Raw genomic sequence first — 52,584 nt, forward strand, 5'->3', positions numbered from 1 at the left:
GGGGTGATTGCGGGAGGTGTGGTGCATAAACTTCTGCTTTACGCAGATGATATTTTATTATTTGTCTCTGAACCTATTAGATCTATGCCTTGCCTCCTCAGAATTATTAATTCCTTTTCCAAGTTCTCAGGATACAAAGTAAATTGGTCTAAATCCGAAGCTTTGGCTTTGACAGCGTACTGTACAGTAATGGCTTTCCAGCCGGGCGCCTTCCAATGGCCCAAACAGGGTATTAAGTATTTGGGGATTTTATTCCCAGCAAATTTGTCTGATTTAGTTAGTGTCAATTTTGACACTTTAATAAAAAGATTTTTGAGCGATGTGGGCAGGTGGGCTTCATTACATTTATCGATGATTGGGAAGGTTAATGTTATTAAAATGAATTGTATTCCAGAATTTAACTACCTGCTACAGTCCCTACCTGTAGATGTCCCCCTCTCTTATTTCAAGCAATTCGATAGCATAGCGAAGTCCTTCATTTGGAATGGTAAATGTCCTAGTTTGCATTTTAATAAGTTACATAGGCCGATTGACAAAGGTGGGGTGGGCCTACCCAAGATTTTGTTTTATTACTATGTGTTCAGTCTCAGACATTTGGCTCACTGGTCACTTCCACCTGAGAGAGCTCCTCCCTGGTTTGTTATTGAACAGGCAGTTCTTGCCCCTATTTTGCTGTTACAAAGCATCTCTATCAAACTAATTGGAAAAGTTAAGTTACACCCCGTTATTTCACATTTACACTTGGTATGGACTAAAGTGTCCAGATTGTTTAAATTGGACACTTATTTAAATGTTGCCTCGAGCATATGGCAGAACCCAAGATTGTGTTTTGGCAAGTCACCTTTCTGCTGGCCAGAGTGGATTGTGAAGGGGGTTGCTACACTCGGTGAACTATATGAAAGTGGTGTGTTGAGATCGTTTGAAAACTTGGTCAAACATTTTGGGATCCCCAGACCTCAGTTTTATAGGTATTTACAATTGCGCCACCTGCTTTGTATTATTTTAGGTAGTAGCACACACCCCCCTGAGGAGGCAGATGCTTTGGGAGAGGTGATTGTGGCTTTTGGAAAAGGTCATGAGGCATCAGTGTACTATTCCCTGTTAATTCAGGGTATGGGGGATGGAGCTTTAACTTCTATTAAGAAATTATGGGAGAAAGATTTGAATTTGGTTTTGGAGGAGGGAGTGTGGACTAAGATTCTGAAAAATGTCAAGTCTGCATCTAAAGATGCAAGGGTTCGCCTTATGCAATTTAAGATTTTACAAAGATTTAATTGGACCCCCTCTAGATTATACAGGCTTGGTCTTAAAGACACACCCACATGCTCGCGATGCCAATCAGAAGTTGGAGACATAGCCCATGTTTTTTGGGGATGCATTAAGATCCAATATTTTTGGTTAAAGATTCAGAATTATTTGCGTGACATTCTGGATACTCAAATTTTACTTTGCCCCAGACTTTGCATTTTGGGCGATGGGGAAGTTATAAATTCGGGTGACAAATATATAAAAAATTGGGTTCTGACTAGCGTGATGATCGGTAGACAAATTATTTTAAGGGGATGGAAGTCAGATGGAGCGCCATTATTTCCAGAGTGGTGTGCGGAGATGGGGAGTGTGGCAGCTTTTGAGGAGGTGGCAAATAGAAGGCTGAAGTTTGGGGACTTGTTTGTTAAGAAATGGGGTAATTATTTAGCATTTTTGGGGGACTCTCGGGGAGGGGATGGGGAGAGAGAAGTTTAGTTTAATTATGTACAGTACTGTGCAAAAGTTTTAGGCACTTGTGAAAAACGTTCAAAGTGAGGATTTCTTAAAAAAATAATGACATAAATAGTTTTCATTAATCATTTACGTCATACAAATTCCAGTAAACAGAAAAAGAGCTAAATCAATATTTGGTGTACACATTTGCATTTAAAACAGCCCCAATTCTCCTACTTACACCTGGACACAGTTTTTCTTGGTTGTTGGCAGATTGGATGTTCCAAACTTCTTGGAGAATTCGCCATAATTCTTTTATTTATTTAGGCTGTCTCAATTACTTCTGTCTCTTCATGTAATCCCAGACTGACCCGATGTTCAGGGGGGGACTTTGTGAGGGCCATGTCATCTGTTGAAGGGCTCCCTGTTCTTCTGTTCTATTCTATTCTATTTGCAAAATGAATGTTTGGGAGTATAAAATGTATATTTCCTATGGACACACTAAAGTAGCAGATATAAATAATGATCTTAAGACAAATGTTTTTGGGAAACAACGACTTTTGCACATATTTATTATATTTTCTTTTTGTGTGTGTGTTTGTGTGTGTGTATTATTATATGTGACCACAGGGGTGTTCGTTGGGGGTCAGGGTGGGGTTGGTGATTGGGAATGGATATTAGTGAGGGTTAAAAGTTAAATGTTGATTCAATGTGTGTGTTGTGTTTTTCTCTTTTTGAATCAATAAAAAATGTTAATTGGAAAAAAGTGTTTGTTAAGCTGCCCCAAACCTTGATGTTAAGAATTCATCAGAAATTGCCAAAGATAATAATATCAACTGAAGGCCTCTATAAAAATTCATAAATACTAATCACTGTTATGTTTGTTATTCTATAAATGAATCAAAATATTTGTACAGGTGGGGGCTCGTTCAGACTCACCACCATATGCTCTGTACAGTGTGCACTTCACACCAGTTCTGACAATATTCTTTGTCTTTGCCACTGGTTTACACACCGCCATGTCATTTGTAGTCTCTGGTGCAATTCCCTGTAAAATAATAATGATGAACAGTTAATTGACAAAAGTCATTACAAACTGCTAGTCCAACATCATTGTCCTAGACTAGTTTGCAGTGAGCTGGTGCATGACAGAGGCAATGGTACCATCTTGAAACCCATGGTATTGTAGCGAGCAGTTTGAAACAGAAATGCCACTATTTGATTGCATAGTGCTTTCCCAGCAGAACAGGAACATGACATGCACTTCAGTACCACGGGAACCTCTTCAGAATCAAGTGTAGCCTGATAATAGAGACATGACAATGAGTGTTGTTGCTGCACAACATTTTTTACATTTCATTTTATCTACAAAGAGTAAGGGAATATAAACTTAAGGATTACAGTAAGTGTATAAGCTTTGAACATTATTTTTATTTTGACTTATAACACAGAATCATTCTCAGTCTTTATTGTCCTCAAACAACCCACTTCTGTTTTTAAAGATATGTACAAAGTTGTCTTTTGGAGTTTAGTGACACAAAATCATTGACATCAGACTGAGAAACACATTGAACTACACTGGAACTTCGTGGGATACAACACACAACCAAAAGAAAACTTAACTCTCTAATCATAATGTTAGAGAACTATTCATCTGAGAAACCTGAAGGTGATGAGCCTCCTCATTTTTCCTCATGGACCTGTGACATCGCCCTCTCACCTTATCTTACAATCCAGAATCTGTAGCTAACAGCAGTAATATGGAAACGTGGTTGCAACAAGAGTTTGTGGTCTGTACTACAGAACCTAATCAAGAATAGGGCCTAAAGACTTTCTATTTACAAAACAGAAAGCTAACAGGTTGATCATATCAACTACCATTATCCTTGCACCTTCACTAATGTAAGGGCTAGAAAAGACAAACATACTTACCATCATAATCAAACAGGTACTGCTCAATAAAGAATTTGTAGCCTTTATCAAGTTTGGAACGTGTCGTAAGCGAAAATTTCCCTGCAAGTTGTTGTACATCATCTAGACGTATTTGTGGCAAATATACAAGGGACTGGGTAAACTCCATGCTGATGGCGCTAGCATTCCACTATGCTGGCTGAAGTAAACATACACCGCTTCGAGTCAGAATGGAAGTTGCCTGACGACATGTAAAAAGGGCCTATTTTGAAAGTTGTCTGGCTTGATGAGAACAATATATGTAACACGTTTGGTGATTGTAGAAGAAACTGACCCCACCACTTTTGTCAAAAGGTGGTGCTACAAAACTCCCCAGCCACACCCATGTGTTAACTTTTGCCCAGGCCTAATGGCTGACAACTCTGATGTGTATGCAAAATATCATGAAAATTCAAGTATGCCAAGAACCTCAAAAACATATAATAATGCCATTTAATGCATTGCCATGGCAACAGTATTTAAGATATCAAGAATCCCTTCAGAATTTTAAATCTGCACTGTCTTGACATGATTCAAATTTTTTCTAATATATTTTTAAGCAATTTAGGTAAACATAAGAGGGATATTTCAAAGTCTGTCAAAAGTGCCACACTTCCTTCCGCCAGTTGGTGGCGCTAAGACTGTGACCCACATTAACCACATCAATGTGATCAGCCCGCAACGGCAAACATTTGGCTCAATTATGATGTAAATCACATAATGCATGCAGAAGATACGAGACACTTTCTGTTTCCCATTTTTTTTACGTTAATTTATCATGTTGCCATGGTAACACTGTTCGATATATATAAAAATCCGTTCACAATTTAGCATCATCTGTGTGTTGGCAAGATGATGCCAACATTTGGTACCTAGAGCATGAAACCCCTAGGAGGAGTATTTCAAATTCCAGAGCATGCATTTTTCAAAAAATCCAAAATGGCTGACTTCCTGTTTGGTGGAGCTTATGACTGTCAGCGCAAAAGTTGTCTGGCTTGATGAGCTCTATATACCATGTACCAATTTTGGTGTACCAAAAATGGGGTTGCTACAGAGCCCCCCATACATGCCCCCCCCGCCCCCACGCAACTTTGCCCAGCCCTAATGGCTGACAACTCTGATGTGTGTGCAAACTTTCAAGAGTTTTCACGCATGTTAAAGAGCACCTATTATGGTTTTTCAAATATTACCTTTCATGTAGTGTGTTATATAGCTGTTTGTTAATGTAAAAAAGTCTACAAAGTTTCAAAAATCAAAGTGCATGGCAAATGGAGTTATTGACTCCAAAAAGAAAGAACCGATTCTGAACACCTGAAACGAGTCCTTAGTAATTCCAGACTAACTTCCTGTACTAACCTATGTAATTTGGTAACAAAAAACCCGCCTCTGGTCTTCATTGGTTGCTTGCGAACAGCTTTGACCCGCCCTCAAACACTACACTAAGTGGTAGACCAATCACAACAGACTGGGACATCTGACCAATCAGAGCAGAGTAGGCTCTCCTAAAGGAGGAGTTTAGAATGAATCCTTTAGAACGGATCATTGATCGAGTAGTTTTTGACACTGGGAGAAAAAGCTAATGCTGCAATTTAAATTATAAGCAAATTAAAGTGTGACCTTGGATGCATGTAAATCTATTGTATGAGACCTTTAAAACAAAATTAGACACGTTCAAAAACCATAATAGGTGCTCTTTAAGTACCCCAAAAGTACCGAAAACCCTGAAGAAGAAGAAGAAGAAGAAGAAGAAGAAGAAGAAGAAGAAGAAGAATCCTTAGAAGAACAATAGGGTCTCCGTACTTTCAGTGCTTGGGCCCTAATAATCCTTAGAAGAACAATAGGGTCTTGACAAATGTAAATGTTTACTTGTCAAATCTAAGTATCATTTAAAAACAAATCTTTATGAATGTCTATTTTCGCCACACGGATAAACAAATTATAATATATTGTTTTGTATTCTGATATGGGCTGGGTTATGACGACACATAATCCGCAGCTGTCATTTTGAGAAACGGCGACGTGTGATTGGTGTATCAGAATCCTTGTTTAATAACGATTGGTTGTCTACACGCGGAGGCGGGACATACACAGAATGAACGAGAAGAGCGACTGCATTTGAAGACGCCGGCGGAAGCATTAATGTATTAATGCAGCGATAATACAAGTCTTATATAGACAATTCGAAGACGTGTTTCCGTCGAAAGGATTTGGAAGCCGTTTGCCGCCCAAACGCAACATTTTAAAGTGAGTACACAGAATAATAAGCACATAAATCATACCGCGCCTCAGCAGACACTTTTATTCAAATGAAAGCGGCTGAAGGCAATAATGTTTCATTCGAGTGTGCTGTCTGTAAATTTGAAATAGTGTAGCAATTAGACGACAAAAAACATCTAGTTAATGTTGTGTAGATTTCTCTGGAGATCAGCAGTGATTCTTCATTTCAAGACTTTAGCTGTAATGTCACATGAATAGATGTACTCTGTAGTGAAATGCATTGAACATCCAGCTGTCAGGGTGTGCAGATACTGTACATGTTTGATTTGAGCTGGTCTGCATGCATGCAGCATCACTGGACCAGATCAGTTCAGAAACATCATGGACACATTCATGAAACAGGAAGAGGAACTGAAGTTTTGGTGACAGACAAAGAAAGGTCATTACAGCTTGGGATTCAGTACCATAATATCTTAAGACAGGCAACCTAAGGATTAATTATATAATATATTTAAGTTTCTAAAGGAAATGACAATCTAGAGACTCAGATTAAATCATATCATGCCACATTATTTGGCCATATCATATATTATACCATGTTATACCATACTAGCATACAGTAGGGTACAAAAGTCTGAGAAAATGGAAATGCTTCTGTTTTTCTAATTGAATACAATGTTTTTCATTACAAATTACATTATCAGCTTAATGAATAGTTTAACCAAAGATTTTGTGAATTTCAGAATTTTTCTAGCATGATTTGAGAATGATTCACAAAGCATCTTGTGTGCTTCAATGAAAACAAAGACATCTGACCTTTTGTTCAGTTAAGCTCAATATCACAAATGTGATTAGTGACAGAATATTGCTTCTTTGTTTTACATCATACCTATTCTTTGTTTTACATTTTATGTAAATGTTATTTATCGAAATTAATTACAATATTAAGTGAAATAACCAATTTCACATGATTGTGCAGCCCTACTTTGTTTATTTCCAGGTTTAAATGAGAAAAATGATTTTCTATGTGGTCTCACCCCACTGTTTTTCACATCATGTTGTATATAATTTAGTGTTCCCACTGGAAATAGCAGGGAAATATTATTTACATAATTTGGTACCAATCTGGCTTCATGCCAGACACACGTGCAAACAATTTACAGGCCTTGAAAAGTCATGGAAATTAATATAATCTTAAAGTCATGGGGATTTCTATAGTAATATTATATATTTTTCCAAGTGATGCTCACATCATCATATCATATACACCATACCATATTATACCATGCTTTGGCAAGGTAGTTTGGAGAGTAACATTGATTTTGGAGCATCAAATTTGAAACCTTGTTACAGAAAGCCATATAGACAGTTCTTGTCCCATGAGAAGTCTGTGTAAAGTGGGCCTGTGTTCTGTTTGAAATTATTGTGTAATGCACTTTACTGTTGTTTGGTTTGCTGTACAGGGCGTGATGTGCTGGTCTTGGGCCCTCGTGTCCATCCTGGTGCTGTGTTCTTTGTTGTCGGTGGGGACCGTGAGGACCGCCCCGTGTCAGACCTGCCGCAAACTCGCAGAGCGCTTCATCAAGGTGTGTGACTGCTGAGTGAAACCACAGGGATGTCAAACCCCATTCAAGAATTATAAAGCAATGCAAACTTCCAACTGTGTGCAGCAACCATAGAACTTCATTAACCTGTAGATATTTCAGAATTTTAGAATGGCCAAAATCTTTATAATGATTAAAAAAAAAAAAAAAAAAATTATTCACCCTCATGTTGCTCCAAACCTGTATGACGTATTCTTGATAGGGAGGATTTCTGAATAATTCAATATCTTGACTGTTGTCTTCCGTCTGATGTCAAGCTCCTAAATTACAAAAAAAACAACAACATAAAAGTAGTCCAAATGACTTCATTCCAAGTCTTCTAAAGACATGATTGCTTTGTGTGTGTGCAATTTTTGTAGTCCATACTTTTTCAGCAGAGGGGAAGATTTTGAGTAAAGTCTTGTATATGGTTCTGTTCCGCACACAAAGCTGTTGTATGACTTCAGAAGACTTGGAATGTTGTGCACAAGTCATTTAGAGTACTTTGTATGGTGTTTTTGTGTCATTTTGGAGCATGGCAGAACAACATGAGGGTAAATGACTCAAAATGAAATTTTTGAGTTCGTTTCTTGACCTGTATATACAGTAACAGTTGTTGTTTCAGGGCTTGGAGCGAACAGCCAATAAGAATTTTGGGGGAGGGAATACAGCTTGGGAAGAGGAGAAATTGGCGAAATATGCTCGCAGGTAAACACATCTTTCTACCTCATTCACCTTGACCATCTGTCCAACTTTGGTGTCTAAGCACAGTTATTTTAGAATGGGGATTTGTGTGCTCTCACAAGCTGGTTCTCAATGTGTGTGTGTGTGTGTGTGTGTGTGTGTGCGCACGCAGTGAGACACGTCTGTTAGAGATTGTAGAGGCAGCATGTGATAAGTCAGACTTTGAATGCAACAGACTGCTGGAACAGATAGAAGATCAGGTGGAGACATGGTGGTTTCACAGGTGAGAGCATGTGACTGTGCATTTGAACAACTGCATGTGTTTTTCCATGTGTGTGTGTAGTGTCCATATTTAAATTAATGGACCAAAGACCAGAAACATCACTTGCTTGCTTTGATGTAACAGTCATTAATTTTTTTTATTTTTTATTACTGAATATATATATATATATATATATATATATATATATATATATATATATATATATATATATATATATATATTAGCATATCAAATGTGCACAAATGGAATTGCATACACACACAAACACAAAACTACTCGTATCGGTACTCTGTATTGACCGATACTCTAAGACCAGTATTTGGTACTTGTTCACAGTGGCTCGCATGTTCACATGCTAAGAACAACTCCAGTGCATGCCACTGTGAACTTGTTAAATGACTTCAAATGTGTGATTTGTGTAACGAAGCATGTAAGCTGTTCTGCGTGTGATTTCCAGACAACAGGAAGCTCCAGATCTGTTTGAATGGCTGTGCATTGAGGAGCTCAGACTGTGCTGTCCACCTGGACACTACGGACCGGAATGTGCAGGTGAACAACACACACGCCAAAATGTCAGTAGTCAGTACCAATACCAGTAAAATTTCACAACTGGTGGTACCAGTTTTGATACCGCAGCAAAAATGAGTAACATGCTTTTGAACACAGTCCTTTAACCTATTTAAACAGTTCAAAATTAATGTTAAAGGGGTCATGAAATGGAGAATCAAATTATCCTTGATATTTAGACATATAAGAGGTAACTGTACTATAAAAACCTACTGTAAATTTCAGAACTCAAAACTTCCTCAGTCTAAAAAGAGCATTTATAGTTGTCACCCTGCTGAAACGTCTCGTCTATTCGTGATGTCATGAAACATTGCTCATTTGTATTTACACATCCCACAACATACGTCATCGCACCCTTGGCCCCGCCCACTGACGCGCAGTTCAAGTCAAGAGAGCAGGCCTTGTGTGGCTAAATATTCCTAACATAACGGTCTTTGACTGTTTAGATGCGTTTCCGGCGATGTGCATTTCAGTGCAGGATGATACTGGAAACTGGATGTGTCTTCAGCGTATTTCAGCGTGGATTGCATGTTTTTCGGCTCATATCAATGTGTAAAACAGTCATAAACCATTCAAGCTTTGTAAAGGAACAATTATTGAAGGATAGGGAAGTTAAAAACACTTGGACCCGATGCAAAACATTAAGTAAAAAGTTCCATTCATGAATATTTCAGATGTCATGACTGTTGTGCTGACACCCTGTTTACACCGGGCGCATCCGATGACGAGACGGCTTGAAGCTGCATACATTAGGCGCGTCGATACGAACTTTCTAAAGCATTTATTTGTGTTGTTGGCAGTAGTAGTGCCAGCGTGTGCAGCGCAAAACGGAAAGGACATCTGTTTACTGTCAGCGCAATGCAACACGCTGCTACAGACGCTTCCATGGTAGACAGCGTCACTGATTATTATGGGTTCTATTGCTTTTGACGCGACTCTCGCATCCGGTGTAGACAGGGTATGCGTGTTAACAGTTGTGCTTGAGATGAACAGTATTCTATTCATCTATTACCCTCTTTTCAGAGTTATTTTTGGTAAGTAACGCAAATCACAAAAAATTAAGCATTTGGGAGAATATATCTCAAATCCTTTATTGCAGGATTACCCTCTTTGTTCTGTTATCAAGCATTTTTTAGAGTGGTGCATTCAGCTGCAGTATATGGCCTACTCTTAAAAGTTTGAATATTTTACAATAATCAAACAAAAAAACATATTGGCCTATATATGATCATTATAATAATAGTATATCACAGTTTTTAATTTTTAAAGAACCACACTTTTACAAGAATTTTGCTATATATCTATGTTTTTATTTTACTTGTGTTAATTACATGTGTCCATGATGCATTAAATAGCATATAGCATAGTCTGCTCACCTCATTAATATAAAAAAGTAATTAAAAATATAAAAAAAAAAAAAAAGAGTGCAGCCCTCGTGACTAAAGGGATCCTACTTTCCGGCCCCCCGTTTTTCCAAAGTTGAGTACCCCTGGGCTACAGTTGCAATCGAAATTATTCAGTGCCCCCAAGACAGTAAGGATTTACAAAGGTAAGCTTTTCTGATGACCCAGGATTTTTAAACTTTACATCTATATCAGTTGAGTGACACATTCAAAGTCATAGTGTGAATATATAACCTAATATTTGTAAATAGCAGGATTTTTTTTAAAATACAGCCATGTCATAATTAATCAACCCCTATAGCATGTAGCTGTTTCTTAAATATGTAAGACTACACAAATAATTGTTTTAAAACAAAATTAAGTCATCAATCTAAAATGGCACTTAAGTTTTAACATTTAATTTTAGCATTGTAAGCAAAAATGTATTTCTATGCAACAAATGCTATTAAAAATAAACTGTCTCAAAAGCTAATAGAGGAGATTATTTCATTACACAAGAAAGGTCATGGCTAAAAGTACATGTCCATGGCACTTCAATTTCCAATAGACAAAGTTGGCAGCACCATTCATACATTTTTTAAATATGGTACAACAGCAACCTTCTTGGGGTGTGGAAGAAAGCAAAATTTCTCCAAGGGAAATGTTGACTTGAATATTCAAGAAGTAATTAGGAAAGACCTGTGGAAGAAGGTTTTATAGACATATGACACTAAACTGAAAATGAGTTTTAGACCCATGGGTCAGCAGTATGTCTGGAGTAAGATGACAAGGTGATGACAAGAACGACACCATCCCAACAGTCAAGCATGGAGGTGGGTCATTCCTGTTATGGGGGTGTTTTGCGGCTGTAGTATACGGCTATCCTGACTATATTACTGACATCACTGGTTCTTTCAGGTATCAGGCCATTTTGGCATAAAAAATGTGATGCCTTCAGTGTGTAAATTGAAGCTCGGTGATCAGTGGACTTTCCATCAAGACAATAACACCAAGGATACATCCAAGTTATCCAAAATCTGGTTCAGGGATAGGTTGTGGAATGGCCATAAATGGCCCTTTCAGTCAATCATTAAAATCCCATTGCAAACCTTTGTTGGGATTTCAAGGAAGCAGTGACAGCACAGAAACCAAAGAATGTCAATGAGCTGGAAGCTTTTGCTCATGAGAAATGTGTAAAGATTCTAATAGATAGGTGTCCGAAGCCTGAGAACTCTTACCTGAAACATTTATTTGCTGTTATTAAGGATAAAGGATGCTCCACAAATGATTGACTTTAGGGCTAGAATATTTTTGACATTTGTGGAGAGAATTAGTTATTTTTTATTTTAAAATTTGGGTAAACCGAACTCTTTGTTCTCAAAATCACTGAAATGTGTATTAAAAACTTACTTTGTTTACTGAGGTTTTAGTTGATGTGTTTTAATTCACATCACCAGAATGTATTGCTGGTCAGGGGGGGTTGAATAATTTTGATTGCAACTGTAACTGTCCCGAAGGTGTGTTCCTCCATAAAACAAACTCTAGCCTCTAGCGGAACTAGCACACACACACACACACAAAAGGTCATTCAGTTTCCTTGGACAGTCAAACGAATGTTCAGTAAGCCGGCCCATTCAACTGCTACAACAAATGACCCAATCACTCCAATGTCCTGCAAGAAATACTCCACAAAACAAACTCCAACCAATAGGAGGCATAAGCACAAAGAACGTGCAGATTCATCCACAAAACTGTCCCAAAGAAGTGCTGCTACACAAAACAAACTCCAGCTGCTAGGTGGAACCAGCACAAAAAGAAACAAAAAAGGCGCTCAGTTTCCTCGGATGGTCAAGTGAATGTTCGGTGAGTTGGGCTCACTTCGCTACAATGTGAGTACCACAAAATGACTTAGTCCACTGACTTTATGAAGGACATGGCTTGCTGAGGACATGTAAATACTTTACGGCCATCCTTAGTATCTATTCTCAATTTGGCCGGGAACATCAGTGCAAAAGCGACCTTCCGTTGGTGTGAGTTTTTTTGGATTCCTTGAATCGATCACGTTTCTCTCTTGTCGAATTCGCAAAGTCTGGGAATAAGAAAATGCTGTGGTTCTTCCAAGAAAGCCTTCATTTACTTCTCACCTCGCATAACACAAGATCTTTATGGGATGATCTCAGAAATTTTGCTAGAATTGATCGGGGCCTGTCTCCCTCAGCGGATCACCGAGCTGGGACCGTGTGAGCTTGCTCAGTTTCTAGCTTATGGCCTGTTATGTCAAGCAGATTCGGAAAAAGCCCATCCAGGAATTCCACCATATTCTGACCCTCTGCTCCCCCAGGAATTCTAACAATTCGGATGTTATTCCGCCGGTTACAATTCTCCAAATCCTCCAACTTCTCCTAGACGTGCTCCAAATCCGCCGTGGTCGCTAGTGTATTAGCAGCTAATTCCCTCTCCGATGACTCCAGATAATCTATCCGTTTCTCGACATCCCCCACTCTTGTAACCATCTCAGTGAATTTTGTCTCCATGGCCATGATCGATCGATGTATTGCAGCAAGATCCTCTAAGTCAGCAACGACCTTCGTTAGCATTGCCGATACGTTCAGCAATTCACGCTGAATTTCTTTCACCTCTCTGGCCAAATCGACTCCCTGGCTCTAAGCCTCTGGAGGGGCGCCAGCTTGAGCACGTAAGTGTCTTTTAATGTCTCCAGAGCCCGAGGATTTTGAATTCTTTGACATGAACAGTTATGGATCAGGGTGTATCGAATCTCACTGGTTTATATCATTTAAAAGTATCAAAACTAGCAAAGTGTGCAGAGCTCGCCAGTCACACATCCGAAACACGCATGGCGTCACGTGACCCCCCCCCCGGTCTGAGGGGTGATTAAAACAAATCAAGTGTAAAAAAATAATACAGTTGAAGTCAGAAGTTTACATAAACCTTAGCCAAATACATTAAAACTAAGTTTTTTTTCAAAATTCCTGACATTTAATCACAGAAAACATTCCCTGTCTTAGGTCAGTTAGTCTTACTACTTTATTTTAAGAATGTGAAATGTCAGAATAATAGTAGAGAGAATTATTTATTTCAGTTTTAATTTCTTTCATCACATTCACAGTGGGTCAGAAGTTTACGTACTTTTTGTTAGTATTTGGTAACATTGTCTTTAAATTGTTTAACTTGGGTCAAACGTTTTGGGTAGCCTTCCACAAGCTTCTCACAATAATTAAAATAATAAAAAAATTAAAACAAATAATTTTGGCGCACTCCTCCAGACAGAACTGGTGTAACTGAGTCAGGTTTGTAGACCTCCTTGCTAGCACATGCTTTTTCAGTTCTGCCCACCCATTTTCTATCGGATTGAGGTCAGGGCTTTGTGATGGCCACTCCAATACTTTGAATTTGTTGTCCTAAAGCCGTTTTGCCACAACTTTGCTTGGGGTCATCGTCGATTTGGAAGACCCATTTGCGACCGAGCTTTAACTTCCTGGCTGATGTCTTTAGATGTTACTTCAATATATACACACAATTTTCCTTCCTCATGATGCTGTCTATTTTGTGTAGTGCACCAGTCTCTCCTACAGCAAAGCACCCCCACTTTTTGACATATTAAGAAAAATAGATTGTGTGTCAAAAATAAAATTATAAAGGCCACATTCCACATTAGTGCAACAATCAAACCCCAAACTTCCCCCTGAACCAAACAAGCATAAAAAAGAAAAATGTGAGCATTAACCCCGCGCATAACAGCATCAACCGTCGTCCATCCCTCTAAACTCATACAGTCCATGTATGCCTACGAGATCCCCCGCGACAACTTTGCTGTAGGATTGCTCAAGTTTGGTGATTCTATACAAATTTTGTAAAACAGAATTACACAACAGAAGATAATCTATAAAACAAACTCCAGCCAATAGGTGGGATAAACACAAAAAATGTGTAGATTCATCCATATACAGTTGCAATCAAAATTATTCAACCCCCCCCAAGACAGTAAGGATTTACAAAGGTAAGCTTTTCTGATGATCCAGAATTTTTAAACTTTAAATCTATATCAGTTGAGTGACACATTCAAAGTCATAGTGTGAATATATAACCTAATATTTGTAAATAGCAGGATTTTTTAAAAATACAGCCATGTCATAATTAATCAACCCCTATTGCATGTAGCTGTTTCTTAAATATGTAAGACTACACAATTTTTTTTTATTTTTTTTTTTATTTTTATTTATTTATTTTTTTTTAATTACTTAAGTCATCAATCTGCATTGGCACTTATTTAAGTTTAGCGTTGTAAGCAAAAATGTATTTCTATGCAACAAATGCTATTAAAAATAAGTTGTCTCAAAAGCTAATAGAGGAAAATATTTCATTACACAAGAAAGGTCATGGCTAAAAGTACATTTCCAAGGCACTTGGAAGCAAAGTTGGCAGCAATATTCATACATTTTTTTAAATATGTTACAACAGCAACATTCTTGGTGTGTGGAAGAAAGCAAAACTTCACCAAGGGAAATATTGACTTGAATATTTAAGAATTAGGAAAGACCTGTGGAGTCCTGGAAGAAGGTTTTATAGACGTATGACACTAAACTGAAAATGAGTTTTAGACCCATGGGTCAGCAGTACCTCTGGAGTAAGATGACAAGGTGATGACAAGAATGACACCATCCCCACAGTCAAGCATGGAGGTGGGTCATTCCTGTTATGGGGGTGTTTTGCGGCTGCAGGAAATGGCTATCCTGACTATATTACTGACATCACTGGTTCTTTCAGGTATCAGGCCATTTTGGCATGAAAAATGTGATGCCTTCAGTGTGTAAATTGAAGCTCTGTGATCACTGGAGTTTCCAGCAAGACAATAACACCAAGGATACATCCAAGTTATCCAAAATCTGGTTCAGGGATAGGTTGTGGAATGGCCATAAATGGCCCTTTCGGTCAATCATTAAAATCCCATTGTAAACCTTTGTTGGGATTTCAAGGAAGCAGTGACCGCACAGAAACCAAAGAATGTCAATGAGCTGGAAGCTTTTGCTCATGAGAAATGTGTAAAAATTCTAATAGATAGGTGTCCGAAGCCTGAGAACTCTTACCTGAAACATTTATTTGCTGTTATTAAGGATAAAGGATACTCCACAAATGATTGACTTTGTGGGTTGTATATTTTTGACATTTGTGGAGAGAATTAGTTATTTTTTTTATTAAAAAATTTGGGTAAACTGAACTCTTTGTTCTCAAAATCACTCAAATGTGTATTAAAAACTTTGTTTACTGAGGTTTTAGTTGATGTGTTTTAATTCACATCACCAGAATGTATTGCTGGTCAGGGGGGTTGAATAATTTTGATTGCAGCTGTATATGATGAGGGAAAGATTAAAAATGCTTTGAAACCAGCAGACTTTGATTCTGAGATATCGGTATGATATCCATTAATGATGCAACATTAATCGAATTAAGATAGAAATCGCAATATGGCCTTGCGGGATTGATAAACCTTAAAATGCAGCATTTCAAAATATAGTCTGCATTCAGTGCTTCTGTCAGCGCTGTGTGAGCAAGCGGTGCCCTCTAGCAGTCTGGCTGGCATTGTACATTATACCACTAATACAAAATTTAAAAGGTGGGTTTGTTCCTTTTGGTTTAAACTTTTTATTTTTCCATGATGTGGTTGACATTTCCATGTAGTAACAGGGCATGTGCTCAAATAAGCGTGTGAACACAGAATTGAGTCTGCACTCTGTACTACTGGTACTGCAGAAACACTGGTGTTGTTACATATTTTAGAATCAATTTGGTACCAAAACGCCAGTTCTTTTGAAATCAGTGCATGAAACAATACAATACCAGACATACTGTACAACAACCTTGACTCTTATATTAAAGGAATAGTTCACCTAAAATGTCAATTCGGACATTACTTATTCCAGACTCGTTTGATGTTACTCTTTTAATGGAACACAAAAGGATAATTTTTCTTCATGCAGCTCTTTTTCATCAAGCATCAAAAAGACATACAAACAAACAAACAACAACAACAAAAAACACCCCAAACTAGAGTTTTTATAACACCAAATGATTTTATCATGTGAGAAGGGCGCAGAGTGATAAGAGAGGTGTATAACAGCTATGTAGGATATCAGTTGCCTAGTATAACTTTCATTGACCAATCACATTCAAGTATTCCAGAGAGCCATGTAATAATAGTAATTAGTTTAATAGTATTATACACCATGCTTTACAGAGTGTCCGTCAGGTCCTGGAGGAGTGTGTGGTGGTCTGGGTCGCTGTGAGGGTGAGGGCACACGTCTGGGAGATGGAGAGTGTGTTTGTGACCCGGGATACTCAGGCCCCCTGTGTCAAGACTGTGCCGATGGATACTACAGAGAAAAGAGCTCTAATCACACGCAGCCTTCCTGCTCAGGTAACCAGTCACACACAGCCACCATCTATCAGTGCTCATATTTTGGGATCAATACAGTTTAAGCTCTATAGACTGCATTGGTAGCATGCTGTTGATTATTACAGAATTAATTTGGAAAATGTCTTTAAATATAAATATAAAATTCTCTCTCTCTCTTGATGTAGCATGTTATCACTCCTGTAAAAAGTGCACAGGTTCACAAGATGACAAATGTCTGGACTGTAAACCTGGATGGATCCTTCACAGCAAAAAGTGTGTAGGTGAGTTACGCCATTAAAGTTTCAAAATATTAGCAGCTGACTCGTCAAATTCTTTTATTTTCCTGTTCTTCTCTTACCTGCTATGGTACATGATGTATGATGTCAAATTTGTTTCTCTTAATTCTCTTAATTGCAGATGTGGATGAGTGCGGCACTGAGTTAGCTCGCTGTCCATCAAACACGTACTGCTTCAACACAGATGGCTCTTATGAATGCAGAGGTCAGTCTCACACTAAAACACATTAATGCATTGTGGGATTGTGTGTGTGTGTGTGTGTATGCACTAATAGATGGTTGTGTGCAGGTTGCGATCAAGCTTGTGTGGGCTGTATGGGCAGTGGACCTGCTCGCTGTAAGAAATGCGCTCAAGGGTTCAGAATCACTGGTGCAAAGTGTTTAGGTAAAAGTGTGTTTCTGAACACTTAAAAGATGTTACTTTTCATACACTGCATGATCTTTGTATAAGTTTGATGTTTGGTAGGGCTGGATGATATATAACAAAAAAAACTCTTTCAAACTTTTGATGATATTTAATTATATATACCTAGATATGTATGCATTTGCTTTGAAATGGGTGAATTTGTTTTATTTAACCCTTTAAGCTCTGATGGGCCTGCAGAGAAAAAAAAAATATTATCAAAATATTACAACCACAATTCTGAAAAAGTTGGGACAGTATGAAAAATGCTAATAAAAACAAAAAGGAGTGATTTGTAAATTATATTCACCCTATGCTATATTGAAAGCACTACAGCTACACATTATAGGATGTTTTACCTTGTGAATTTCATTGCTATTTTTACATTTACAGTAATTTCAAATCAGATGATTGCAACATGCTCCAAAAAGTTGAGACGGGCCATTTAAGACGAATAACAATTTTATGAGTTGAAATAATAAGGCGATGTGAAACAGGAGATGTTAAACAGGTGAGGCAATCGTGTCATAGTATATAAGGAGCCTCCAAAAACAGCCTAGTCCTTCAAGAGCAAAGATCATTCGAGACTTGTCAATTTGCCAACAGATGCTTCAGCAAATAATCCAGCACTTTGAGAACAATGTTCCCCAAAGACAAATGGGAAGGATTTTGGGCATTTCACCCTCTACAGTGCACAATATAGTTAAAAGATTCAAGGAACCTGGTCAAATCTTGGTGCATAAAGGGCAAGACGAAAACCACTTCTGAATGCGCGTGATCTCTGATCCCTGAGACATCACTGTCTTAAAAAACATCATTCATCTGTAATGGATATCATGAACATGGGCTTGGGATAACTTTGGTAAACCTTTGTTAGTCAACACTATTCACCGCTGCATCCACAGATGCAAGTTAAGACTTTACTATGTAAAGCAGAAGCCCTACATCAACACAGTCCAGAAGCGCTGCCGACTCCTCTGTAGAACAGTGGAACTGTGTTTTTTGGTCTGAAGAGTCCACATTTCAAACAGTTTTTGAAAAACTAAGTCGTTGTGTTATCTGGGCCAAAGAGGAAAAGGACCATCCAAGTTATTATCAGCATCAGGTCCAAAAGCCAGTGTCTGTATGGGCCAGGGGTGTGTCAGTGCACATGGCATGGGTAACTCTCACATCTGTGTGAACACCATGAATGCAGACAGATATGTAAAAATTCAGCCCTCCAGCACCGTCTTTTCCAGGGACGTCCCTGCATTTTCCAGCTAGACAACTTCAAACCACATACTGCCCAGATTTCAAGTGCATGGCTGTGTAAGCAGAGAGTGCGGGTGCTAGATTGGCCTGCCTGCACTCCTGACCTGTCTCCAGTTGAGAATGTGTGGTACATTATGAAGCACCCCATATGACAACGAAGACCCTGTACTGTTGTGTAACTAAAGACCTACATAATGGATGATTGGGGGACAATTTCACTTTCTGAACTTAACAAAATTGTGTCTTCAGTGCCCAAATGCTTAAGTGTAATTAGCAGAAATGGTGATGTTTCACAGTGGTAAACACTCGACTGTCCTAAAATTTTTCTCAAATCATCTGATTTGAAATTACTGTAAATGTAAAAATAACAATGAAATTCACAAAGTAAAACATCATATAATGTGTAGTTGTAGTGCTTTCAATATAGCATAGGGTGAATATAATTTACAATTTTTATTTATCTGTTTTTTTTATTAGCATTTTTCATACTGTCCCAACATTTTCGGAATTGGGGTTGTAATAACTACAGTGTTGACTAACACAAAATAGGTATCGTTTGAAAGCTTAGAAGCTCTACTTTAAAATGCATGCAGGCATTATGACCAAAACTGAACAAGTGCTTTTGAAATTTGCAGACGAATCAAAAGCGTGCCATTTTGATAATTTATTACAATTTTGCACTGTACATATTATTGTAATCGGTTAAGACATAAAACTGATCAAATAGCCATGTGTCATATGTTGGCACAGCCTCCATGATGACTCAAATGACAGAATGGAACTGAATAAGATCTTGTTACTCATGCCTGCATGCTTTGAAGAGAGAGCGTACCTTTAGTCATTGTTGTATTTGCATGTGTAATTAATTATTATGTACAATTATTATGTTTTATTTGTTTGGAGAGGCTTTTGACACTTGGATAAATTAAAATTGTAATGCTATAACTTTTGATTGCTTTGTCACATCAACACAATTTTACTCAGTTACAGGTGATAAGAATGGGAACAAAACAAAAGCAGTTTGTTTTGACAAAACAAAACCACCTTATTTACACCCAGAGATATATAATGTAAAATCATAAAAATAAGAAAGTTAATTTGTGGCTTTTTTGTGTTTTTTTTTTTTTTTCAGCAGTTTCTTAGGTTGAGAGTCTCATAATTTATCAGTCTTTCACATTAAAAAAATTGATCCTAAGCACTTAACCCTCTTTTTATTTTTTTTTTATTATTATTATTTTTTTTCTATTTATTTTATTTTTGTCGAGTTATAAGCCTTTAATTATGGGTATGCCACTGAAACAGGAAATTCTTAAACACCTTGTGAGCTTAAAGGGTTAACTATCATTTCGAAGAAACAGCCACTGTTGCCAATTATATTCAAAATGTTTAATGCAAGAAGTAAAATACAGTAAAAATATAGTTTAAAATCTTCATGGCAAATTTTCCACTTTTTTTTTAATGAACTAAAGGAAGAAATATATTTAATCACCATTATAACAATAATAAAACCAATATAACAAGACATAGTAATAAACAGCAATGTTCACCTGCATCAATTTTTACTAAAGCATTTTAACATGAAAAATGCCACGCAAGGGCTTTTGTGAATATTTTTGAGTGATGACAAACAATTCACTGAATCAATTTTTTTAAATTGATTTATTGAAACAAACAGTTTGGACTGATTCACAGAAATGAACCAACATTCCAATTCTAATGCCATTTTTGCTACTTATGTTTAAATCAGACATACTGTTAAAACATCAGTGTTAATGCTCTTAAAGTCAAGGATTATAAAAAAAACTAGTCTAATGAAGCTTAATGGCTAAATAGAAAGCCAGTTAAAATCACTGCAATATTCACAATCGTGAAACATTTTATATTGCCATCACATTCCCTGTGACTATATCACAATCTTGTTGTGTTCATCAGACATTAACGAGTGTTCTGAACGAGCGATCGCCTGTCCAGGACTCAATGAAGCGTGTATAAATGAGGAGGGATCGTTCCACTGTGAGTGTGCAGAGGGATTCATTAGACGAGACAGCATCTGTGTAGAGAATCTACCGCCTGGTGAGTACAACACACGCTGGATCCCAGTTCACACATTTCAACTACACACTAACAGTAATGAAGTATTTCTGAGTGTGGAGTAATGCTGCAAAGTCACTGTTGTGTAACTGGACATGGCCATGTTGCAAAAAACGCATTGTAAATTAGGGGTGGGCGATATGACCAAAATCTTATATCATTATATCACTAATTTTATATCATGATAATGATAGATATCATGATAGTTAAAAAAACCCCAAAAATTCAATAAAAATTGGTTTATATAATAACCATATTGTAATGCCTATTTTTGAAAAATCCAGTCACTTAATTAAATACTTTATAAATGAAAACTACTTCCTCTTATATAATTTTCTCTTTATTTGGAACTTTACAAACAGTCAGAGAAAAAAATGGGCGGTATTCAAAAAGTGGTAATCAAGCTTACCACAATACTAAATTTCACATTTCGGTCTGACGTTGTTGACTAGTGTTATTATTATAAAACACTTAATTAGGCTCTTAATGAATTAAGTAATCTCTGTAGACAATATTTGAATATCTGAAAGCAAAGCCAGTTTATCTAACATCATTCAAACTGAATTTTATTAAGGGTGGTGAAGTATAGTTTAAAAAAATCTGCATGACAGATGACACAATTGTTGGCGCATGACACATTGTTTTAGCTGTTTTCCTCATCAGTGTTGGTTAGAATGTCATGCTATCTCATCGTTTGAGATGTTTGACTTCCTCCATAGTGCTTTAAGGTAAAAAAAAGCCTCAAAACCCAGTAGAATTCAAATGGGCCAAGTAAGTTTTGAAATTTGTGCCGCGAATCATGATAGAGAGAAACCGGGTGGAGAGCACATTTTGGAAGCATGCTGGACTCGCACGCACCTTCATGCTTCAGAGATAGCATGTGAATTTCACGTGATATACAGCTGCGAGATTAATGTCATTGAATTTGCTTCGGCAGCTGCCGAAAAATGGTCAGTACCTGAAAAACCGTTTCTTCAATTCTCGCAGTCTCCCATAAAGCCGCACCGCCTTCCTCTTCTCCGACAGAATGTGTACTGCGTACGTGTGAATAGAATGAAGTGCACATTTCTTGCACACCGTAGTGGTTTTGCGTAACCCGGATACAGATGATAATCCAAAATGTATACTGGTTGCCAAATTTCTACCGGTTTATCATGTCTACCGGTATATATCGCCCACCCCTATTGTACATAGAACATTTCGAAACGACTGGAATACCTAAAGTGTGTAAAAGTTTAAGATTAGTTGATTACGGCTGCCGTAATTGTAAATTCGATTATTTTTCCGATTAATTGTGCAGCCTTAGTATAACCTTTTGTCTCTCTCTTGTTTTGTCATAGCTGGCCCAGAGAAGGGTTTGTTTGATGACATGACTGATGATGAGGTGCTAGTTCTGCAGCAGATGTTCTTCGGTGTCGTCATCTGTGCACTTGCTACACTAGCTGCCAAAGGAGACATGGTCTTCACCGCTATCTTCATTGGCGGAGTGGCCGCAATGGCTGGATACTGGCTCTCGGAGAAGGGCGACCGCATCCTGGACGGCATACTTAAAGGGCGCTAACCAATCAGACGCTCAGGAGCTCAAACAAGGGTTACGCCACTGAAATGCGACGCTATCAAGGAACACAGACATGAAGAAGGGAAGGGACACTGGTTTTAATAGTCGCAGCTATTGCTATGCATGTCAAGCAGGGAAGTTTAGGACTATAAAGCTCTGGTTTATAGTCAATAGTGGATAATGATGTCGCTGGTTTGTACTAAGATCATTTATAACACTGTGTTTCAACAGTTGAATTGCTGCTGTATTTATGCGAGACTACTAGGGGACTTGACAAGGTTAGTCAATGGCTACATACTTGGGCTAACCCGAAGAGACGTATGCAATGGATTCAGGTAGAAGTACTGTATATATTGGCATAGATTCTTCTCGCTACCATAGAAAGTACTGGTAATGTCATTTACATTCGTGGTTCTCCACCGGCCAGATTTAACATTGCACATCGATTATCAGAATTGTTTATCACAGAAAAGTAATTAACATTACATTTGGGTTTCTGCTCTCGCAGCCAAACATTTTCTTTTCTTTCATTGTGTGTAGTTTGATGTGTTTTACGAAAGAGAGCATGTTGCGCAACCGGTCCATGTTGGCATCTGCACAATTTGGTTAGCTGGGCCAATCTGTCAACTCATCCAGAGGTCACCGGCTCAGAATTTTCTTTTTGATCTTTTTTTTTTTTTTTAAACTAGTGAAGGAAACATAAATGATTATGAAAGCCAATTATTTTGTAGAGGCGGGTCAAAATGAGAATTTTCGTCTGATTTTGGGAAAAAAAATACACTTAGAAAGGTGTCAGTGTCATGATTTTATTTTTACACACAGATAGGTAGATCTATTACTAAAATCAGTTGACTTCAGCACCTCTTGTTGCATTATATGCCAGTGGTGTGAGTCCAAAAATGGAGTGCCTATAACTGCAGAAGTATTAAAGATATCTTAATATATTTTTAGATTGTGGTTGTGAACAGATTATTCTCTTAATTTTTAAGGCCCAGTATGGTTAAATCCCAGAGATATGGGGCTCTCAATGTGGCTCCATGCATTAATTGTTAAATATTACATGTTTTCAATGGTCGAAAACCACAAGTGGGTCATATGGTATAAAGCTAGTTATTCTTGTCCAACAAAACAATTATTTTGGCTTTCATTATCATAAATGTTTATCTTCCCTCAGAAAAAGTATGTAGAGTATAATTGGACACATAGCCTTTTGACATCAACAACAAAAGATATGGTACGTGTTTTCTCCTCACTTTTACAAGTTGGTTAGCTTTTTTATTTTGCTGTCTTTGCACAATTATGTGATTGGTTTCATTTTATTAACATTTAGCATTATTTTCCCTCTACTGTGTGTGAACTTTTTGGAACAGAACAAAGCTGCAAGTTTTTGAAGAACCACTGATTTACATTTCTTTTACTCACAAACTATATTTATTTCATTAACGCATACATATTTCCCACTGCGTAAAAGTTTGTAGAGATGTGTGCTTGACGTTGATGATGTCGAAGGCAATGGAAGCTATATTAGACACTTGAAACACTCCAAAAGGGTTGTTAGTGAGAAACGTCCAGATCTCTTTGTCCAAATAGAAGCATTCTCAAATGCATGAACTATGACCCCATAAGACTGTGTCTAGTGTGTTTGACATGTAGTTTGAAATGACACTGCCTGTAAGCACTGTATATGAGTGTGTGTGTGTGTGTGTGTGCGCATGGCAATTTAGGTAATTTGAAGGGGGTTCCCACACTTTTTGACCAATGGACTTTCATGACTTTTCAATGCATACCTGTCATTTGTGATTCCTTTTTTAAATCATTTTCATTCACTGATGAATAATTCAGACTGATTTGTGAACCAGTTCAACTGAATCATTGAAAAGAACCAACTCAGTTGAACAATTTGCTCACAAATCAGACATCACTATAGCTTGAGAGCAAGTTTTACTCTACTCAAGAGTAACATCTTCCCAATGAAATATTGTAATGTTGAGCATAACTATAAAATGTGTCCAGGCCTGGAAACCCCAATTTTAGATTTCTATGAGACTGTGGGAACATTGTTTTAAAAATGATTATACAATTGGAAGATTATAGTAATTAATATGCTTTTGTTCATCGCTCTTTGACACTGTTGTTTAGCTAAGTGTAGTTTTTAATTTCTGTGTCTATTACACCAATGCAGCACATGTGGCCTTCTTGATTATTTGGTTTCAAATGTTTTTAGTTTCATCATAGACGGGCCAAATGCATTGATATTCTTCTCTTAACACTGGAGTAATACAGCTGCATGCTTTATCTTCTGACTTAATACTCAAATCACTCATTGCAGAATTTATTTTGTTTTGTTTGTCATATTTATTTTTCTCTGTTTGTGTGTTTGAATATGCCACATAACAATAGGGACGTACTTTATACTATTTATATAACATTGGAAACAATGGGCATGAGGTCTGCCAGCCTTAATGTGAACTGTGTTTTAAGTTGTTTTAGCACCTCTTGTTGGGGTGGACAATACAATGATTTCATTAAAAACCCATTTAAGTGACTGTGTTTTATGTATTAATTTTAGCAGGTGGAAGATACAGGTCCCTGCAGAAAAAATCATTTGACGCTACATACCTTCTATTCAAACTATTTAGCAGTTATGGGAAAATAAAGCTTTAAGAATTGAAAATGGTTTCATTACTCGGCTTTGGTGCAGGAGTCAATTTAATGCCATCTGGTGGACAAAAATAAAAATGCCCATAGTAAGCTGTTGTGGCTAAGTTAATTTTGTTTTGAAGCAGAAACATTTTTTTATTTTTTATTATAGGCTATTATAAACACTACTGTCATTTTCGTGTTAGTTCACTAAAGTAGGTGTTTATAACCAAGTAAAGGCTCAAGCATCAAGGGCTTCATATACAAGTTAAAGTTACTGCATTATATTAAACAAAGAAAAAATGTATGAGTAAATAACTGATTATTAACGTGTAGATTTGGTAAATGTGCTTGTGGGCTGGGGAGTAACATTATATTAATAGGGGAGTGAAAGGTACTCATACTCATGACTATTTGGTTCAAACCCGTGTTGATGACTTGCTCTTCTTTTCAAATGACTCAATTATAAAAAAAATAATCTCCCCTTGGATTCATTGAGTTAACCCAAACAAAATGTATATCTCAATTCATTTCATTTTTCCACCATTTTGAATTTTCCCAAAATTCTTTTTGTTTTTTTTCTCTTCTCCTAGGCCGCTGGTCCGATTGGCATTAAGTTTGGCATACATCATTTACAGACACTCCTGACAAATGTATCAAAAGAATTTTGATTTGTCAAAGCACTTCAAAGTTACAAGCCTATAAAATCTTCGGGTGTGGCCTATTTTCACTTATCAACCTATATCTTTTAAATGCAAAGTCCAAACTTGAAAAAACTTGGTACATTTTGACAAGACAACACTTTGAGATTGTTCACCAAATTTTGTCCTATTCTGCCAATAGGGGGCACTACAACTAAAAGCCAGTTACAACTCTAAAACTGTTCAATCTTATTTGAATGGTTTATTTCTGGGTTTGTGAAAGATTCACCAGTGCACAGTAATTCAATCTTTCGTCAAAATGTAATAACTTGCTCCACCTCTGACACAAATTTTCAGGTTAAGTAACGAAGCCCTCTTATTTTTAATCCCTCCCCTTCAGCCACCTGTCATAGAGATCACTTTATACTTTCCAGTCAATTCCTGATGGATAACATCAAGCCACTCCCAATGTTTCTTTCTGAATATTCCCTTTCACTCAAAAGAAGTACAAAAGTTTGTACAAAAGATAAAAAGGTAATTTATTGAGACAACTTTGGTAAAACATATTTCTCCTGAATTGATGTAAAACAAACATGATGGAACAATTGGAATATCAATATAGAGAAAAGCACTTAAGAGCATTTTCCAATCAAAGCCATCGGCATAGTGGCTGAACCTTTGAATGCTGTACAGCTGTTCTCAGAACAGTTCTGTGGTACTGCACACTGATTCACATATGTTACTGTATCCATGATGGGTTGATTAAAGTTTCAGATTCCTAATCGCTCATGGTTTTCCCACAGCCATGTGTGATAATCGTTGAGTTTATGGTCATCTGGAGTGACCTACAACACACATCATAATGAACCCCAATACACTTGAGTAACTCAACACTTCTATATGCTGTATAAGCTGTTATGACACTGAATGTTTACCTCTCTCCACTCCTCCACACAGAAGATCCGGTACGAGTCATTGCCATATTTGCCGATGCCGTGTAGCTCAATGGGATACCGCCACGATTTATTAAGATACTCATCTGAAATACAAGATTCATTCGATTATGAGAGAGATGTCCACTAAGGCTGCACAACACCATTCATAGCCAAACGTTTCAAAAACACAAGTGATAGCATGACATGCATTTGAGTGTCACCAATTCTTGAGTCACACACAAGCACTAAAATGCTACAAGCTTTACTGACTTTATCAGTGAATGGCTGACACGCAAAGAATTTATAAGTCATTATTTACCTTCTTGTCGTTCCAAATACGTATGCTGTTATTTTTCCTGTGGAACACAAATGGAGAATTTTGAAGAAACTTTTCACGGCTTTCTTTTAACAACATTTCTAAACTCAATAAAAATCAATAGTTAAATTAATCTGCAATGAATTTCAATATCGATTAATCGGAATTGTGTGGCATGCACAGAGAAACTCCGTCAGTGACATCACTTTACAGTAGATAAAACTCATTTGATAATGGCGGAAACAAGTTGAAGCCGTAAAACAAGACCCAGCGCATAACATATGTCACTGTTATTTCCTATATTTTATAATGTTTAACCTCCTGAGACCCAAGCATGACTGCTGTGTGCATTTTCCATTTCCCTTTTTGATTTGTAACTTGTAGCACCTAATAAACAAGCAAAAAATAAATACATTTTTTTTTTTCTCTTAGACCAAATAGTTTTCCTAAAAATGTATGTCCACATATGTGGACAGCGGGACTAAGTTGTGAAAATTTTAATAATATCAAGCTGTAGAAAGTCAGATTTTATTAGAATCTATGTACTGATTATCATTGTCCCATGTCTGTCAAACATGTTGAGTGATCCAAACATCATCTGCAGCCTGAAACTGAACTATTGATCTGATTTTAGGAGTGAATGCACTTAGCTGCACAGAGAGCTATAGGATACTCCCTTGCTTCCTATTTAGTGAATGACTTAACCTCCAGTGTGCTGTCTGACTGCACTGGTCTCAGAACAGTTCGAAATGCACCTTATTTTCATCGTAACTCCATATAAAGCTTTTGGATTAATCTATTTATTCTCAATGTGATAATGCACAATGAATATAGGATTTCTAAGGAAAACATGCGCTAAAGTACACATTAGTGTACATTGTGTTTAGCAGCGTGGCATTTCGTGATAACTCGCTCACATTTTTGAAATGGCATATTGGATGAAACTAGAGACTGTAATCTTTTGACTCAAACAATGATTCAATGTAAAACCTTCATGAGGTTTCTTTACATATGTAGTTTTTTGGGCATGTCTCCCAAAGACAAACTCTGCTGTGATCGGCACCATGTTGTTTTGTCACATGACTATGTACGTGAAACTTTAACTCTTTACTGACAGCCCAGAATCTCCTGAACTGAGATCAGTCAGTTTAATTTAAATTATGCGGTGTATAGCGAAGCAAAAATACAATGTCCACACATGTATAGGCGGTGTTTGCACAAGGTTAAATGTTATGAATTCAAATTCAGGTGTGTATTTCCATTTTGCAAAACTGTTTGTCTTTACCACAAGCACGCGAGCGTGCCAATACATCCGCATCGATCAAACCGATCGCAACACAGAGAGGGAGCGTAATCACTTCGATTAAACTGTGCTATATGTTAAACATTATTTTTGGACATCAAATTTCGGTTTAAATGTAACCGTAATTGAAATCCTTAATTTAGTGCAGAAATTTTATTTTAGAACAAAAGTAAAAGTACAGAGTCCCTTATATTTTTAGAATAAAGACTTTACAACATTTTAACCCAGCTAACACTTAGATTGTGCTTTTGTTTTTCTTTATTATAATTCAGAATGGAATAGTTTAAATTGTTGTGCTGCTTTTTTCATTCAACTTCATGCAATTTATATTGTGACATTTATATTTCAAACCTTTTTGGTGCACAAAATATTTTGTATAGCACGCAATCATTTATGGTTTTTAATAACTATATTTGAATAAGTATTATAATTTTTTTTATTTGATTAATCTTTCTTTGAATAATCAATCATCAAAATAATCGTTAGTTACAGCCCTAGACAGCTCATAGTGACCACAGATGTCAAGCTCCAAAAAGTTCATAAATTTCTCACAAAGCTATTATAGCATATATCGTTTAAGCCATATGGACAGCTAATATGGTACTTTTAGGGAGCTTTTTGTCATTTTGGAGCTTGAAAACTTTAGCCACTATGAAATGTTGTTGTATGGGAAAGAACTGCATGAAGATTCTTCAAAATGTCTCCTTTTGTGTTCCACAGAAAAAAAAATAACAACAGGATTTGATACAACACAAGGGTAATTAATGACTAATACATTCATTTTTAAACAATTTATCTGAGCATCTGATTCAACGTATTGTGGTACTTGAACTGAACGAGCGACACACCAGAGAAGCGGACGAGTGTTTTGGCTCGTAGTGTACTGAGACCCAGTGGCTGTAGCAGTTCAGCGAGCAGCCTCCAATCACTCACACGAGTCACATCTGCGCTCGGATACCGCTCAAAAAACTGCCACAGTGTGGGGATCGCCATCTTACCTGCATATATGGGTTAGAAAATAAGAAGGATTGACACATAACAACTATATATTAACATTCAGACAACACAATATACTGTGAAATTGAAATTTTATTTGCAGACAGTATTAATTGTGCCTACATTTTGTATTGGACAAGAAGTTGCTTGAGAGAATGAACAGAGTGCGCAGAGTTGCAATCTACACAAACCAGCTCAAATAGAAGCTAGTTTTGATTTGATTAACATGTTTTGGTCTCTACATAATGTCCACACTTCCACATGTGGGAAATAGTTATAATAAAGAGTGAGTAGTTACGAGTGTTACCGCTGGTCTTGTTGAGGAATATCGTGGCCACTAGAAGCTTCCAGGGGTCGTGAAACAGTGTCTCCTGTACCAGATTGTAGGGTGAGCGCGGTGGAGTCCATTTCCTGAAGGCCTTACGCTTTGGGGGACTCAAACCTGAGAAGGAACATTTTTAAAGAAAGATCGAGAGTATTTAAGAGTATTAAGATCTGTGTGGACTCCCACCTACCATCATTCCTTCCACTGAAGTATGGACTTGTTTTCCGTTTCTCTACCAAAAACTTGAATCCTACAAAAAACACCTTACACAAGTAACAACTATTCCCAAATTCAATTCAGCCAATATTTATTTCAGTGCAGGTTCCGTTAGGGGATACTCACTGTTTTCTGTGTCTCTACAAGGTGACATACATTCCCTGTGATAATTTTCTCCTATAAACTCGTCCTCTTTTTCTCCCGTGTTCTCTAACAGATGTTGTTCTTGACTCTCTGAAGCAGACTGCACTGTTACAGCAGGAATCTCTGTACGTTCAGCTGCGGTTAGACTGAAATGATTTGCTGTACTGTCTCTTTTGACCATGTTTTCTAGACCATTCTGTTCTTCATCTTCTCTTTTCTCTTCTTCCATTCCTTCATTTGACATCAATTTTTGAGAATTTTCTGTAATATCTGATGTGATCTTGAGTTTTCTTTTCTTTTTCTGTTGACCGTTTGGTTTGATCTGATGTTCTCTACTGTGGTTTTTGGATGTTGAGAAGTCAAAGTCACTTAATTGCAGGTCGGTGTTTGTTTCAGAGAGCAGATATCGGTGGAGTTGAGTTTTGGATCTGAAGCTCTGGCCCTGAGGACTACAAGAACAAAGTCACTGTAAACATCAATGACCTTTGAACTACAGCACAATTCATTCACAATCCAAACTGATGGAAACATTAACACAGGATTTTTCAAGCAATGAATCACAAAAATGTGTGATCTTTATCCAAACTGACCCAGATATAGCATGGGAAAATGTACCTACCCACCAATTTAGCTGTATTCTCCATTATTGTTTTGTTTTTTGTACATTTCTTTATAATCATCCCAGTTTTTTTAAGCTCAAAGGGATAGTTCACCTCAAAAATAAAAAAAATCTGTCATTATTTACTCACCCTCAAGTCATTCCAAATCCAAATTACTTTCTTTTTTCTATGAGGCACAAAGGATTTTCACTTCTAATGTATAGAAACAAAATGCAATGATGGTGACTGACACTGTATTTCTGTCTAATGTCTCTTTTTGTTCTCCGTAAGTAATACAAGTTAAGGGGTCATTCAGTGTCAACTCAACCAGAGGTCCCTGCTCAAAACTTTGTTTTTTTACTGGTGAAACATAAACATAAATGATGACCAAAGCCAAAATATTAAATGTCATGGATCAATATTTACTGAGTAATTCTATTATTTTGTATCCACCTTTACGCGGAAGTGTTCTATGATTCGACTGTTTTCAATTTCGGGTCTCCAATGTTTTCACTCGCATCGGCGTATATTCTTAGCGGGTAATGTAATGTTTAAGGTATTACATTTGTAAAAATTGTCAAAAAGCATGCCGATACTTCACGGAGTTGAGATTATAGACAGTGCCTCACCTGAGTGTTTAGATGACATGAAGCGATGGTTCAAGGTTAGTTACGTTGATATCATTAATTATTCAGCGTTATTTTGACGTCCAACAACAGCATAAGTTGAGCCTGAAATTCATTTTTACACCAAGCAACATTAAATGGTTGTTGTTCTCCTCTGGATCACTTGTTTTGGCAGTTTTTACTTGGCGTCTCAAGACCAGAAATACAAAACAGGCTTTTAGAATCATCATGGTGCCGCCCAGCGGTTGCTCAGGAAAACGTCTCGGTTAAATATGTAACCTTGGTTCCCTGAGATGAAGGAACAAGACATTGCATCACTAAGCTGACACTATGGGGAGTGTCCTTCTACATGACCTAGTTGAAACCCTTCTATAATAATAGCAGGATTGGCTATGGTGTTTAAAATGGGCGCGCAAATACCATACCTCGGAATTTTCTGCACTACACGACATAACCTTCCCAGAGAGGAAACATGACGCCGCAGCCCCGCGGTATGGCGACCAACATGAGTATGCCGCAAGTGAATGACCCTCATGGTGAGCCAGGAGGGAAACACTCAGAATATACACTATATTGCCAAAAGTATTCGCTCACCCATCCAAATAATTTAATTCAGGTGTTCCAATCACTTCCATGGCCACAGGTGTATAAAATGAAGCACCTAGGCATGCAGACTGATTCTACAAACATTTGTGAAAGAATGGGTCGCTCTCAGGAGCTCAATGAATTCCAGCGTGGTACTGTGATAGGATGCCACCTGTGCAACAAGTCCAGTCGTGAAATTTCCTCACTACTAAATATTCCACAGTCACCTGTCAGTGGTATTATAACAAAGTGGAAGCGATTGGGAATGACAGCAACTCAGCCACGAAGTGGTAGGCCACGTAAAATGACAGAGCGGGGTCAGCGGATGCTGAGGCGCATAGTGCGCAGAGGTCGCCAACTTTCTGCAGAGTCAATCGCTACAGACCTCCAAAGTTCATGTGGCCTTCAGATTAGCTCAAGAACAGTGCGTAGAGAGCTTCATGGAATGGGTTTCCATGGCCAAGCAGCTGCATCCAAGCCATACATCACCAAGTCTAATGCAGAGCGTCGGATGCAGTGGTGTAAAGCACGCCGCCACTGGACTCTAGAGCAGTGGAGACGTGTTCTCTGGAGTGACGAATCACGCTTCTCCATCTGGCAATCTGATGGACGAGTCTGGGTTTGGCGGTTGCCAGGAGAATGGTACTTGTCTGACTGCATTGTGCCAACTGTGAAGTTTGGTGGAGGGGGGGGATTATGGTGTGGGGTTGTTTTTCAGGAGCTGGGCATGGCCCCTTAGTTCCAGTGAAAGGAACTCTGAATGCTTCAGCATACCAAGAGATTTTGGACAATTCCATGCTCCCAACTTTGTGGGAACAGTTTGGGGATGGCCCCTTCCTGTTCCAACATGACTGCGCACCAGTGCACAAAGCAAGGTCCATAAAGACATGGATGAGCGAGTTTGGTGTGGAAGAACTTGACTGGCCTGCACAGAGTCCTGACCTCAACCCGATAGAGCACCTTTGGGATGAATTAGAGTGAAAACTGCGAGCCAGGCCTTCTCATCCAACATCAGTGTCTGACCTCACAAATGCGCTTCTGGAAGAATGGTCAAAAATTCCCATAAACACACTCCTAAACCTTGTGGAAAGCCTTCCCAGAAGAGTTGAAGCTGTTATAGCTGCAAAGGGTGGGCCGACGTCATATTAAACCCTATGGATTAAGAATGGGATGTCACTTAAGTTCATAAGCGTCTAAAGGCAGATGAGCGAATACTTTTGGCAATATAGTGTATATACAGTTGTGCTCAAAAGTTTGCATACCCTGGGAGAAATTGTGAAATTTTGGCATTGATTTTGAAAATATGGCTGATCATGCCTTTTATGGTCTTTTATTTAAGGATAGTGATCATATGAAGCCATTTATTATCACATAGTTGTTTGGCTCCTTTTAAAATCATAATGATAACAGAAATCACCCAAATGGCCCTGATCAAAAGTTTACATACCTTTGAATGTTTGGCCTTGTTACAGACACACAAGGTGACATACAGAGGTTTAAATGGCAATTAAAGGTTAATTTCCGACACCTGTGGCTTTTTAAATTGCAATTAGTGTCTGTGTATAAATAGTCAGGGACAATCCCCCTGGAGCAACCTGGAGTTAAGTGCCTTGCTCAAGGACACAATGGTGATGGCTGTGGGGATTGAACCAGCAACCTCCTGATTACCAGTTATGTGCTTTAGCCCACTACGCCACCACCACTCCTACTTCCACCACCACTTCCATTACCTTGTTACGCAGGTCTTTTGACAGTTCTTTTTTGCTCCCCATGGCTCAGTATCTAGCCTGCTCAGTGCATCCACGTGAGAGCTAACAAACTCATTGACTATTTATACACAGACACTAATTGCAATTTAAAAAGCCACAGGTGTGGGAAATTAACTTTTAATTGCCATTTAAACCTGTGTGTGTGTCACCTTGTGTGTCTGTAACAAGGCCAAACATTCAAGGGTATGTAAACTTTTGATCAGGGCCATTTGGGTGATTTCTGTTATCATTATGATTTTAAAAGGAGCCAAACAACTATGTGATAATAAATGGCTTCATATGATCACTATCCTTAAATAAAAGACCATAAAAGGCATGATCAGTCATATTTTCAAAATCAATGCCAAAATTTCACAATTTCTGCCAGGGTATGCAAACTTTTGAGCACAACTAATATATATATATATATATATATATGAACTATGGTCATATAGTATGAATGAACCCCTTCACGAACCCAGTCGGGAAGGAAGTTTTATTTAAAGTACTTGTGAGTTTTGGGAAATACAATGGTCTGAATGCAGGTGGTTGTGTAAAATGACAGGGAGCCCGTAATTAAAAAGAGGGGCATAAGTATATGTTTGGCCAACAAAACGCAGGTGCTCTAGACAGAGAGGACTTGCGAAGAGAGAGACATTACGTCTAGGTTGTAAAACCTTGCGAATGTGTTTTGAGAAGACCATCTTGCTGCAAAACATATGCCTTGTAAGGACACGCCATTCATCCATGCCCATGAAGAGCCCATGCCTCTAGCTGAATTTTTTTAAAACCAACTGGGAAATTCGCACCCTGTGACTCATAAGCCAGGGCGAATGCATCAACGATCCAGTGAGAAAGTCTTTGCTTGGAAACGGACATTCCTTTTGTGCCCCCTCTATAGCACACAAAGAGCTGGTCAGACAGTCTGAACTGGTGGGTGCGTTCAACATATGTGTGTAGCATTCGCACAGGGCATAACAAATGCAAGGACTTTTCCGAATTAAATGGAGGAGGAAAAAGGGCTTGAAGGTGAACCACCTGAGCTCTAAAAGACATGGATAAAACCTTAGGCACATAGCCTTTTCTGGGTTTGATAATGGCTTTTGAAAGACCCGGACCATACTCCAGACATGAATTGTCGACTGATAGCGCTTGCAAATCACTGGCCCATTTTACTGAGGCCAATGCTGTCTTAAGAGAAAGCACATGCAATTCAAATGAGTCCAGAAGCTAGAAGGGGGGCCCCCACAAGCACTTTTAGGACCAAAGTTAGGTCCCAAGTCGGGACTGTAGCCGGACAAGGGGTATTTAGCTGCCTCGCTCCCCTAAAGAACTTTATGATCAAATCATGTTTGCCTATAGGAGGTGCTGGCTTCAGCTGCGTGATACGCAGAAATAATCACCACATAAACTTTGAGCATTGACGGAGTGAGCCCTGCATCCAATTGCTCTTGAAGAAATTTACGAATTTCAGGTACGGGGCAGTTCACTGGGTCTTTGCCGCGTGATAAGCACTAATTAGTGAACACGTTCCATTTCAGTGCGTAAAGGTGTCTCGTGGATGGCGCTCTAGCTTGTAAAATGGTGTTCATAAGCAACTGAGCCAATTCTGGCACGTTTAGCACGCTCCGTTCAGGGGCCACACATGCAGGTTCCACAGCTTGGGCTGAGGATGCCAGATTGTGCCCTGCACTTGAGAGAGGAGATCGCTCTTCAGCGGTATTTCCCATGGAGGGCCATCCAGAATCTCTATCATTTCTGGAAACCAGGACTGATTGGGCCACTTTGGCGCAACCAATAGAATCGTTTCCTTGTCCTCTCAGACTTTGCATATGACACAGTGAAGGAGGCACACTGAGGGAAACGCGTATTTGCATTTCACAGGCCATTTGTGGGCCATTGCATCCACTCCTAGTGGAGCTTGGGACTTGGCGTACCAGAGGGGACAGTGGGCGTTCTCTGTGGAGGCAAATAGATTGATCTCCGTTTTACCGAATATTTCTCAAATCCTCAGGACAGTCTGAGGATGAAGTCTCCATTCGCCCGGCATTGCTCCTTGGTGTGACAACAGGTCTGCATCATAATTCAAATGGCCTGGGACATATGTCGCCAGCAGGGAGAGGTGCTCACGCCACAGGAATAGGTGCCGAGCCAGGCTCATCATTGACAGCAAATTAATTCCGCAATGGTGATATACCTACGCCACCATCGTCATGTTGTCCGACTGAATCGGCACATGGTGATTCTGCATCTCAGAATGAAAAGCCTTCAGGGTTAGAAAGACAGCTAACAGTTCCAGGCGGTTGATGTGCCATGCCTTCTTAGCACCTGTCCAGGTGCCGAAAGCTAGACATCCATCACACAATGCACCCCAGCATTGGACGCGTCTGTGATCACTACTTTGTGCTTGAAAACCTGACCCAGCATAACACCCTAGAGCTAGAGCAGCAAGACAGCGGCAAGTTACGGCAATGTGAATACACCCCCGGCGCCATGCGTGCCATGGCACACAATGCTTGAGCCAGCACTGGAGTGGTCTCATGTGTAAGAGGCATAATGGTATGATGGCGGAAGCTGCTGCCATGAGACCCAACACTGTTTGAAAAGATTTCAGTGAAAGTGTTTTTCCCAGTTTGAAATGAGACAGACACTGAAGAACAGTCTGAACGCGCTCGCTCGTGAGGTGCACACACATCCTCACCGAGTCGGACCCCCAAAAAAGAGATTTGTTGGCTGGAGGAAAGTTTGCTCTTCACCCACTTGACATAGAGACCCAGACTGTTCAATTGCTGTAGTAGAAGATCTCTGTGCTCGCACAATAGAGCCTCTGATTAGGCTAGCAATAGCCAGTCACCGAGGTAATTCAGAATGTGCATGCCATTCAGTTTCAATGGGGCGAGTGCCGCATTGATACACTTCGTGAATGTGCGAGGAGCTAGGGACAGACCATAGGGTATTACAGTTCTAAACAATCTTTTTGCGAGGAGATTGTGAATTTTCTGCACACCACACCACCACGTTCACCAAACGTTAGCATATGGTTCCTGTTAGGTTCATTTTTGGAACTAATTGTAGAGTTTCTCTTCCGGGGCGAGAACGTTGTGCGTGTTTGGCTGCCGCTTCGCAACTGGACTATTGTTTGTTCTGTCCGTTTCTGTTTGTGCCTTGTTTGGATTATTTCGTTTTTTGATTCCCTCAACGTTTTTTTGTTTTGTTTTGGACTCTCTTGGATCCTGGTATTTTGATGTTCCAATTTTGTGCTGCCTGATGCTTGTTCGGCCGTCTTCCTGCTGCGAGATCTCTCCCTGTTTTGTCTGCCACTGCTTTCGGCTTGGCTGATGGGTGAGTTAACGCTCTCTGTGTCAGTTGTGCTGATTATTTACTGTTTGGATGGGTAGCCTTCCTTTTGGTAAGCTGTATATTGGTGATGTGACGGTTGGGGCTCTGGCTAACGTGGTATCGCCGGTGGCCCGCATTATATCTGTCAGCATAAATATGCCTCGGGCAGTAGCGCTCATTCTGCTTTTATTTTGCTTCACTTTTGGTGACAAAACTGAAATGGAAATTGGATACCATCTCAACTCAGGGCTTTAAACTGCCATCTGCACCTTGATTCTGCGACATATCAGTACTGTCAGTTGCTTGGAATTACACGTCGTCCGCGATATATACACCGCTCATCCAGAAGATCCCTGAACGGTCACTGTTCAATGCATGCTGTTATCCCATGCATCCGGTCTAACAACAGGGCTCCACCTAAGTCTAAGCTACCTTCTACTGACTGCAGAACACGCCGATCATTGATATCTTAACAGCGATGACGAGCACCATAATTCGTCAATCAACCCGGATGTTTCATGTCGTCATTTTGCTCTTCTGAATTGTCGTTCCATCTCTGATAAAGCCTCTTATCTCAATGAAATAATCACTGACAATAACCTTGATATGTTACTACTCATTGAAACCTGGCAAGTACCCAATGATTATTTGCAGCTGAACCTTCTTACACCAGATGGATATAAACACCTGTCCAGACATGGCTACATGGCAAGGGGGGTGGCCTTGCTGTCATCTGTCGAAATGATTTGCGTCTCGCACAACTTGATTTCCACAACACTAATACATTTGAATATATGGTATTGAAGGCTGATTCACACTGTCCTCTCACAATTATTCTACTATATCGTCCTCCTAAGGCTCAATCTGATTTTTTTTCTCGAACTCAGTGAACCGTTGACTCTCGTCTGTGCTTTGTCATCTTGTGTCCTCCTGCTTGGTGACTTTAATATTCATGTGGATACAGTTTGCTCTAATTCATCTCAACTATTGTCTGTTTTTGACTGTTTCAATTTGACTCAACAGGTGTCTTTTTCTACTCATACTCATGGTCATATTCTTGATTTAATCTGTACATTTGGGTTTGATATTGCTTTAATCTCTCCTTTTGACACTGGCATCTCTGATCATAAGCTTATTGAATTAAGTGTTAATCTACCTGCTCAAAAGAAATGCAATAACACAATGATATCCTATTGTGACCTTAAATCTGTTGATGCCACATTATTTTCTGCCAGTGCTTTATAGATGAGTCTTCAGATTTTAGTTTGTTGCCTGATCACTCTGTATATCACAAATGTATATATACACACACATACACACAGTTGAAGTCATTAGTTTACATACACCTTAACCAAATATATTTAAACTCTGTTTTTCACAATTCCTGACACTTAATTGTAGAAAATATTCCCTGTCTTAGATCATTTAGGATCACTACTTATTTTAAGAATGTGAAATGTCAGAATAATAGAGATAATTATTTATTTCAGATTTTATATCTTTCATCACATTCCCAGTGGTTCATAAGTTTACATACACTTTGTTAGTATTTGGTAGCATTGCCTTTAAATTGTTTAACTTGGGTCAAATGTTTTGGGTAGCCTTCCACAAGCTTCTCAAAATAAACTGCTGGAATTTTGGCCTATTCCTCCAGACAGAACTGGTGTAACTGACTCAGTTTGTAGACCTCCTTGCTCGCACATGCTTTTTCAGTTCTGTCCACAAATTTTCTATCGGATTGAGGTCAGGGCTTTGTGATGGCCACTCCAATACCTTTGTTGTCCTTTTGCTGCCACAACTTTGGAGGTATGCTTGGGGTCACTGTCCATTTGGAAGACCCATTTGCGACTGAGCTTTAAATTCCTGGCTGATGTCTTGAGATGTTGCTTCAATATATCCACATAATTTTCCTTCCTCATGATGCCATCTATTTTGTGAAGTGCACCAGTCCCTCCTGCAGCAAAGCACCCCACAACATGATGCTGCCACCCCCATGCTTCATGGTTGAGATGGTGTTCTTCGGCTTGCAAGCCTTACCCTTTTTCCTCCAAACATAACAATGGTCATTATGGCCAAACCAGAGGACATTTCTCCAAAAAGTAAGATCTTTGTCCCCATGTGCACTTGCAAACTGTATTCTGGCTTTTTTATGGTGGTTTTGGAGCAGTGGCTTCTTCCTTGCTGAGCTGCCTTTCAGGTTATGTCGATATAGGACTCATTTTACTGTGGATTTAGATACTTGTCTACCTGTTACCTCCAGCATCTTCATAAGGTCCTTTGCTGTTTTTCTGGGATTGATGTGCACTTTTCACACCAAACTACGTTCATCTCTAGGAGACAGAATGCGTTTCTTTCCTGAGCGGTATGATGGCTGCGTGGTCCCATGGTGTTTATATTTGCATACTATTGTTTGTACAGATGAACGTCGTACCTTCAGGCATTTGGAAATTGTTCCCAAGAATGAACCAGACTTAAGGAGGTCCACAATTTTTTTTTTCTGAGGTCTTGGCTGATTTCTTTTGATTTTCCCATGATGTCAAGCAAAGAGGCACTGAGTTTGAAGGTAGACCTTAAAATACATCCAAAGGTACACCTCCAATTGATTCCAATTAGCCTATCAGAAGCTAATTGGCTAATTGCCTAAAGGCTTTACATAATTTTCCAAGCTGCTTAAAGGCACAGTAAACTTCTGACCCACTGGAATTGTGATATAGCCAATTAAAAGTGAAACAATCTGTCTGTAAACAATTGTTGGAAAAATTACTTGAGTCATGCACAAAGTAGATGTCCTAAATGACTTGCCAAAACTACAGTTTGCTAATATTAAATCTGTGATGTGTGTGTGTAATATATATTAGTACTAATATATATATAGTTATATATTTTGTAACACATATATATATATATATTACAAAATATATATAATTTATATATTTTATACACATACACACATACATACATACATACATACATACACAATATCACAATAGCTTATAAGGATACAAAACTCCTGCCAAAGCGCTGCGGGGAATCAGGATGCTGAAGCAGCCCATTCACCAATGAAGCGGCAAGCGGCGAGGCAGAGTAAACGTTTGCCGGAACACTGCAGGGGAGCGGAGTCTTCTCATTGTCTTGAAGATTCCGCCCGCTGACTCGTGAATATCGATGGCGAAGTAGTAGAGGGCTTCTATACGAGAGATGAATCGCTGTCTAGAAGGAAGAAAATTCTGGTGTATGCGTAACCGATTTTATCCTGGACCATGGCAAACACCACAGACAATCCTGGTGTAATTGTATACGGGTTTCAACTAGGTCGTGTTGAAGGACACTCCCCAGAGCGTTAGCTTAGTGACACAATTTCATGTGAACTGAATCGTAAGGGAACTGTGGATAGATAAAATTCTGATGATGTCACGACATGCGCCGTCGCCATCTTGTCTGGAGACACAGATCAAAACAGTTAGTCTGCTGGTGCAGTGGGAGAAAGAGTATTACTAAATACCACATAAAGTTTAGTGTAGTATTTAAAGTTTGGTATAAACGATCAAGTTTATATGCTTTTCTAACAGTTCAAGGATGGGCAAGGAGGAGGCAGGAACCGGCTGAACAGTAAACAAAGTTTAATGGTAAAACTGAACATAAAACAACAAAAAACACAAGACAGACATACATAATGCGGCCACGTGCGTCTCTTTTTCTCTCGAACTGGTGCCTCTGGCTCCCCTTTATCTCACTCTCCTGCTGATCAGCTGATTCAGCACTGGCCATGCATCATCACGGCCCGGCCACGCCCTCCTCCTCGTCACACTCCTCCCCCGCCCAATTCAGGTCGGGGCACCACCGGTCTGACCAACTCCCCCCCACATATCTGGAGGGGAGACGCTGCCCTTCTGCCCGTTCCATCAGCTGGTGGTCCACCCCGCCTCCTGTGAACCTGGGGGAGAGACGAGGGGAGGCGTGGGGAGAGGGAAAGGGCAAGCGGAGACACACAGAGAGAGAGGGAAGAACCGGCCAGTCCTCAACCGCTCCTCCGCCCTCTGGTGGACACCAGCTCGCTCCTACCCTGGTGTACGAGATCGAGTCCTCTGGCCCCTGGTGGACAGAACCTCCGTCACCAGGCAGACGGCCGCAGCTGCTCCCCTAGCGGATGGCAGCAGCGAGGACTCAGCGACAGTGCATCCCTCCTCCATCCCAGATTTCAGCACCACTGTAATAGTTCAAGGATGGGCAAGGAGGAGGCGGGAACCGGCTGAACAGTAAACATAACTTTTTATGGTAAAACTGAACTTAAAGCAACAGAAACGTAAGACAAACAGACACACACAACACGGCCACGTGCGTCTCTCTCTCTCTCTCTCGAACTGGTTGCCTCCTGCTCCCCTTTATCTCGCTCTCCTGCTGATCAGCTGATTCAGCGCCGGCTGTGCCTCACAGCCCGGCCACGCCCTCCTCCTCGTCACAGCTTTATAAACTGGTTGTTTGTATTTTTAAACGGTACCAGCTGTATAGAGCTATAATCTGTCCAACAGGCAAAGAAACACAAAGAAGTGGACATCAGAGTGCATTGTAAGAAAAGAAGGGACACGACAACAACTTTCAGCTGGTTGTATGTTTCGCCCGTTTGTAAGTGTTCTTCTGTTGCCGTCTTGGCTCTTTAGTGAAATATTTGTATCTTTTGTACAACTGTGTAAATGCTCAATGACAGTAAATTGATTCTTGAATTTACAACACTAGCATTCTATACTCATTTACATAAAGCAGTCTGGTCTCTTATTTATTGAATACTCCAAAACTATTAAATGTTTGACCGTGTCTCATTTATTACATTTATTTTCAAGTAGACAATGTTACATTCAAAGTAATACAAAACTTGGCTTGGTCTTGTTTTTTAAGTCGAGTAAACACTCTGTCATTGTAAATACAGCAGCATGTATCAGAAAAGACAAAGCTATGAAACTATGAATAAAGAGATCCTTGATGTATAAATAGTGATATGCTATGAATGCATTCACGGGTCAGTTCTGACCCGGTGGAACTCAAGCTTATAAATCATTCATAACCCGATGGTTTTCATCTAAAACTATTGTATATTGTAATTCATTAATAGGTTCTTAATGCAACAAATATAAAAGTAATAACTACACAAGAAGCCCATTTAAGTCTGTTTTTGTTGGAAGGATCCAATCTACCAGTTAAGTTTATCTTCATATTATCTTCCCGTAACACCTTCTTGAAATATTATTGAGCATTTCTATATAAACTGAAATGTTTTTCGCAGTCACAGTGTTTTGAATTTATTTCTTTATCTCGTTGGTGCTGGAGAAACAGTGCTTTTTCACCAGTGTCTCCATCCATTATGGTGGCGGGGGCGTGTTCGAGGACGTAATCGAATACTATCTAAAAGGAGGGTCAAAATGACAATTTTCGTCTATGATTTTGGAGCAAAACTACATGTAAAAAAGAAATAACCGTAGAAATGTTTCAGCAACGTAATTTTATTTTTACACAGAGATAGGTGGATCTTTTATTAAAATCAGTTGACTTGTTGCATTATATGCCAATGGTGTGAGTGTTTTTTTCCCAAAGTTGGAGTGCAAAAGATACACTATATTGCCAAAAGTATTCGCTCATCTGTCTTTAGACGCATATGAACTTAAGTGACATCCCATTCTTAATCCATAGGGTTTAATATGACGTCGGCTCACCCTTTGCAGCTATAACAGCTTCAACATTTCTGGGAAGGCTTTCCACAAGGTTTAGGAGTGTATTTATGGGAATTTTTGACCATTCTTCCAGAAGTGCATTTGTGAGGTCAGACACTGATGTTGGACGAGAAGGCCTGGCTCGCAGTCTTCGCTCTAATTCATCCCAAAGGTGCTCTATCGGGTTGAGGTCAGGACTCTGTGCAGGCCAGTCAAGTTCTTCCACACCAAACTCGCTCATCCATGTCTTTATGGACCTTGCTTTGTGCACTGGTGCGCAGTCATGTTGGAACAGGAAGGGGCCATCCCCAAACTGTTCCCACAAAGTTGGGAGCATGGAATTGTCCAAAATCTCTTGGTATGCTGAAGCATTCAGAGTTCCTTTCACTGGAACTAAGGGGCCGAGCCCAGCTCCTGAAAAACAACCCCACACCATAATCCCCCCTCCACCAAACTTCACAGTTGGCACAATGCAGTCAGACAAGTACCATTCTCCTGGCAACCGCCAAACCCAGATTCGTCCATCAGATTGCCAGATGGAGAAGCGTGATTCGTCACTCCAGAGAACGCGTCTCCACTGCTCTAGAGTCCAGTGGCGGCGTGCTTTACACCACTGCATCCGACGCATTGCATTGCACTTGGTGATGTATGGCTTGGATGCAGCTGCTCGGCCATGGAAACCCATTCCATGAAGCTCTCTACGCACTGTTCTTGAGCTAATCTGAAGGCCACATGAACTTTGGAGGTCTGTAGCGATTGACTCTGCAGAAAGTTGGCGACCTCTGCGCACTATGCGCCTCAGCATCCGCTGACCCCACTCTGTCATTTTACGTGGCCAACCACTTCGTGGCTGAGTTGCTGTCATTCCCAATCGCTTCCACTTTGTTATAATACCACTGACAGTTGACTGTGGAATATTTAGTAACGAGGAAATTTCACGACTGGACTTGTTGCACAGGTGGCATCCTATCACAGTACCACGCTGGAATTCACTGAGCTCCTGAGAGCAGCCCATTCTTTCACAAATGTTTGTAGAAGCAGTCTGCATGCCTAAGTGCTTCATTTTATACACCTGTGGCCATGGAAGTGATTGGAACACCTGAATTCAATTATTTAGATGGGTGAGTGAATACTTTTGGCAATATAGTGTATGTTAACACACTTTTAGATTCTGGTTCTGAACAAACTTTCCTTAATATGCATACGACTCCAGTGGTTAAATCCATGTCTTCACAAATGATATGACAGATGTGGGTGAGAAACAAATCAATATGTTAGTCTTTTTTTTACTATACATCTCCATTTTCACTTTCAGAATGTGAAAGTGAAAGTGGAGATTTATAGTTAAAAAAAATTAAAAAAAAGACATACATTTGTTTCTCACCCACATCTATCATATCATTTCTGAAGACATGGATTAAACTACTGGGACCAGTTGTTCAAAAAGTTTAATCTGGATCAGAATGATGTTCACAGATCCCATTTGGAAATCCCATGTTTTGCTATCCAGGATCAGGTAATCCATCTTACTTTTGTGTTGGTTTTTCAAAGCACATTGGATTGGATCACCCTGATCCAGATACAAACTTTTCAAGATTACCAAATCCAGATTACCAGTGCTCTAAATGGGACTACATATCACAATGTAGGCCACTAGCTATGTATAGAACAACAGGTAGAATAGCCAGCATGGGGTCACTTTAAGTGTTTTTATTTGAAGAGACAGAAACATCACAATAAAACAATACTAACATCCCCTTCCTTTTTCAATTTCTTTTAAACCGTCAGACCCCTCATCTGAGCCAAAACAAATAAATACAAACAAACAAATACACATTATTCACAAATACATGGTGGATATTTTGAACATGTGTTTTAAATCATAAAAAGGCTAAATGTCCCCCTCTCTGATGATATTTATGATGCACCTGAGCCTGTTGAAGACCCAGACCAACCTCTGCGTTCTCTCAGAATGAGGGACTGACTGGACGTGCAATAAGGGATGCAATCATTATAAACTACTTTTGACTGGTTGATTTCTGATGATTCATTGTAATTAATATACTGTGACAAATGACAGTTAAAATTAAATATTTTTCTTTGCTATTGACATCTGTTTGGGGGATTATTTATAGGGACAAAATCTTTTATTCTTTTTCACTTTACTGAAAGGCTTAATTGGTAGCCCAGTGTGTACTTTATACTTCTATACTTTATCACTATAACGGTTAAACTAATCAAGAGCTAAATTCATTTTTGTATATATTACATGATACAAATGGTGTATTTTGAACAATTTTAAAGTTTTATTACATTGTTGTTGTTGAAATCCACCCTTCTGCTGGGATCAGTATAATCCTGATTTTTTGGATCAAAAGTATCCCAATTTTACTAAAAAGTTTTGAACAACACAAACTGACGATTTGATCCAGATCAAAACCAAGATTGGATTTTGTGATCTAATCCGATTTCAGAATCCTTTTTTACTTTTGAACAACCCATTTTCAAGATTTGATCCAATCCGATAGCCATAATCTGATCAGATTACTTTTGAACAACTGGCCCCTGGAGTTATATGGATTACGTTTATGCTGCCTTTATGTGCTTTTTGGAGCTTCAAAGTTCTGGTCACCATTCACTTGCATTGTATGGACCTACAGAGCTGAGATATTCTTCTAAAAATCTTCATTTGTGTTCAGCAGAAGAAAGAAAGTCACACACATGTGGGATGGCATGAAAGTGAGTAAATTATGAAAGAATTTCCATTTTTGGGTGAACTAACCCTTTTAACGTGAACTTAAGCCACCTTTTCATTGCATCCGACAAAGCACAGACGCTAAACCGGAAGTCTTTCATTTCCAATGGAGAGTCGTGCGGGGCCTGCGACCATATCCGGATGCAACATTTTCGGATACGATTTGAGGTTCTTGTGCGAACTGACCGTACGCAACTGCCCGGCCGGATGTGATGTATTCATTCAAAACTATCAGCGCGAAGAGTTTTTGACCTAAACTTTATTCTAAACGATAGCTAGTTCTGTATTTTGGACAATTATGAATGTAGAATTGAGAAATTATTTTTTATGTTTACGTTGCAAATACATCACAAAAAGCTTTTGTAATTACAGTAAATGTGATTAAATGTGTACAAGTGTCATTTATTTCTGCACACAAACACAACCTACATCACATCTATGAATTTCTGCTTCCTTCCTGAATTATGGTTGCTGTTGCAGTAAATTATCAAAATAATAACTATAAAAAAAGTAATAATAATAAATCATACTAATAATAATACATTCTGAATGAATTTCATTCAACTTATCCCATGTGTGTCCCATGGTCCCATTGTGTGTGAACAAAATAACACACAGTAATGTCATTCTGAGGTAAACATTTACTAGCTTCTCACTCAATGAATAAAATCCACTGTGAGCAAAATGACAGTTAATCACGACTGCCATTAGGGGGGAAAATACGAGTCATATGTGAATGTTGGAGACAGTCGCTGAGTTCGGAATGGCATACTACTCTTACTATTTCTGCCATAGACAGATATGTGTAGTATGCCATTCTGAACTCAGCCACAGAATAAACTCTACTTTTACAGCACTTATTAATCTTGGCCAATGTTAATTTCTAAATATACTCATGTATTTTTAACATTAAAAGCTGTATATGTTAACAATGATTAGGCTAATGCAATATGAACATCACAATTTATCCAAAGCGACTTCCAGTGCATTCAGTGTATACATTTGATCTGTTTGTGTGTTCTCTAGGAATTGATCCCATGATCTTGGCATTGCGAGTGCCATGCTCTACCTACAGGAACCACTTTTTATAAATTAACCCTCCTATTGTATTCAGAATCTGCATACACCTTTTGCATTCACGGGTCAGTTCTGACCCGGTGGAACTCAAGCTTATAAATCATTCATAACCCGATGGTTTTCATCTAAAACTACTGTATATTGTAATTCATTAATAGGTTCTTAACTGTTCATACAAGTAAAAAGATTGATATTTTGGCATGTTAACTGACAAATATAAAAGTTATAAATTAATATGCCATTTTCTTAGAAATAATCAAATGTCGAAATCCTCTTTCAAGCCCTATTTAGACTAATGTGTGCATGAACTTTTGCTCTCGTACACCCCCTTTAAACAGTAGTACCTTTGATTTAGTTCATTTGTTATGTTTGTTACATCTGTCATGTCTGTTTTGTACAGGAATGTGTGTGTCTGTGTGTAACTGTATGTGTATGTGTGTGTGTGTGTGTGCGGTCCCAGTGAGAGACAAAAAGTGAGTGAGAGAGTTTGGGAAAGAGGCTAAATGTAAGTGTTTAAGAAAAAAAAATCTAATTCATAGATGTACAAATAAATCTGTGTAAAGTCACAATTGATACCTGGGTCATAATTAACCCACAAAGACAAAAGATGTAACAATTAAAATAATAATAATAATAATAATATATATTTATATTATTGTTATCTCTCTTAAACAATGTGATTAAAAAATCTGGGGAAATGTATTATGTGTTTTTTGATAGTCTTGACAAAGTCACACAATTTAATTCCCGTACTAAAAACGATGTGGTGTTTAAAAATAATTATCTACCTTTCCCGGGTCAAAAATGACCCCAACGCAATAGCAGGGTTAACATTATCCAAGATTAATAAATGCACGCGCACGCACACACGCACACACGCACGCACACACACACACCTGATGATGTAGACATCGACTCTTCCAGCTGTCTTTCCGCTCTGTCTCTCTCTCATCTCTCTCCTCCAGCCTGCGGGCACACACGTCTGCGGTTCACTGCGCATGCGCAACTCTGTGTCTGTGTCTTCCGCTGTTGACATGATCTGACTCCGGTGTGAAAAACACAAAGTATTACAATGCGACTTCCATCTAAAAAAGCGTCGTAGCTGTGTAAAATAAGAGATTCTCTCGAGTCTCAGGACACAGAGCTGCTCTTGTGCTGCCTGTCAGTTTTTGTCAGTTTCATGAAGTTAAAACCTCTAACCAAAACCAGTCCAACACCACAACTATTTAACACCCATGACATGGTTTATATTCCGTTGAACACGCGGTTAAAGATGACGCGAATCATCTCGATGGCTTTGCCATGTTTTCAGCCAATGCTACGACAGCTGCTTCAGACGCGCAAACATCAAGAGTTTTACACATGCACTTTATATGCTTCGACATCTAGCGCTTTGGAGGATCATAACAGCCCGAAAATTCGTTTACATTCTTAAAGTTTTGTAAAGACAATTTTGAAAACATAAAAATGCCTCTTACCATAATTTATCCTTATGGAAAAATTCTATGCTTTATGTTTACTGGAAATTACTTTATTGAAATTAATTGGAGCTTGCGGTGTTTGGTTTTGAATTCTCCTTTAGTAACCCATTTTATGACGTCGACCGTGTGCAGCCGCTTTAATAATTTACTATTAACATTTACTAATAAGTTGCTTAATCACGTAATTAAAATGTCTCTGTGTAACTTCTACTAAACAAAGGGAAAAGGCAGTAAAGACGAGTTAATTCAAATGTGTCGTTACAATACAATTTCTTCCACATATTCTTAATTCTTCAATAATCTCAACTGGAGTGATTACAGCACAGAGTATAGATGATTATGAAATTGATTATACTCATTATTTCTCTGTGCATTCAAAGCACATTAGCATTTATGTTGAAAGAAAGAGAACACTAATCACCTTAAAATGAATGAACTTCTATTATTTATAAACTAAACAACATTAAATACAGTCCAGTTAATTAACTTATGGGTCACTAACAAATAAGATTGTCTGAGATGGTAAAAATTAGAAATCTTTTAAAAATATAGTTTAAAACATTGTGTCAAGTTCATTGAAATGTAATATTTGAGTCCATGTTGGTTTCATACATTTATGGAAAAATAATTTTGTTTTGTATTTTCTACTACTACAAAAAAAAAAAAAAAAAAAAAGAGATTTAATGACTCTTAAAATGTCACGTGGTGTAACCATTAAGTAAAAGATATTGAAATACTTTCTTTGTTCCTTTAATACACATAAGCATACACAACTTAAAGGAATAGTTCACCCAAAAATGAAAATTTGCTGATAATTTACTCATCCTCAGGCCATCCAAGATGTATCTGAGTTTGTTTCTTCATCAAAACAGAATTTAAGACTTTTAGGATTTAATTTCAGGCCTCCTCCTTTAAACAATGCAAGTGAATGTACTTTTGTAGGGCGCTCCTTCTCTTGTAAACAATGAGGCACTTCCTGACTCCTCCTCCACGTGACACGTGACCTTACCAACGAGCTTACGTAATCCCTTTTATGAGCGCACATCACAGAGATGTACGGAAGCAAACATTTGTAGTTAAAAAGTATATAAGTATTGTTTTGTTTCTAAAAATAATCAATCGTTTGCATTCAGAATAACTTTATTTGTCGACTGGAGTCGTGTGGATTATTTTGATGCACCCTAAATATGCATTTTGGACCGTCAAAAAATGGAGGACATTCAATTGCATTGTTTAGAGGAGGAGGCCTGAAATGAAATCCTAAAAATCTTAAATTCTGTTTTGATGATGAAAAAACTCAGATACATCTTGGCTGGCCTGAGGGTGAGTAAATTATCAGCAAATTCTCATTTTTGGGTGAACTATTCCTTTAATCATTTCAAAAACCTTTTTCAGACATATTATTCAAGGTAAAAAAAAAATTTTTTATATAAATATCATGAATATCTGAGTCAAGAATATCAAGAGATTTTTTAGTGTTACTCCATTTGACCTTAACAAAATGTGACTTTTCATAAAAATGGCAAAATATCAGATATTTTTAAAAAACTTAAAAAAGGGGCCTGGGTAGCTCAACGAGAAAAGACGCTGACTACCACACCTGGAGTCATGAGTTCGAATCCAGGGCGTGCTGAGTGACTCCAGCCAGGTCTCCAAAGCAGCCAAATTGGCCCGGTTGCTAGGGAAGTTAGAGTCAAATGGGGTAACCTCCTCATGGTCGCTATAATGTGGCTTTTGCTCTCAGTGGGGCACGTGGTGAGTTGTACGTGGATGCCACGGAGAATAGTGTGAAGCCTGCACACGCGCTATGTCTCCGCCGCAATGCGCTCAACAAGCCACATGATAAGATGCGTGGATTGCCGGTGTCAGATGCGGAGGCAACTGAGATTCGTCCTCCGCCACCTGGATTGAGACGCGTCACTACACCACCACGAGGACTAGAGCGCATTGGGAACTGGGCATTCCAAATTGGGGAGAAAAGAAAAAAAAACTTCAAAAAAAGGACCCTGCTCTTTTTTTGACACATAACAACAAAGTGGCTACCTGCATATTGGTTACACCACAGGACTTTGATTTGACTGACTAACCTTTTTCAAATATTAATAATATTTTAAAGAAAAAATATTTCACTGCTTGTTTTTTAAGGAAACAAAATAATAAAAGATTATTCTAAACTACTTATACCAGCATTCCTTTAGTCAACAATTTAAGCTTTTAATTAGACTTTTGTTGATTTATTTGTTTGTTTATTTATTACTGTCTCTAAACAGTTTTCTTACTTTAATGTGTCCCAGAAAAAATATCACACTGACTTTGAAATCATAAATTGAAATTGAAATGTTTATCATAGTATAGGTGTATTTGTCTTAATTGTGTTTTTAATGTATTTTGGAATAACTTAATAGATGTGGACAAAAAAATGAGCATCATTGACCCTTGTAATAATTAAGTGATTTTTTTATTAATGATAATATTCTAATTAGAAGAACTGAAGCTTTTCTGAAGGTAAAAGGAATCCCTACTACTTATTAGAGTTCTCTGAAAAACTTAATGATAACATTAACACTAAATGTGTGTTAGGGTATAGTGACATGGAAAATATTATTAAAAAAAATCTCACATCAATATACACTCCATACCCCATAATGACAAAGCAAAAACCAGATTTTTGATAACTTTACAAATTTATTAAAAAGAAAAAACAAATATCACATTGACATAAGTTTTCAGACCCTTATCTCAGTACTTAGTTGAAGCACCTTTGGCAGCGATTACAACCTCAAGTCTTATTGGGTATGATGCGACAAGCTTTGCACACCTGGATTTGGGGATTTTCAGCCATTCTTCTCTGCAGATCCACTCAAGCTCTGTCAGGTTGGATGAGGACCATCGGTGGACAGCCATTTTCAGGTCTCTCCAGAGATGTTTGATTGGGTTCAAGTCCGGGCTCTGGCTGGGCCACTCAAGCACATTCACAGAGTTGTCCCAAAGCCACTCTTACATTGTCTTGGCTGTGTACTTAGGGTCATTGTCCTGTTGGAAGGTGAACCTTTGGCCCAGTCTGAGGTCCTGAGCACTCTGGACTAGGTTTTCATTAAGGATATCTCTTTATTTTGCTGCGTTCAGCTTTCCTTGAACCCTGACCAGTTCCCCAGTCCCTGCCACTGAAAAACACCCCCACAGCATGATGCTAGTACCACCATGCTTCACCATTGGTATGGTATTGCGCAGGTGATGAGTGGTGCCTGGTTTCCTCCAGACATGACGCTTGGAATTGAGGCCAAACTGTTCAATCTTTCTTTCATCAGACCAGAGAATTTTGTTTCTTACAGTCTGAGAGTCCTTTTGGTGCTTTATTTGTGTCTTGCACTGAGGAGAGGCTTCTGTCTGGCCACTCTGCCATAAAGCCCAAATTGGTGGAGTGTTACAGTGATGGCTGTCCTTCTGCAAGTTTCTCCCATCTCCACAGAAGATCTTTGGAGCTCAACCAGAGTGACCATCGGGTTCTTGGTCACCTCTCTTACCAAGGCCCTTCTCCCCCGATTGTTTGGCCGGGTGGCCAACTCTAGGAAGAGTCCTGGTTGTTCTAAAATTCCATTTACAGTTGTGCTCAAAAGTTTGCATACCCTGGCAGAAATTGTGAAATTTTGGCACTGGTTTTGAAAATATGACTGATCATGCAAAAAAGCTGTCTTTTATTTAAGGATAGTGATCATATGAAGCCATTTATTATCACATAGTTTTTTGGCTCCTTTTTAAATCATAATGGTAACAGAAATCACCCAAATGGCCCTGATCAAAAGTTTACATACCCTTGAATGTTTGGCCTTGTTAAAGACACTCAAGATGACACACACAGGTTTAAATTGCGATTAGTGTCTGTGTATAAGTAGTCAATGAGTTTGTTAGCTCTCACGTGGATGCACTGAGCAGGCTAGATACTGAGCCATGGGGAGCAGAAAAAAACTGTCAAAAGACCTGCGTAACAAGGTAATGGAAAAAGATATAAAAAGATATCCAAAGCCTTGAAAATGTCAGTCAGTACTGTTCAATCACTTATTAAGAAGTGGAAAACTCGGGGATCTCTTGATACCAAGCCAAGGTCAGGTAGACCAAGATTTCAGCCACAACTGCCAGAAGAATTGTTCGGGATACAAAGAAAAACCCACAGGTAACCTCAGGAGAAATACAGGCTGCTCTGGAAAAAGACAGTGTGGTTGTTTCAAGGAGCACAATATGACAATACTTGAACAAAAATGAGCTGCATGGTCAAGTTGCCAGAAAGAAGCCTTGACTGTGCCACTGCCACTAAAAAGCCCGGTTACAATATGCCCGACAACACCTTGACACACCTCACAGCTTCTGGCACACTGTAATTTGGAGTGACAAGACCAAAATAGAGCTTTATGGTCACAACCATAAGCGCTATGTTTGGAGAGGGGTCAACAAGACCTATAGTGAAAATAATACCATCCCCACTGTGAAGCATGGTGGTGGCTCACTGATGTTTTGGGGGGTGTGAGCTCTATTGGCACGGGGAATCTTGTGAAAATTGATGGCAAGATGAATGCAGCATGTTATCAGAAAATACTGGCAGACAATTTGCATTCTTCTGCGCGAAAGCTGCGCATGGGACGCTCTTGGATTTCCAGCACGACAGTGACCCTAAGCACAAGGCCAAGTTGACCCTCCAGTGGTTAGAGCAGAAAAAGGTGAAGGTTCTGGAGTGGCCATCACAGTCTCCTGACCTTAATATCATTGAGCCACTCTGGGGAGAT

The 52,584-nt window shown here is 38.8% G+C and overlaps 2 protein-coding genes across 5 annotated transcripts; one reads left to right on the forward strand and one right to left on the reverse strand.

The window, feature by feature from the left end:
• The first annotated feature begins 5,726 nt into the window (after nt 1-5,726).
• Nucleotides 5,727-24,923, forward strand: LOC127414904 (protein disulfide isomerase Creld1-like). Its single transcript, XM_051653297.1, has 11 exons — nt 5,727-5,895; nt 7,332-7,454; nt 8,077-8,159; nt 8,308-8,418; nt 8,876-8,967; nt 16,621-16,800; nt 16,965-17,060; nt 17,197-17,280; nt 17,365-17,460; nt 20,662-20,802; nt 22,161-24,923. The coding sequence occupies exons 2-11, from the start codon at nt 7,338-7,340 to the stop codon at nt 22,379-22,381; spliced, it is 1,221 nt and encodes a 406-aa protein (XP_051509257.1). The 5' UTR covers nt 5,727-5,895; nt 7,332-7,337; the 3' UTR covers nt 22,382-24,923.
• A 988-nt stretch (nt 24,924-25,911) lies between these two features.
• Nucleotides 25,912-47,665, reverse strand: mbd4 (methyl-CpG binding domain protein 4). Of its 4 annotated transcripts, none has more exons than XM_051653300.1 (8): nt 47,222-47,368; nt 40,462-41,309; nt 29,877-30,343; nt 29,725-29,784; nt 29,517-29,651; nt 29,062-29,211; nt 26,595-26,698; nt 25,912-26,504 (listed from the first exon to the last, which is right to left on the reverse strand). In XM_051653300.1, the coding sequence occupies exons 2-8, from the start codon at nt 40,557-40,559 to the stop codon at nt 26,430-26,432; spliced, it is 1,089 nt and encodes a 362-aa protein (XP_051509260.1). In that variant the 5' UTR covers nt 40,560-41,309; nt 47,222-47,368; the 3' UTR covers nt 25,912-26,429. The 4 variants fall into 4 exon arrangements, 3 of the variants coding, with proteins under 3 accessions (XP_051509260.1, XP_051509261.1, XP_051509258.1); XR_007892867.1 differs by lacking the exon at nt 40,462-41,309 and adding an exon at nt 26,914-26,950 and having other exon boundaries at nt 26,469-26,504; nt 47,222-47,665; XM_051653298.1 differs by lacking the exon at nt 40,462-41,309 and having other exon boundaries at nt 25,919-26,504; nt 47,222-47,665.
• Between the last annotated feature and the right edge of the window lie 4,919 nt (nt 47,666-52,584).

The sequence above is a fragment of the Myxocyprinus asiaticus genome, chromosome 24 (genome assembly GCF_019703515.2).
Source record: "Myxocyprinus asiaticus isolate MX2 ecotype Aquarium Trade chromosome 24, UBuf_Myxa_2, whole genome shotgun sequence".
In the NCBI taxonomy this organism is placed as follows: domain Eukaryota; kingdom Metazoa; phylum Chordata; class Actinopteri; order Cypriniformes; family Catostomidae; genus Myxocyprinus; species Myxocyprinus asiaticus.

What these genes read in the sequence shown, in the direction of transcription:
- LOC127414904 (XM_051653297.1), top strand. Translation starts at nt 7,338, where the DNA reads ATGTGCTGGTCTTGGGCCCTCGTGTCCATCCTGGTGCTGTGTTCTTTG. An exon ending in GAGACATGGTGGTTTCACAG is followed by an intron (nt 8,419 to 8,875) that starts GTGAGAGCATGT and finishes TGTGATTTCCAG; the next exon opens with ACAACAGGAAGCTCCAGATC. An exon ending in CACTGGTGCAAAGTGTTTAG is followed by an intron (nt 17,461 to 20,661) that starts GTAAAAGTGTGT and finishes TGTGTTCATCAG; the next exon opens with ACATTAACGAGTGTTCTGAA.
- mbd4 (XM_051653298.1), bottom strand. Translation starts at nt 47,361, where the DNA reads ATGTCAACAGCGGAAGACACAGACACAGAGTTGCGCATGCGCAGTGAA. An exon ending in ATTCCTCAACAAGACCAGCG is followed by an intron (nt 29,212 to 29,516) that starts GTAACACTCGTA and finishes CCATATATGCAG; the next exon opens with GTAAGATGGCGATCCCCACA. An exon ending in GTGTGGAGGAGTGGAGAGAG is followed by an intron (nt 26,505 to 26,594) that starts GTAAACATTCAG and finishes TGTGTGTTGTAG; the next exon opens with GTCACTCCAGATGACCATAA.